Source organism: Marmota monax, unplaced genomic scaffold (assembly GCF_021218885.2).
Source record: "Marmota monax isolate L192 unplaced genomic scaffold, Marmota_monax_Labrador192_F-V1.1 WCK01_AAM20220418_F8-fsc00027, whole genome shotgun sequence".
NCBI lineage: Eukaryota > Metazoa > Chordata > Mammalia > Rodentia > Sciuridae > Marmota > Marmota monax.
In genome coordinates, this window is record NW_026694617.1 from 2,014,697 (window position 1) to 2,086,785 (window position 72,089).

General features: G+C 34.8%; 1 protein-coding gene and 1 long non-coding RNA gene across 2 annotated transcripts; one reads left to right on the plus strand and one right to left on the minus strand.

The window, feature by feature from the left end:
- Positions 1-17,270: 17,270 nt before the first annotated feature.
- LOC124077898 (uncharacterized) lies at positions 17,271-18,217 on the minus strand. The gene is made up of 2 exons (XR_006846759.2): positions 17,802-18,217; positions 17,271-17,502 (listed from the first exon to the last, which is right to left on the minus strand). It is a non-coding gene; the product is annotated as an uncharacterized LOC124077898 (long non-coding RNA).
- Positions 18,218-18,305: 88 nt separating this feature from the next.
- Positions 18,306-43,677, plus strand: Tmem106b (transmembrane protein 106B). The gene is made up of 8 exons (XM_046422426.2): positions 18,306-18,462; positions 20,746-20,967; positions 23,976-24,039; positions 30,348-30,507; positions 36,087-36,227; positions 36,489-36,538; positions 37,237-37,290; positions 38,204-43,677. Exons 2-8 carry the CDS (start codon positions 20,748-20,750, stop codon positions 38,340-38,342), a joined length of 828 nt encoding a protein of 275 aa, XP_046278382.1. The 5' UTR covers positions 18,306-18,462; positions 20,746-20,747; the 3' UTR covers positions 38,343-43,677.
- Positions 43,678-72,089: the final 28,412 nt, after the last annotated feature.

A 72,089-nucleotide genomic window follows, 5' to 3' on the forward strand; every position in this document is an offset into this window, starting at 1 on the left:
GGTGTTTTGTCAGTGTCAATTTGTAATTTGTTAATGTAAGTTAGCACATGAATCAAATTAAAATGTTTTATGAAAACATTCCAGTTCAAATTATATAAACATGTTGATTTATAGTCAGTGAGAAGAGACTGACAGGGTAAAAGTACATGGATGAGGAAAGTACAGAAAACAAATAAATTGAAATCAAAATCATTTGAACTTTTAATCTTTCAGTCAGTCTGTTTCTCCTGTAAGTAGCTTTTTCTACTAAGAAATAGAGGGAAATTGCTTACCAGCGTTAAGAGTTCCAAATGAAGGTAAGGTTTTTCTCTGCCCCTAGAGTGGAGGAGTTGTCCATCAATACAGCACTGTGGTCAAACAATGTGGTTCATTTTAATGAGTGCCCTCCTGAGTGACTATTAATTAGCATGTCATTACTTAAATAAGTCTTAATTCCTTCACATTTTAAGATTACCTTTACGAGTCTTGGGAAGCACAAGTGTTTACAAGAACTCAATGTAATAAATGTTTTTTTGTGGAGGGGGTAAAGAATTGGTGTTGGTGGGAAGGAAGTAGACAAAGCAAATGAGCCAAAACAAATGGAGCTAATTAGTAACAATGAAAGACTAAATAGTATCTACAGAATGAGTGAAGTTAGTTAATTAATTTTCCATATTTCAGGCTTTAGAACCATTTATCTGGAGAAAACATAGATAGTACAAGTCATTTGATATTAAGACATTTTATACTTCTTTGCAATTTATTCATTCATTCATTCAATAATTACTTGTTCACCTATGATATTTCGGGCAAAGACATCTGGAATAAACTGACTTTTCAAATTTCCTGATAAATATGAACTTTAGGTCCCTTGCTTTGTGCACTTATATCTGATAGGCATCTTCTCAGTTGAACTTCAAGAAACATATAAAGGTGAATGAGCACTGTAATAAAATATCCACATAATTAGAAAATGCATTAAGGAACTTTAAATTCACGTTTTACTTTGCAAACTAGGTAGAGAATCATTTCTGCAGGCTACATTTTCACGTTGAAAAAATGCCCAGTGTTCCCATTTGCCACACTGATAAATATCCAAATTATTTACATATTTCATTAATGATTCTATAGATTTACAACTGCTATAGTGATCAAAAATTCTTTCCTGAGTTCTTTTTTTTTTTCCAAAAGAAAATACACTTTTACTACTTTATGAATATGTGGTTTGGGGAAATAGTTGAAAGTACCTGGAATTTCTCATCTAGATTCTACATTAAGTCCTAATGTTGAAAATATTTAAACCAACTATTTTCAGATACTGTGTCCAAACTGTGACGTTTAATTCTCTGTATACTATATATAGGGTTATCTGTAGATCATCTACATGTCAGTATAAATCAGTCTATTATTATTATCCCAGGGCTATTTTTGAGGTATTACACAAAATGCAACATATTCCTGCTCTTTTTAACTTGGATTCTTTCCGGCAATATTAGAATTCTGTACTCCTCCTATTGCCTTGCTATGAATAGACCACTTAGGTAACCACGCAGAAAACATAAAAAAAAATCCATAATACAACATATTTTTGCTAAAAAGAAAAATAAGCTGTATCTAGAACTGTAAAACTGGCACTTAGCATTATACAAAGAATATAAAATAGACATCACTATTTCAGAAATATAATCAATAAGGATGATGCTTAAAACAAACTTTTCAGACCTAGAATTGGAATTATAAAAAGTGTACAAAACCAATATGGGACATAAGCTTTAGAAGACACATAGAACTAACAAGCTTGGAAGTCATGGTAATAAACATACCATTGACCAAAAAAGAAAACTACATCTTCACATGCACCAGGATACATTTTATTGTAACTCTTAGTGGAAAATGAATCTAGAAACCCACTGTTGCACATAACTATGTTCCCAGTTGTTTGCAGAGGAACATTTAAATATTTCTCATTATACAGTGACTTCGGTGGTTCCAAACATAAACTTTTCATAGAGTCCTGAAAAAATAACCTCTTCAGGCATATTTACAACAATGTCCCTTATGCAATTACTCTAGCCAAACTCCGGTGCCTGGAACAAGGAAATCAAAATAAGCAGAACCTTTTCACAGATGAGTGTTCTTCCCAAGGCTTGTTTTTGTTTGGGTGCTCTACTTGTTACATATGCATGCCTAATATCATGTGAAACTAAAGCCTTATAGGAATGTCAAGGTCAGAAGGGAGGCTCTGTAATTTTCCATTAGTCATCAGTTAGTAGATTCAAAAAGCAGATTGCATCTTTTTATTGGTTTATTTGGCTGGTGCCAAAGTCTGTTAAATGTTCCCTGTGTGTTGTTTACTTTTGTGTTTGTAACTCTTGCTGCTAAGTAGTACATGAGCTCTCCAAATATTTCAATGAAGACAGGCTGATTAACGTCAGAAGAATGACTGTAATAAAGGAAAAGTTTAAGTAAATCTGTAAGCAAGTGGAAGAAAGAAAAACAAAGCCCTTCATGTAGATCACGAATTCTTAATCATAAGGATAATAAAAGTGACTAGTGATACACTGTGTACTTATCATTAGCTGGCAAAAAAAAAAAATGAGGTAAGCAGTAAAAAATATGAAACGGTGAAATGAGGGTGATGAATGCTTTCCAGACAGAAAGCAGGATAGGAATAAAGCACAGTGGCCAATAGAACAACCCAGGAAAGGCGGAGTCCTGACACATTGGATTCTCTCTTCAAAGGCAATCATCCCAGCAAACACTGGCCCATGTGCCCAGAGTCAGGCACTGGGGCTGAAGAATGCAAATGTGATCAGCAGCACAGAAAAAGCACACATGTGTGGAATTAATCCAACAACATTGCAGGACACAATTCTTATCTCTTTTTTCTAGTATCTGATGCGTTCTCTAACTCCTTTAGGTGAAGGAGCAAATGGCATGTTGCTATTATCATTTCATATCAGCTCTTTAAAACTACTGTCAGATTTGCCCCTTGGTTCATAGGATTCAATCTTTATTTCCTGTTTCAAAATTCTAGATAGCATGCATGCCTATATTCTCTCTTCTTTGTCTCTCTGTCCCACTGGACCTTAAAGATAAATCAGAAAACGACAGTAACTGTGAAGGAAAATTGAAATGAAGATAGATAATAAATAATCATTTTCATGAGATTTAATGTATGTATTAGATTTTTAAGTTTCATCAAAATTATTGATGATCATATCAGGCCAGGTGTTCCAAAAAAATGAATTTGTTCAAATATAAAGGCATAGCTGGGCATGGTAGTGCATGGCTGCAATCACAGTGGCTTAGGAGTTTGAGGCAGGAGAAACACAAGTCTGAGGCCAGCTTCAGCAACTTAGCAAAGCCCTAAGGAACTTAGTGAGACCCTGTCTCAGAATAAAAAATACAGAGAGCTAGGGATGTGGCTCCGTATTAAAGCATCTTTGGGTTCAATTCCTAATACCAAACAAACAAAGCAAAACAAAAAAGAGAGTCAAAATGTCAAATCTCATTTATTATGCACCTCTTTGTTTTTAATTTGATTTTCACAAAACCAATTTAGTTTGAAGTCAGAGCAGGCAATATTAACATTTATTTCAACAGGAACATATCACTCCTCATTTCTAGGAGGAGCACTTTGTGATAAGAACATGATAAGTGCAATGATCGATAAAGATACATAGACATAAGAAGAGACTTTAACGTTTACCTGTGTATTGAAGTCAAAAGAGGTAATAGATATACAAAATCAAGGAAAACAGGTAAAGTAATTGAGATCAGAACACATGGCAGAAAAGGCTGGGCTACACTGTCAAAACAAAAGTAGACTTTGCATGTAATCAGAATTGAGAGGCCAACTCTGAATATTAATTGGAATTATAGGTCAATATCAAGTAGGCCCCTGAACTAATGAATTTGACTTGTAAACTTGCTGTTTGAGAGAAAAGGGTACCAAATATTGAGCCTCAGAAACGAAAGCCAAGTCAGGTGTGGTGGCACATGACTGTAATCCCAGACACTTAGGAGGCTGAGACAAGGGGACTGCAACCTGGAGGCCAGCTGGGGCAACTTGCCAAGACCCTTTTCAAAATAAAACAGAAATGGTTGGGAATGAAGCTCAGTGGAAGAGCACTTGCCTAACATGTATGAGGCCCTGGGCTCAACCCTCTATACTGCCAAAAGAAAAAAAGAAATGAAAAGCCAAGACAAAAAGAATCCAGAATGGAAGATGAGGTAGGTGAAAAGAAAAAGAAATTCAAATGCTTTTTATAAGGATGAATTTTTATTTTTTAATGAAGTATAATTTATGTAAAATAAGCATCAGATCTTAAATGTTCAATTTAATGGGTTTGGGCAACTGCATATGACCCCATAACTATCATCCAAATAGGATAAAGAACATTCACATAATTCCCAAAAGTCTCTTATGCCTCCTTTTCCTGTCAATTTCTTACTCTGAAGCAACCACTTTGATTTCTTTAACTATGTATTTGTTTTGTCTTTTCTTAGAATTCACATAAATGGAATCAGATTATATGCTTTCTCTTGCATTTAAATACTTTTGCAGAACAAAATGTTTTGGAGATCCATCCATGTTTCTTGTTTGTTCCTTTCTGTTGTTGAGTAATTTTCTATTACATGAATGTACAAATATATATCACTGTTTATTCTGTTGAGTCATGTTGCTTATTCTGTTGATGGATATTTGGTGTGGGTTTTTTCCCCATTAAAGTTATGGTCTAGTAAATATAAGGCTGCTATGAATATGTATGTATATATAAATCTTTTTATAGTCATGTTTTTTTCCTTGGTTTATTTTTATTTTAGAATGACTCATAATAATTGTACATATCTATGGGGAACAATGTAATGTTTCAATACAGGTATATTATGTCATGATCAAATCAAGGTAATTAGTATATCCATTTCCTTAAATGTTTATCATTTCTTTTTTATTGTCATTGTTATTGGTATTGGGGACTGAACTCAGGGATGCTCTACCACTGAGCTACATCCTCAGGCCTTTTCATTTATTTGAGACAGGATCTCGCTAAGTTACTGAGGCTGGACTCAAACTTGTGATCTTCCTGCCTCAGCCTCTGAATCACTAGGATTACAGGCGTGTGTCAGCACACCCAGCCATTTATCATTTCTTTGTCATAAGAACATTTGAAATTCTCTTCAAGCTCTTTTGAAATACACAATGCTTTATCATTAACTATAGTCAAGATTTAAATACCATAAAATAAAGTACCTATCTAACTATAACATGGTACCTGTTACCCACAACCTCTTTCCATCTTTCTCTTTTCCTTGACTTTTCCCAGTCTCTGGTAATGTTGTCTTCTCAACTCCTATGAGATGAAATTTCTTAGATTCATCTTCTAGATGAAGTCATGGGGTACTTGTCTTTTTGTTGCTTGCTCATGCCACTTCATGTCCTCCAGGCTCATCCATGTTGTGGCAAACAAAAGTATTTTCATTTGTCCCTTTGTTTGTTCATTATCTTCAATTTGTACAATACTTATTGACTTGTCTCTAGTTTACAGATTTCTTCCTCTGATGTTTTCAATTTCCTCATACTTCTATGAAGTGAATTTTTCATTCTTAGTAATTTCTAACATTTTCATTTGTTTCTCTTAACAGTTCCCATCTTTTGCTAAAATGCCCTGTCTGTTCATGCATGTTTTCCACTATAGATCTCATAAGATTTTTGTCCTAGTTTGTCAAATAATTCCATATCTCAGCCATTTTTATGACTGCCCCATTAACTGTTTTCTCTGTTGATTATGTTTCACGTTTTCCTTCTCCTTCATATGCTTATAGTCTTCACTGTATGTTAGAAGAACATCATATATATAAGAAGAAAGTAGTGAGTATCTTAAAACCTATCTTCCCACTTTTTCTGTAGGTCTTCTTATTTGGAACGGTAAGTCTTAGTTTTGTTGAAATTTAATTAGATTCAGTTCACAGTTTCTTTCAAATATACTTGGGTTCTTACCACTGGCAAGACTCTGGAGATCACTTTGTATCTTCTAGCTCATTCCATAAAACTGATATTTTCTTAAGTCCAAAGCCCTGTTTTCAGCATACCCATGGTTTATTGTCTTTAGGCTGCAGTCTTGCCTATCTTTTTATGCCTCAGGAGAATTTTCTCCATGTGCTGCCCTGCCTCCAGTCTTCAGAGACTTTCTGCAGTGTAGTAGATGAAGGCCTGGGATCTGCACAGGGACTGCTCTCAGCCATCCTGCCCTACCCTCAGCCTTTTAGGTACCAAGTGGAACACTTCCTGAAAGCCTTTGGGAAAGAGCTGGAGGGATTTCCTTGATTGTAATCTGTCATTCCAGTCCACACACAGCCAATAAATTTTTGGTGTCTCTCCCTTTTCCCTTATTTATGGTATTTTCTCTTTGTCCCACTGTTTTCTAAGAGTTAAAAGCACGAATAATTCTCTTCACTCCTTGAAAATTCTCATTATTTTTTGAATGTAAGTTTATTTCTTTGCATCCTCATCCACCTAATAAGAATTGTTAAAGCTGAGCTTTGTTTTGTTTTTTAATCTCTTTTTGTTTGTGTCAGTTGAGGTGGATCAACAGTTTCTTGTAACATAATCCTAACTGGACTCTGTTTTTCTTTTTTAAACTTTAGGATTTCTAGACCTAATTCTCCTCCTTTCTGTAAGTGAAGATCACTTAGGAAAAGAATGAAAATATGTGTCTAGAGCTGTCTGTGGACTATGTTGTACATAGTAGTCTCCTGAAGGGATAAGTCTGCTCTGGGAATTCCCTGGGACACTCTGCACAGGGATTGACCACCTTATGCAGATGAACTTTCCCCTTAAACTCTAAGATCCCACACAACACCAGAGATGGGTGTGACCTGCCAACATGTCAGTCAACCTGCTGACTGCAAGACCTCACAAAGCAAGACTGGCCCTTGAAACCTTATCCCTGCCTTTGAATAAACCACTGGAGCCATTTTCTCTTTGTGTAATTCCAGAACCCATGTAGACTAGATCTATCAGGAGCTTAGCTTTTGTAAATATATTTCTGAGTGTTTGTGTTTTATTATTTGTTAATTATTTGAGATATTAAGATTTAGCATGGCTGTTTAGGGTAGCTTGGATTCCTCTGCGCAGAAGAACCACACAATGAGACACTGGCCATCTTCCTCCTGAAAATATTTCCTTCTTTTCTCCCCTTAACCTCTTGATTTCATTCCCTCTCATCACTTGCATTCATGCAGAGGAAAGCTACTTGGTCTCCTTGTGGCTGTCAGGTCTGGCCTGTGCTCACTCCTCAACCCTCACTCCAGTCATCTTCTCTGTTTTCTCTATACAGTTGGCTTTCCTGTATTCCAGGAACACTTTTGATTTTGAAGAAATATATAAATATATAAGTATTAAAGACACTTGGTTCTTTGTTATACTCCATTCTTGGATTGGTTTCTATCTCAGATGTATTCTTTAGACGTTTTGCCTAAATCCTTAATTTTCATGATGTTGGCTCTTTATTCAGGGTTTCTTCCCTTCTTTTAAGAAGTACCTCTTTTTGACACCTTTTGTTCACTTAATACTAACCAACCTGTCTAAGTCTGAAACTTGAGAGTGCTACCTCCAAACTAAGCTGATGTTTTGGACTTGACCAGTTGCCCAGATGAATGCATGAAACTTGGCTATCATTCCCTAACTTCTCAGATGCCCATACAAATGGCTTCTGACCTTTGTGGGGTGGAGATCTGTCAGTTCCTCTTTCCCTTGCTTCAATTACTAGAATTCCAACTTGAGTAAAATCATGTACCATACAATAATGTTTTGGTCAATGGCAAACCATATATACAAGAATGGTACTGTAAAATTATAACACAGCTTAAATATTCCAATTCCCTAGTATTTTTACTGTACCTATCAGGAGTGAGCTATACCAGTAACATAAACCTAATTCACAAGCTACACTTCCTTCAGCAGTGGAAGTTTTCCAAATACTCATGGGTTGCCTTGTATAATAAACCAGGCAATCACAAATCCTTTTATTCCAATCTTAACTGCCAATATCTATAACACTCAAGTCACACATGACACTTTACACCCTGCCCCATACACATACATGTATTACAGGAAGGCTAAGAAAGGTGTAAGGCAGTCACAGGGGTTCACGAGACTGAACTGAGAACAAACACAGAGAGCAGATACAACTGGTAAGAGTTACTATGTGTAGTTAGACAAGACTATGAACCAGCTGAAGAACTCATTCTGGGCGCAGAGCTGTCAAAGCTCAGGAACTTATTTTAGGCCAGAGTCTGAGCAGTTTCAGAATCAGCATAGAGTAGGCACAGACCACATAGGCAGGAGAAACCCCACTCTGTTGTGCTGAAGCCCTGATGGGACAGGAAATCAGAGGTTCATCACTGTGGTGGTTTTCCTGGGCCACTGATGAGAGACTGGGTGAGAAGGTCAGTGTGCCACATGTCCATTCTTGGGGTGCTCCTCCTTTTATGAGCCTCAGGCAAGCGAGTTGCTTTATTTGGTAGTCTGGTATGTTTAATAGGCTGATAAGCCTGTTTTTTCCCATATAAGTTTGAGACACCCATACACCCATATGCTTCTGACTAATTCAGTAAGTTCACAGGTAGTCATTTTTATTAGCATACCTAATTAAATCAGGCACAGTCCAAAGACTATTCTATCCACTATAAAGTAACTCAGAGCAGGGCAAAGGCTGCTCTCCACAGTACTTTTTTTTTTTTTTTAAAAGAGAGAGAGAATTTTTTTCTTTAATATTTATTTTTCAGTTTTTGGCGGACACAACATCGTTGTTTGTATGTGGGTGCTGAGGATCGAACCCAGGCCGCATGCATGCCAGGCGAGCGCGCTACCGCTTGAGCCACATCCCCAGCCCTCCACAGTACCCTTTAATGTTTACATGTTTGCATACATAAACAACATTGTGTAACAACTGCCTACAGCACTCAGTACAGTAACAGTCTTTGGGGCAATATGATATGATCTATCATAGGTGTGCAAGAGGCTATGCCTTCTAGATTTGTGTAAGTACTTGCTATAATATCCATACAACGACAAAATCACTTAATGACCACTTTTTCTGAACATGCTCCATCATTAAGAGACATGATTATAGTCACAGTGTTTCTCAAGTAACTTACTAGATCGGCTGTCTAATTTGAGATTATTGTTCTGTTCATGTGATTTAATACACATCCATAAAATATTAACACAAAAGATGCTAATTAAGATGCTGAACTACAGTATTATTGTCCTACAAAGAACATTTCAACAAGATTTGAGTCCCCAATAATCCTCAATTTGAAAACCATATGGCAGTGTATTTTGAGTATAGTGGGCTTGCTCTAGTCCTTGACTATGGCTGGCTGTTAATTATTTTGTCTATCAGTCACCTCAATGATCTCACCTCACTGGTTTGTCTGGAAACAAAGTTCATAAAAACATGATAAAACTTCAAATTATGAACCCCTACTCTTAAGCTACACTACTGACTTTGCTCAAGCTACTAAACTCCTTTTGCCAAGTTACATTCTTAACTCCTTCCACAGCCTGTCTGAACATATTTGATAACCAAAGTTCACTGATTCTATTTCCAAATTATTCCTGTGTTTATCATCTCTGTCCTTGAGGCATTTCCTTTGCCCTGGATCTTTGTCACAATTCTTATCTAATCTCTTGGCCTATCAGTTCTCTCCTAACCCACCTCTTTTTGTTTGTTTGTTTAATTTTTTATTTATTTTTTATTTATATATGATAGCAGAATGTATTACAATTCTTATTACACATATAGAGCACAACTTTTCACATCTCTCACTGTATACACAGTATATTCACACCAATTTGTGTCTTCATACCTCTCTTATTTTCTTCAATGATTCCAGAATATTCATTTTGAAATGCATATGACCATAATGATTAGCATTACATCATACTTCCTAGTTTAATGCACAAGATCATTTATCACTAACTTGCTTTCAACCTAATTTAATCTTTTGCTTCATCCTCACACACAAACTAAGTTCTAGTCATGTGGATGTTCATACTTGAATATCCCATACTCTTCCATAGCACATGGCCTATGCACATATTCTTTTCTAATGTACAGTTACTTTTCTGACTTTACCTAGTCTGCTCTTCCTGAGGTAGCTCCTCCTCTAAAGTTTTTCTTAGTCCCCAAGTCAGAAATAAATTCCATGTTTCTATGCATACTATTGGTCTCTTTTGTACCTATCACATGGTTGTAATCATTAATGTACTTTTCTTCCTCTCTCAACTTTGTGTTGATGAATTTGACTGATTTCTTCTTTCTTTTCTCCCCTTTTTACTTTTATTTTTGAGATGCAGTTTCATTATGTTGCCCTTGCTGGCCTTGAACTGAAATGCTCAAATGATCCTCCCACCTCAGCTTCCTGATTAGCAGGGACTACAAGTATATGCCATCATGCCCCACTCAATGAATTGGATATTATCAAAATTTAGCTAGGTTCAATGGTGAATGTCTATAATCCCAGCAAGTGGGAAGGCTGAGGCAGGAAAATTATAAGTTCAAAGTCAGTCTCAGCAACTTAGTAAGACCTTCAGCAACTTGGAGAGATAGAGACCTTGTCCCAAAATAAAAAGAATCAAAAGGACTGGGGATGTAGCTCAGTGGTAAAGTGACCCTGGGTTCAACCCCCAGTACTGCCTCCAACCCACCCACCTACCCCCCCCAAAAAAAAAAAATTGTTTTTTTAAGAATTTTGCTCTTTGAAAGACACAGTAAAGAAAATGAAAGGGCAGTCACAGATTGGGATGAAATATTTGCACACCATATTTACTGAGACATGCTTGAATCCAGAATTTATAAAGGATGCTTATGAGTCAGTAAAAATAAAGCAAAATAAAAATAATTAAAAATAAGCAAAATATTGGATACTCCACCAAAGATGATGTGAGTTTGGTAAACAAGCACTTAAAAAGATGTTCAACATCATTAACCATTAGGGAAATACACACTAAAACTGCAATAAACAACTACTACCCACCTATTAAATGGCTAAAATTAAAAAGAAAGACCCTATCAACTTCCAGTAAAGATGTAGATCCCAACTCTTCTGGTAGGAATGCAAATGATAGAGCCACTTTGGAAAATAGTTTCAAAAACTATTTTTAACTAAGTTTCTTAAAACATTAAATATACACCTACCACACTCAGCCATTTTACTCTTTGATGTATTCCCCAAATAAATGAAAAAGTGTGTGCCTGGAAATACTTGTACATTAATGTTCAAAGCAGCATTACCAGAAAATAGAAACAACCCAAATGTCCATTGTGATGGTTTGGAAGTGAGCTATCAATCAAAAACTCCTACATTAACTCAGGAATATCTAGAGCTGAAATGATTGAATTATGAGAGCTATAACCTAATCAGTACATCCTACTTTAAATAGACAAGCTGTGTAGTAACTGTGGGCACATGGGTGCAGCTGAAGGGATGGTTCACTGGAAGTCTGCCTAGTCCCTTACCCTTTTCCTTTCACTATCTCTGCTTCCCAGCCATCATGTGGTGATCAACACTCTTCTGCCATGCCCTTGTGCCATGATGTTCTGCCTCACCTTGGACCCAGAGCAATGGACTTGGCCAACTATGGATTGAGCCTCTGAACCCATGGCTAAAATATATTTTTTCTACTCTAGTTTGTTGTTGTTGGAAATTTTGGTCACAGTAATTCAAAGCTGACTAACACAACCATATATTTTGTGGTATATTCTTATAAGAGAATACTACTCAGAAATAAAATAAAAAAGAGATGAATTATCAGTGTTTATACAAAGTGGAAGTACTTCCAGACTTACACCTTGTATAAGCAGACTGAATGAAGAAGCCAGAGAAAGGTACACAGTGCTTGATTCCATCAATGTAAAGTTCTACAAGATATAAGCTAACATGTAATGACAAAAAATAAAACAGAGAAGGGGTGGCAAAGGAGTAGGATTTCTAAAGGGCACAAGGAAGCTTTTTCAGGCATGAATACGTTCATTATTTTGATGAAGGCTATTGTTTCAAAAATATACCATATATCCAATCTTGTAAAACTGTACAGTTTATGGATGTCAATTATACCTCAATAAGTTATTTAAAAATAATGAAAATTTTCTACTCATTCTTCACCCTTTTCAGGGAATCTTTATCAATCTTTTTGTCCTATTAGATAGAATTCTTCTGTGCACACTTCTGTAATTCACATTATCTAACCAAACTATATTGTTTCTTTGACTTACCTGACTGATAACCTCACTAAATAAAGGGAAATAAAATTTTATAATTTTATAGTTATACATTTAATAATTTTTAATATATTTTTTATATTGACATGTAGTTGGAATTATAACACTTGGACATACTGAGTTATTAATTTCATCCAGTTCTTTTTATTTTTGCAAACATGGCTACTAGAAAAATTTTAAATTACCTACATTACTTGACTTTTATTTTGGTGTTTGATTTTTAGTTTATTTTATAGTACTGGAGATTGAACCCAGGGCCTTGAACACGCGAGCCAAGCACTTTACCATTGAGCTATATCCTCATCCTGGCTTGCATCTGTTGATAAATTATATTTTTGTTGGACAGCACTGGCATAAAGAATGACACTTTTGTCTACTGTCTGATCTGTTAACTGTCATTTCAGAGGAAGATTTTCTTTATTCATAGGTTAGAATTTTATGTTTTTGTTATTCTATTTTGAACAGAGGAGTAAAATAAGAAACTATGCCCAATTTTTAATAATAGATGTCACTGAATTTTAAAGTGTTAGAAGGATAATGCTGTGTTTGGGAACCAATACAAAGGGGCTTATCCATGCTGATATTATAAGAGAGAAGAAGACATGAACGTAGAGCCAAACTGTTTTTGTTGTTGTTGTTTGTTTTTCCCCTGAGAAGCTTGAGAAAAGGAAAATCTGAGCTCCAGGACTCATAAAAATGTAAGGGAAAGAATCAGAATGAGCCCTCGTAAGTTAGTGGCACACTAGGCTCAGGACAGAGAAGACTGCTACAATATAACTCAGCAGAAAACATTGAACTTTAATAAGAAGTAATGTCTGATATTCAGATTCAAGTTGTTTCCCTGTTTGTACTTAAATTACTTAATTATTATCTACAAGCCTTTGATACTAATCTGTTAGGCATACACACTGAGAAACTACAGATGGAGAATCCCCACTCAGACATTTTTAAGTTTCTCTCCTACCTCTAATTCCAATTTCAGATCTAATATTTAATGAGAAAAAAACAAATTTATTTAGCTATAGGATCTAAATAGATGTTTACAAAACATTATTTTGAGCTTGGGAGATTTAGGGGCAGAAATGATGAAATCTACAGAAGATTACTTGAGACTTAAAATTTAAAACATTACTTCACTTAAATGAGTTTTTATACATTTAGGAAATAAGTAATTAGGGTACGGAAATTTTTTAAATGATAATATGTTTAAGTTTGAAACCATTTAGATCCCCACTTCTTCCTCCTACTAGTGCCTATTAAGGCAACTTTGATGAAACCCTAAGTCAGAACCAAGGGTGTCCAGCTATGTCCTATTTATTCTTTTGACATTAAACTGCAATTTAAAGAGAAGAAATGAAAAAACTGCAGAAAGAGAAAGATGAATTCACTCAGGAGTTTCTGAAAAAAATATGGAATTACCTGATAGTGCTATGCCACAGTTGATTCTTTTTTTTTTAAATTGGTTGTTCAAAACATTACAAAACTCTTGACATATCATATTTCATACATTAGATTCAAGTGGGTTATGAACTCCCATTTTTACCCCAAATACAGATTGCAGAATCACATCGGTTACACATCCACATTTTTACATAATGCCATATTAGTAACTGTTGTATTCTGCTACCTTTCCTATCCTCTACTATCCCCCCCTCCCCTCCCTTCCCATCTACTCAGTACTGTGAGTAGATGGGGTAGAGAGAGAAGATTCTGCAATCTGTATTTTAATTCCTCTCTAGCTCTGTTTTTGTTGTTGTTGTTTGTTTGTTGATGGTACTAGAGATCAAACCAGGTCCTCATGCATGCTAGACAAGCACTCTGTCACTGAACTATATCCCCATCCTTAGCTCTACTTTATAATTATTGCTTCTAAAGCCATGTTTGAAAATGAGGAGAAACAATGGCTAGCAAAAACAATATTATTGTCATAATAATCAAAGTCGAAATATAGTTTCTTTATCAACTTGGGTTTTGTAATCTATTTCCTTGCCACATTGATCCTTACCTAATTTACAGCCAGGGTTTTTAATGTTGTGTTCATAGATGACTTCAAGGGAATCTGTGAATACTCTGAAACATATATGATGTATACTATTTTTTTTTTTAAGGAGGGCAGTCAGGGCTCTTTTTGTTTTCTTATAAGGAGGAAGCCCATATTTTCTTTTAGATTATTAAAAGAGATTTGTGACCTAAAACTAATTTAACAACCATTGCTCTGAAATATATTTTGAATAAACTGTAATTTTAAAGGTCCTATTCTCTCTTAAGACAATAACCCAAGGTTGTATTATATGTGAACTATTAGGCTAAGAATTTTAAAATATAAAGAATAATAAGGTCACTAGTATTGGGAAAGAACATCTGTGAGCATGTTTGCTTAAGATCCTCTCTAAGAAGCTTTTAAAACATTATTCTTGCCGTCTATGATATTCTCTTCCATAAAAGTCCGTAGCAATTTTTATTCCCTTGAAAAATTTTATTATAAAGTTTAAGATTTAATTTTATATTGTCATACATATTTCAGTGGTCAGTTAGTTTTTTTTTGTTGTTGTTGTTGTTGTTGTTTTTGTTTTGTTTTGGTAAAATCCACCCTCCTCAAATAAATACAGATATTTATGCCACAGTGGCTAATAGCTCAGGCTTTACAATCAGAATACTTCTACTCTTCTGGCTATGTGACCACAGCAAACAGTACCTTGAATCCTGTATTTTCTCTGCTTAAAAAGAGATGTGAGATGATAATCAAATCTAATCCATAATATTTCTATAAAAATTAAGAGGACGTAAAACACTTCATGCAATGCCTACACAATAAATTCATTCATTCAGTAAACATGAAACTTTTAAAATTATTCTCATTAGAGATTATGGTTATAACAGAGACTCTATAAAAGGTGAAAATGAATTTAAAGTTACTAGTTTTAAATTCATATTAAGGAAAGAAATTTTAATACATGAAGAGGGCCAAGCCTTAAGTAAGTCTGAAGCAACATGGATGACATGGAAGTACAGAAGATCCTGCCTCAAAAAAAGAAGTCAGAGACAGAAGTTGAGAGGTTCTGAGAGATGAGTTACCTACAGAATTTCAAACCAGCCACAGGCTTTTAAAAGAGAGGGAATGACCAGGTTGTATCAATAAAACCAGGATTTCACCACAAGTGAATGTAGACCAAATGGCTAAAGGAAATAACAGTTTTGCTATGTGTCTACAGAGCACTCCCCAAACGTCGAGCTAGAAAATTTCCAACCCTTTAAAAGAGATTTGTGACCAAAACTAATTTAACAACTGTAATGTAGCCTAGCCAGCCTGAAAGTGAAAGGCGTAGGGCTGTCATCAACACCTGACAAACTGTATACTTCAGAATAATTAAGAGTGAAATGATCATGAATTGCATGTCTGCTTATAACTCTAATAGCAATTTTCTAAGAAAGTCATTTTTGCAACATGGCTGACTACTATTGGGATTTGGGTAATTCACCATTAAAAGAGATTACAGAAAGGATTGGGAAAAGACAAGGCTAAGTTCCAAGGCTTAATTTATCAAGAAGAAATCCCTTAGCTTCAGCATCATGCTGAATATAAGCAGACGTTGAGGAAGAATAGTCTTCTATTCAAGTTATCCTGGACTGTTAAAATCACTGCCCTTAATATCTGATAGCACATAGACTGGTAGATATCTCAGAATTCAGGAAATCATTAAGCAAATAACTGGAAGCTTTTCAGAAAAATTTCCTTTCAAAATGTATCTTCATAACAAAAAATTAAAGTAGGGGACAAATGAACCAAGTACTCAATCTGTCATAATATCTTATATTTACTGAGTGTCCTTCAGCTATCAGTCTCTAGATAAAACCCTTTGAGATAGGCATCATTGCTATCATCATTTTATAGTTTATAATTTAAAAAAAAACAGATATAAAGAGTTAGGTAAGTATTTTGCCCACCCCTACACAGACTTTGTGTATTCCTATGGGGCTTGGCTTATCCTCAGGCAATCTGGCTCCTAAGGCAAGTTTCTAACCATGCCACTAAACTGGTTCTGGTTTTTTTTTTTGTTGTTGTTGTTGTTGTTGTTGTTGTTTTTTGAGAGAGAGAATTTTTTAATATTTATTTTTTAGTTTTCGGCAGACACACAGCTTTGTTTGTACGTGGTGCTGGGGATCGAACCCTGGCCGCATGCATGCGCGCTACTGCTTGAGCCACATCCCCAGCCCCTAAACTGGTTCTTAACAGAGATTTTTTTCTTAGAAACATTCACTACTATGTGAATTCCAATAAAAAGGAATGATCCTGTAGTGTGGTGAATGTGGTTTAATTTAAATGATAAAGGCAATTGAGAGAATACTGGCTACTTCTTTAGGATTTTTTTAAACAGAGATTTGTTTTTTAATTGAAAAGTAATTTATGCTAAATTACAGAAACATTTTATAATTCAACAATGTATTAAGAAAAAACATACTTAGTTTGACACTACAGATGACTTAAAGATTTTGTACATTTTATTCTATTTCAAGGAAGACACATACATGTATAGCAACATATTTTATATGCTGATATGCTCTACATCCTATATTACTTCATATTCTATGTGTTGGCTACTGATTTTATTAAATTTAATTACTAAACTTCATATGTAAGAAAATATCTATACATGAAATATCATATGATTTTTACTGACTTTATAAGATCTCATTGCATGCTTATTCCTTAATTTAAGTTACCCAGTTATTCTAAGGAGAGGGTCATATCTGCACAGGCAGATAGAAGAAATCTGGGGTTTATTTTTCACCCTCATCATTCTGATTTGTTTTAACCAACCTATTTATTTTGAAATTTTAAACGATTTAACGGAGGACACCCCTGCCCCCCACCCCCACTTTGGAAACTATGGGCTAAATGAGAGGTTGGAAAGTGATGACTTAATCAATATACTTACTGTTAGACATTTGGTATATTTAAATGGACACACACTATACACAAATACACACAACAAAAAACCTTTTCAGGGTTTTCATTAGATTTAGGATAAATTCCAAGAAGAGTAATTGCTGGGCTAAAGGATGTGAAAATTTGTAGTAGTCTTGATACAAATTGCTGGACTGGCAGAAAACTTGCAAGAGTTTATCTTTTCACATTATCTCATACGTGGGTATCATAATTTTGAACATTAAATTGTATATCATTTTGGCTTCTTACTTATCTTCATATACCATTGGTCAAACACTGATCCTGTCAGAACAGAGAAAAAAAAAATTCCACTTCATTGCTTGGTTAGGATTCATTTGTGACCATAACAATAGGTACCATTCTCTAATGTCAAACTCTCCACATGTGGTCTAGCCTGCTTTGAAATTCACTAACCTTCAAAACCTTCAATTCACTTAACCTTCAAAACATCTTTGTATGGTTATTCTTCTTTTTTAAATCAGATAAACTAGGCTTGGAGACGCTGGCGAGACTAGACCCAGCTCTCAAGGATGAGTTCATAAGTGACTGGATTGGAGCTGGGATCTCACGGGGTAACTCACCATCTAGTTAAGGCGGTGGAAGGGAAGGCAGCTTAAGCAAAACCAAGACCAAGCAAAAACCAAGGAACTGTTTTTTGCTTGAAGTTTCAATACATGGAACTTCTTAGCTGCCAGAGGTGTATGTTAAAACTTCTAACCAGTTTTTCCTAGTCTTAGAGACCACTGCCAGAGCCTGGGAAAGGAGGCTGCTCAGCTGAAAACTGAGTCAAACGGTGGATATTTTTTCCCCCTTGCAAAAGGAAATGGTCTGAGAGCGGGTAAACGAAGAGCGACTTATTCTTAAGTCACACAAAAACAGAGCGGACAAACTTCAGTAAGTCTAGGTTCCCAGCGGCACCAAAGTCTGCAAGCCCACACTCACGGCAGCGCGCTTCCGGGCTCCAGGTCGCCTGGGAAAGGACGCCACTGTCAAGCGCGTTCCCGGAGCACCACCCCCCTCCCTCCGGGCGCGCTCTGCGCAGGCGCAGGAGCAGGTTGCCGCAGCTCCTGGCTCAGCTGAGGCCTTCGCTGTCCCGCCCCTCCCCCGCCCATCTCGGCTGCTGCCGGACGCTCTAGGCCGTTCGCTCCAACCCCCAGCAACTGGGACTGCGGACTCCGTGACCCTGTCCTCGGGCCTATCCGGCCCGGAGCAGCCCGGAACTGCGCAGCGCCCCGCGTGCCGGTGAGAGACCCCGGACGCGCAGCGCCCAGACCCCCTTCCTTTGCGGGGCCCAGCTGCGCGCCTCGCGAAGAGCCGGGCCTGTCAAGGAGGTGGAGGAGGGGAGGCTGCGGGGAATCAGGGCCCGCCGGATGTCGCGGCGCCGCGCTGGGCTAGTGATGAAGGTGTTGTCACCTCCTCTTACCCGCACTCAGCCTCCTGCCTGGGAGCTACCGGCTTTGTCCCCTCCTGGCGCTTGAGATTTGAGTCCAGGCCCCCACACCTCGAACGGCCAGGTGGCCCTTGGTTTTTCTGTTCTTGAAACGGTTTTCTTTTCTTGCACACTTGCCTGGATCTTACGTTTAACCTTTACAGAGTAGCCTATGTCCTGGGTTTTGTATATGGAGCTTTTTGAAAGGTGCTGATTTTCTTCGTTTTCGTGCCCTTTCGGAACTATAACCAGTTTATGCACAGAAAGATCACGATCTATTTAAATTAGAGTGTTGTATTCATCTTTCCCCCCTCTCTCGAAACAGAACCTGAGAACCATGTTGGTTTTTTTCAGCAAGAGACTGCGATAGAAATATTGAGCAGGAGGAAGGGAGAAAGGGGTCTAGTATTCCTTATGAATACCAATAGGTCTCCAAGAATGAAGTGGTTAAATTTGTCAATGTTGTGAAGAAAATGTAGTAGGCAAGGCAGGGATTCTTAATACCTGGCAAAGTCTGGGCGATTGTCCAAACACCTGCCTAAAGCAGAATCAATCAAGGTGGTTGGTTACATTAGAATAGAAAACAGGCCAGGACCAAAAGCCACTTGGCTTGTCCTCTGAGTCATTTCCCCTAAGGCTTTCCAATAGGGTGCACCTTCCACCCGTGGTGTGTTGACAGCCCAGAAAGGGTGCACCTGAAAGCTTGTTTCTGAGACTGATCCTAGTTCTGGTAGTTCCAAGACTCCAAGGTCACAGTGGGTGTGGACAGTGATGATTAGCATTCACCCCTGAACCACCTGTGGCTGGCAAATGCGGTTTGGCCCTCACTTAATGTCAGTGAGCCAGATTAATACTTTTTTTTTGTTTGTTTTTAAGGAAGCATGAGTCATTTATGTTTTGGAACTTATGTGGACAGTGTGTACATATTTTTTAATAATGAAAAAATATTTTTATTCCATTTTCTACAATTTTAAGCTTGTATTCAACTTGTATGATTTCTTCATCCTGCTCCTTGCATTATGAGTAACTTCAATAAATATGTGGTATACCAATTTTAGAAAGCAAATTTTTTTCATACTGTGGGGTAATTTGAAATAGTGTCAGTTTTCCTTATTCAAATAAATGAGAATTTTGAAAAGAAATATATGTATGAATGTCTATAATAATCTGTACTTGATCAAATTTAGTCAGAGTGGAATTGTGTTATTTTTCAAGTTTGCTTTCCCCTTTAATTTTTTTTTTCTCAAAATATCATCAGGTTGTATTAGGTGACTTTCAAAATTCTTTTTAGCCTTAAAATTGTATAAGCTTAACTGCAATGTTACTGCAGGCGTTTTTTGGAGAGGTCCTAATAATTATTTATTTTTATTTGGCTTTTGAATTCATATTTTATTTTTTCCATGTTATTTTGATACTGTTATCCTAAAATTTTGAAGTTAATGTTCTCAATTTTGCTTTTTGTATTGGTAAATTATATTTAGTATTTTAGAATTTTAAATTTATAATGTTAACTGCCAAGTGTTGAACAAAAGAAGAATATCTATGATTTGGAATTTTTTAGTTTTTTGGAGTATTCTCAATAAGAAATCTAACAATGGAAGCGAAGATTTCTCAGTAGTGTGAATTTTAAATGAGTAAAAAGTACTACTTTGAAATTACCTAGTGATACCTATAATAATTAGTTTCATTTCTCTAAAGCACTTTTGCGTTTAGTGCCAACTGGTTTGAAGGTAGAATGTGTCTTTGCTTTATTCTAAGAAAAGGTAGGATGTGTCTTTGCTTTATTTAAGAAGGTGTAGACTTTTTTTCTACATTTCTGAGGGCTGGGGAATATGGCTAAGTAGTAGAGTGCTTACCTAGCTTTCCCAAGGTCCTGCGTTCTTTCCCCAGTAGCATGAAGACTCTTTTGGACTCTAGTAAATGTTTTCCTTGTTTCAGACATGATTTTGATTGGGTTTAATTCTAATATGAAAAGTAGTTTGAACTTTCTCTTCAAGTTTCTTCTGAAGTAATTAGATTAGCATAAATGTCTCATAGAGTTTAAGTGTACTTTTTTTCCCCCTGAGGTTTACTGTAAGATTTTTCTTTTTCATTAGACATGGGAAAGTCTCTTTCTCATTTGCCTTTGCATACAAGTAAAGAAGATTCTTATGATGGAATCACATCGACTGAAAACATGAGAAATGGACTGGTTAATAATGAAGTCCATAATGAAGATGGAAGAAATGGAGATGTCTCTCAGTTTCCATATGTGGAATTTACAGGAAGAGATAGTGTCACTTGTCCCACTTGTCAAGGAACAGGAAGAATTCCTAGGGGTATGTGTTGTTATATTATTTTTCCTTTAAAGAATGATTTTAGGCATTTGCCTGAATATTATAGAACCTCTGGGTCTAAGCAACTCAATTTTAAAAGCTTCAAAATTAAAGTTAAAACTGCTTATCAGTTATCCAGTCAAAGGGACACAGCGAAAAAAAAAATATATATGAAGGTTCCTAAAACAGTCATGAAAATGGTTTCACTTGTCCAGTAGTTTTTCTTTCCTGCTTTCTATTATAGCAATATGCATTGTCATTTCACTGAAAAGTTTATAGTGCTGTTTGCCATCTTTAGAGGTCATATTGTAATTGCCTTGCAACATTGGCTTATTGGAAACAATTTAAGTAATTTGGTGATCCAACATTTGTAATTTCATTACTTACTGCTAAAGAATAGTAGTACGTTGCCCATGTCCTAGTTAGCTATTTCCTAAAGGGAATTTCAAGGTATATGAAGTTGAGCGAAGTAGGGGAAAAAACTCAGTTTGTGGTGTACCATAGGCAAAGTCAGAGGGAAATGTGCTCATTGTAGACTATTTTAGTTGCTGTGAAATAAGTAAAAATAATAAAGGCACCTTGGGCTGTTTTTGTTCTCTGTGGTAAGTAGACTTGTGACCCTGGAGAGACACTGAAAGAAAGATAGATTAACAGTAGAAGTTATACCAAAGTGTCTGAGAAATGTCTTGAGTTAGAGGTGAAATAGTTTACATTTGCATTGGCCAGTGAATGCAATGGTTTTATCTTTGTGGGAATAATAGCTAGTTGAGAATAAAAAAATTTGTATGTGAAGAAATTAATGCACAAGAGATGGGGGGATGCTGTTTGAGCAATCTAGTTATGTTTCTGAGATGTGACCAATTTTGGCAGCTCGGCTATAGTTTGGAAAGTCATCAAGCTTGGCTCTAAATTTTTTCATCTGAGCAACAGAGAGAATGGAGTAGCAGTTTATTATAGCAGAGAAAAGAAGAGTTGTGTATAATTGTCAGAACACGGATTAGGAGATCAGTTTTGGACATATGTGCTTGCAGATGCCTATTTGACATCAAAGTAAGTACTTTTAATAAGCAGTTTTTACAAGGATCTAGAATTCAAGTGCAAGAACGAGCCTTCATCAGTGTGGAGTCAAGAGCTTTGTAATGTTTTGAACAACCAATAAAAAAATAATGAACAACCAATAAAAAAATAAATAAAAAAAATAAAGTATACTGGACCTTAGGGCCAAGGTATTTTATAATAAAATTTTGGGAGAAGAGACATAAAATTATTTATGTTGAATCTATATTAGCTGTAGATTTGAGGATAGGACAACATAAAGCAGGCAAAATCCTGGGATAGGATGATAATCTAAAAAGAGAAATTTTTACTACTTTATGGTTGGATAGTTCCTAAAGCAGAATGAAATGTAGCCTTGATAGATAATCTTCACCATAAGGAAAGGAATGTAGAAAGGTTTTTGTTGTTGATTTAGCTTGATTCTGTGAATTATTTCTTTTCTCTTCATTCTCTGGCCTGTGACTTAATTTAGGGCATCTCAGAATTCTTATCAATATGGTAATAGAGGCTTGTTCTTTTCTAACAGAAAGTTCTGTTCTATTACATATCATGAATCAAGAATAACAATGAGAGAGAAAATATTAAAAATTTGACTAAAGTTGAAATTATGAAATTGTGCTTTTAAAAAGTTGTATTGAGGGTGTGAATTAGGGAAATACAGTATTAATTAATAAAAGTATACACACACACACACACACACATACACACACATACCACACACAAAGACTCTGATTTGGTTATCTGAATGACAGCAGAAAAACATGTTGCTATCTCTCTTTCCTGAAACCTCTTTTGCTTTAGAGGTTCTTGTACTATTCCACTTGAAAATAAAAATGGATATATTCTAAGTCTCAAGCTTTAAGAGGTCACTGGTCTCATTACTAATCTCAAGTGGTCCTTAATGATACTAAGAATCATACTATATTTCTCTCATTTCTTTTCTTTTTATTCTCAAGCCTGTGACTGTATTTCCCTAATATATGATTTTTCAATCGTTGGGTTCATTTTGACATAAATATACATGTATGAAATTTAATTTGTTCCATTTTAGTCCCTGTTGCCTCCTCTTCCCTTTACTCTTCCTGTACTCTACTGGTCTTGCTTCTATTTAGTTATGTATTTATGTTTAATTGTTGCTTTATTAATACACATAAAGGTGGCATTTGTTGTGGCATATTTATACATGCACATAGTATAATTTTGTCAAATTCATTCTACTTCTCCTTTTTCTCAACCCTCCTCCTTTCCCCGCAGTTTCTGTCTTCCACTGGTCTTCCTTCTATACATATGGTATCTGATCTCTCCTCTTTTTCCCCCTTACTTTGTTCTAGTTTCTGCATGTGAGAGAGACAACATTCAACCCTTGACTTCTGAATCTGGCTTATTTCACTTAGTTTGATGTTCTCCATTTCCATCCATTGATAAATGCCATAATTTCATTCTTCTTTATGGCTAAGAAAATCTCTACTATATATGTATGTACATATATATGTATGTATATATATAAAATCACATTTTCTTAATCCATTCATCTATTGGAGGGCACCTAGGCTGGTTTCATAACTTGGCTATTGTGAATTACACTACCATAAACACTGATGTGGCTTTATCACTATACTATGTCACCAAATCAGAGTCTTAATGGGAAACAGTGGAGTTGAGGGAAGGCCTGGTAAATTCTGATCATTTGAAAGCTAGGACTTTTTAGATTTTTTTCAGTGGATAAAACAGTAACAGAGCCTTCATTATTATATATTTTTATTAGCTAAACATCTAACGTGAAAAAGCATGGTACACTTTCGCTGTATACTTTTTTGAAAATTTGGAGAGCTGTTGACTAAGAAATGAGATGAGAGCCAAATGGTATTCTGGTCTTTCCAAATCAGATTATAATGGAGTATCACTATTTTTATTTAATCATGTTAATAAATCTCTAAATCTGCTTTTACTTTAAGGGCAAGAAAACCAGTTGGTGGCATTGATTCCATATAGTGATCAGAGATTAAGACCAAGAAGAACGTAAGTGCTTATGAGAAAAATGTCAGTGCTTTCTATTTTTGTTTTTGTTTTTTTTATCTTTTTATTTTCAAATTATGTATAAGTAATTACTCTAAGACTACTAAGAGGAAAGATGTTATCACTTGTAAAGTTATTCCATCATATGCTTCATGTCATTGAATACAAAAGGATTCCTGTCTGGGCAAGGTCTGAAAAGCAGCATGGTATCTTCATATTCTCAAGTCACTTATTAAATCAGATTTAGAATAATAGTAGGAAACACATACACATCCTTTTTATCCAAAAATGGGTAATAAGGTGTTCCTATCAACTACAAATAAAAATGGGTATTCAGACTATGGTGATGACAAGGAACCAAACATGCTTAGTAGCTATGTGGCAGTTGTAAAAGGAAATGAAAGGGAGTTCCTAAGAATCCTGATGTACAGAGTAAATACTTGATACTTGTCCCAAAGAAAAGAACCTGACTCAGAATACTTTCAAAAATAACTTGTTAAAATGGGAACACTGTACATGCTCTAATTTGGAGAGAGTTCAAAAATGCCATAGAGGGCTTGAGAAAATCATAAGGTACTAGACCATCCTCAGTCCTCCAAAACCTTAGACGACCTCAACAGAAACATTTATGAAAGGAAAGACATACATTCTAAGGAGAAGGGAGGAAAAAAACATATATACATATACACACACACACACACACACACACATGTTGGGGTTGGGATCCACTTCATGCTGGGCAGGAACTAAAAATAAGAGAAAGGTTTCAAATACTAGGGAGTGAATCTCAGATCTATGAGGTGAATATGCATGGAAGCCATCTGTTTAATGGAGATGAGCCCTTGAGCAGTGAACCTAGAACCCTGTCCCATCTCCATCTCCCTACATGAAACATTCTTTTACAACTGCAAAAAAAAAAAAAAAAATTCTTATTTAAATTTGAACAACAGGGATGGAACCCCCAAAATTTCTAACAGGTAATAAAAGCTTGTGAAAAAGATGAGAACTTAATATAAAATGTACTATAAAAATTAAGGAAAATATAGAAGCTAAATGACAGAACTGTTTAAGTCAGAAATTAAAAAGCTCACAAATGTGATAACTAAACAGTAGGAGAATGTGAACCATATAGACCCTTTAAAATAATTAGAAAAATATGTTTTTCCCCCAAAAAACTAGAAGAACACAAGTGCAAAAAGATATTCTAAATAGTGAAGTAAGGGAAATTGAGAGTAAACAGGGGTAAATGAAAGCATATAGACAAATTAATGAGAAAGATTTGAGAAAAAAATTACATAGAATATAAAGAATATTGAACATGCATGTCATTAGAGCTCCTACAAAGAAGAAAATCAAAGAAATACAACTGAACAAATAACTAAAGGTTTAATTCAGGAAAACATTCCAAAGCAAAAGAAGACATGACCCTACATATTAAAAAGACATGCCACCATCCTAAAAATAACTCAGACTAATAAAGTTTTTAGACTTTAAAGACTAAAAAAAGGGCAAAAATCTCTTTTAACATTCAGGCAAAATGATCAATTAATTCATTAAGGGTACAACCAAATTGACACATTACTTCTTGATGACAGTGTTTTGAATAAATAAGCTGAAGCATAGCACATTTAGTAATTATGGAAATAAAATGAACCAAGAATTTTACCAACAGTCAATCTGACCCTTTATTATAAAATGTATGTGACATATGAGGATGTAAACAATTTGGGTTAAATCATTTATAACCTGAGAGTGGGAATATTTTTCCAACTATGATTTAGAATCCAGAAGTGATGAAAGGAAGATAAATAAATTTTAAACAGTGTAGATAAACTTTTACAGGTTGAAAACAAAATGTTAATTAAAGTTAAAACACAAATGGCAAACTAGGAAGTAATGTCTGCAAATCATATTAGACACAGGGCCAATACCCTTCCTCCACAGAGTTTTAAAATTTGAGAAGAAAAGGGCCAATTACCAAAAGAAAAAAGAACAGAAGCTATGAACAGCTATTTCACAAAAAAAGAAATGCAGATGACCTTTAAATTAAAAAAAAAATGTTCAATCTTATTCATAAAAGAAATGCAAATTAAAACTACACTGAGAAACTATTTCTATCAGATTGGCAAAAGTACAAAATTTTGTCAACATATTTTGTTGGCAACACTAAGGGAAAACACATATACTCATCCCTTCTAGTGAATGGGAATTTGGCATTATCTAGCAAAATTACTTATGCATTTACTCTTGGGTCCTGGAAAAATTTATTCTAAGGATAGTTGTCAAATATAGTATATGGCATTTGCACAAATTATTCAATATGCCAATGTGTAATAGAAACAACAAAAGTAGCCAATAATAGAGAACTAGTAAATTATTACATTTACACAGTATTAGAATGGAAAAAAGGGAGAACTGTGTAAAATCCAGAACAAATTTTTATTTGAAAACACATATACATTTGCTGTCTGAGGAGGCCTCAGGGAGCCAGTGTGCCTTTTGAATTGCACAGCCACACTTCTGGATGTCTGCGACTTCTGCACCAATGTCCAGCCCTCAATAAGACTTCATGCCCCCAGAGTAAGCTAATTCTTCCTTCTTTGGTTCCTGCAATTGAACCCAGTGGTCTTAATCACTGAGCCACATCCCAGCCCTTGGAGACAGTCTGGCTAAATTGTCCAGGCTCGCCTACTATTGCTGCAGTCCTCTGGGGATTACAGGCTTGAGCACTGCCCACCCTGGCCTCAGCTAATTGTTCACATGAAGATAAGACTAGCATATTGAGTTGCCAGTGGGGGTAGAGAACCCTGGTCTTATGGACCCTATTAAGCTACTAGGAAGCCCACTAAAGAGGACATGCAGGGGTGAGATGGGAATGTGGTTTCCCCTAGAGGCATTATTACTGGGTACCCCTAACTCTAGCCTATTTTCAATATGCCTAATTTCTAGTGGCCAGTCACGTTCCAATTGGGGAAATGTCCAAACCTAACCCTCAGCTACAGAGGGAATTCAGAGATTTACAGACTTTTCAGTGTTGTCTGGGTTCCCTGTGCCTTTGATTCCCCCTTTCCAAAGGGTCCCCAGGGGAGACTGGGTGTGTGGGGAACTGCCAGAGGCTTAGCCATTGCTGAGATCTGCTTGGGAAGGTGGCTCCCTGCACTGGACATCCTCTGACCTGGGCCAAGTAGTTGGCATTGCAGGCAGGAGCTACAACCCAGCTGAACATTGTCTTTAATAAACTGTTTTCTTGGGGAAAAAAAAAAAAAAAAAACATATACATTGATAAATGAAAAATGATAAAATTGGTTTACCTGTTCACTTTGAAGAATGAGCAGGTAAGCAAGTAAAATCTGTGTGTGTGTGTGTGTGTGTGTGTGTTTGTGTGTGTGTGTTGTTTGACCTTTGGAATTATGTACATATGTATATTACATGTATGCATACATATTTATAGTTATCTATTATTTGCATATATATAGTATATGTGTGTATCTTTATATTGTACATTAAAGTTAAAACACATAACTTGAAATCATTGTATTTCTTGGGTGGAGGGAGTACCCAGGATTGAATTCAGGGGCACTGAACCACTGGGCAAGCCCTATTTTGTATTTTATTTAGAGACAGGGTCCCACTGAGTTGCTTAGCGCCTCACCATTGCTGAGGCTGTCTTTGAACTGGTGATCCTCCTGCCTCAGCCTTCTGAGCCACTGGGTTTATAGGTGGCTGGGCAGGGCACAGTGAAATTATTGTATTTTGAATGTTACTTTTTAATGATACATTATAAATATCTAAGGGAACCACAACAAATGTTAAAATGTATTCAATAGTTGCATTGTTAGGAGTACTATTGATATAATTTTGAAATTATTATACATAAAGCAAATAAGTATGTAAATGCCATTAAGGAACAAGATTTTCAGCATAAAAGCAAAAAGATACAATCAAATAAATTGGCTTTCCACTTCTGAAGAAGATGGAATAACAGACTAGATTTATCCTCCTAACTAAGAATTTATCCTCCTATAACTAAGAAACTGGATAAATACATGAAATAATACTTTCACAGTTGACATCAGACAGCACAGGACAGTCATTCCTTGAAAAAAGAAAACAAATGTGATAAGCCCTATAATTGTACTAATTGTCTGGAAAGAGGTTCCAGACTACAGCACAAGAAAAGGAACCCAGGCAGAGTGTAGCAGTCTTCCTGGTGCAAGAAGCTGGTGCTATGTGAGTCCTGGAAACAAGATCATTGGAGCAAGCAGGGCAGAGCAGCAGAGGGTAGAGAGCTGCAGAGACTGCTCTTAACTTGCTGCTCAGTTTTCATCAGTGTAGTATGTCACAAAGTCCCTGAACCTGGGGAAGACCACTCTGTAGAAGCAGAGAAAATAATCTGCAGAGCTCACACCAGAAAGGCCAGAAAGTTGTTTCTCAACTTGTATTAAAATAATATTATTTTAGAAACAACTTTGGGTCTTTATTTGCATATGAGTTGAAGTTATATTTGAAGTAGTTATGAAATTATTTATTTATTATTCTGGCTATATACTTTAGCTATATTATTTAATCCTCAAAACCTATAGATTTTAAAGTAAAAGAGTAAATTACTTTAAATAGTGCAGGTAGGGAATGGAGGTAATTAAATTCTAACTTGATGCCACATATACCACACAACTTCATTAACACTATGTAAGTACCAGGATTTTCTTGCTTTCTCTAGGATCATAAGGAAAAACAGGACTAATTAATTTTATAATAAAGATCTATATACATTGTCATGAAATAGCCACATTTTCAATTTGGAATGAAATATTGCATGGAATGTTATTTTATTGTCCCATCAGGTTCAATATTTGCTATGGTTTAAACTGAATATGCAAAGTAATTTAGAACACTGGTTCATATATTCACAACTAAGGCTTACTTATAGGCCCTAAGCGCTAAATTGATTCTAGTGGACTCATCTGCCCACAAGTAATTAAAAATAAAACAGTATTGTATAGAAAATCCATTGAAGTTCAGATTTTTTTATCATGTTGATTTTAAACTCTTTTTATATTTCTTTTAGGTATTTGGGTATATTGTAGGTACTATAAACATGTATTCAAAGTACTTATTAGTAATCCAATAGTGATCACTGCCCTACTCAGACTGAGAAAGTCCAAAACAAATGAGTGATAATTGGTTTGTTTGCTCAGTATATTAGCATGGATTTAACAGTAAGTGGCAAATTTTTATTTACTTGTTTTATTTTTTTTAATAAACCATTTTGCACTTTTTTGTTTTTACTGTAAGCAACTTAAAATACTGAAAAAAAAGAATACATCCTCAGGAGGCTCTTTTGAGGTACACAAATATTAACTTCATCAAGGCATAGAACGTTTTGGGGGAGGAGAAAGTGGAAGAAAAGATAAAATGATTTTTTTTTGTTATGACTAGAATATAAAGAAGATGAAATAAGTGACATGTAAGACTTAAGATGAATAACAAGGGACTTTCAGCAGAGGACTCTATATTGAAGAAATCAGGAAATTTGGATCTCTAGTTAAGAGGATAACCTTGAAGAAAAAAAGGAAATTTTCTTGTGTGGAGATTGGAAAGAAAATAAGAAGAGACATTTCTAGGGCATTAGGAGGATAGTAAAGGCAGGTATTTCAGCCTTTTTTTTTTTTTTTTTGCTGGGGGTGGGGGCTATTTTTTCCCTTGCCCTTGTCTTATACTGCTTAATATTATCTTTTTAATTCATTTCAAAAAACAGTGTAACAACATCTTCAAAGCCAATTAGACTAGTGTAAGCAATATTTTTTAAACTGAGTTTATAAATATTTTGGCATGAGGAAACTCAGAAGACTGATCATATTCAGTGAGATTAATGGGACAAATCGTTATATATTTATTTTTAAGAACTTCATAGGCCGATCTGATGAGCTATGACTTTAGGGGATCTTAAGATTGTGAAACTCCTATGTGAAAACTCTGCTTCAGTAAGGAAATCTTGAAATCTCTATTTCTATAAAGCTCCTAAGCTTGATTCTAATATGAAGCATGTTCGGGAATCACTTTAGTAAATGGACTATTGTAAGCCTGAAATACCGTTCTCCAAAAGGGTGAATTCATCTTCTAAGGAGAACATTTTAGACTCAGAGCAACTCACCCCAATAGTTTTAGGGTGTGAGAATATGGTAAAAGTATACATGTTTTCTTTCCCAGTGTGATATATGGAAGAAAAATTCAAGTTGAAAATCTCTCTCCAAACATTGTTATATAATTTTTGATTCTCATACATTTAAATATTCCCCTTTGCTTTTCAGAAAGCTGTATGTGATGGCATCTGTGTTTGTCTGTCTGCTCCTTTCTGGATTGGCTGTGTTTTTCCTTTTCCCTCGCTCTATCGACGTGAAATACATTGGCGTAAAATCAGCATATGTCAGTTATGATGTTCAAAAGCGAACAATATATTTAAATATCACAGTAAGTACAAATTTGTATTAAAAATATTTTACTTCATTTTTTATCTTGTTAAGCAGCACCTTTAGTATTGAGATAATATTTGTTAAATGTGACACAGGCTGATTTACTTTTTGTTTGTCTGTGCTATATTGACCCTTCTCTATCATGTCTGATTCTGCTGAAAATGCCCAATACTGGCAATTCTGTGTATACAGAATTATTTGACATTTGGAGATTTCTTTCGGAGGGTACAATAAACTGAACAATTTATGACAAAGAAAAAAAAAGTCTTACAAATAATTTACTTTTCAACATTTGATTCCAAATAGATCCAAGCAAGGTATTAACATAGTTGATTCAGTAGATGTAATAAATGTACCATTTCCACTCCCTTGCATTTTGGGAAATATGATTCTCATTATTTTAGTAGATCATATCTTTATTGTGTTTAAAGTACAGATACATATAGCTCTTTGATTTCTCTGTCATATGTTGGTATATGTGAAAATGTCCTCTGTGTTTCCCAGTACAGTACTTTCAAAAGAAACTTTTAGCCTCCCATTCCCAAAATAAAGAAATCAGATTGGGTTATCTGTTTTTTACACATTAATATTTGTTTAAAAGGAGCCAGGATTCCTTATGCCATATTTGTACATGCATATAACTTGATCTCATTATTATGTATAACTATAATGCTTCAGTGTAAAATAATTATCTTAAAATAAATAACTAAAATAAAAAGAGCATAGATTGCTATCCCTGTCATTAGAAGGGAATGTATATATTAGTCATGTCTTTCATAGTCATTTATAGCTTCAGGCCCAAGGTGTGGCAGTGTGGCAGTAATCTGCTTGGTTGTAACAGTGGAATTGGTTGATTTTCCTTGTAGAAACAAGTAGTTAATGTTGTGGCAGATGACTGTTGTGGTACTTGGGAGGAGAAAGTTTTGGAGGGATAGAGAGTAAAGGGGAATAGCGTGTTAAAATGGTATTGCTCCCTAATTACAGGAAAAAACAAAACAAAACAAAAAAAAACTTCCATGGATCCATTTATCCTCATTGCTTAATATCAAAAGTTGATAATCTGAGGGCTTAAAAACAAACTATATCTTTGGGAAAAATATGTATGTGAATAAAACATAGCAAGGCTAATTAAATTATAAAGCATTATATATGGGTGGGAAATTATTGTTTATAATTTTCTCACTTTTGTACACTGTTTAAAAAAGTACCCAGATTTTTTTGGCCTGTTTGAAAAGTCTGCTCTGGTATTAAATACTGCAAATAAATAATAATAAATAATTAAAAAGTGACTTTAAAAAATTTCAATGTATTTGAACATGATATTTTAGTTTAAATAATCATGTAGGAATTCACACATTTAGGGATACTGCCTCATAATTCAATTAAGAAAAATTGAACATTTAATAAGAAGAGCACTATTTAGATGAAATTAGGCTTCACTAGCAGGCACTAAGATAAGAGGCCAATAGGTTCCATACAATATTTTGAAAAGCAGAATTATATTGCCTTTTAAAAAAATAAATAGAAATGTAAGTAATGATATATATACTACTTTTTTCTTCCTTTAGTTAATGAGGATATAGAAAAAAAGCAGTTTCTCTTACTATACATAAACAATATAGATTACTTCTATGATCCCATGATATTTGGGGCTTCTCCCCATCACCAAGTAGGCAGTCAGTGCTTGTTTTAATCAACTTTTTTACTGCTGTGACTGAAAAACCTGGGCAGAACAAATGTAGATGAGGAAAGGTTTATTTAGGGGCTTATGGTTTCAGAGGTATCAGTCCATGAGAGGCTGGCTCCATTCCTTGGTGTGTAAGGTGAGGCAGGACATCATGGATGAAGAGTGTGGCAGAGAGAAGTAGCTTACATGATGAATAGGAAGCAGAGAAAAAGACTCCACTCACCAGACAGAAATATATACCCAAAGTCACCCCCGGTGCCCACCTCCTCCATCCACACCCCACATGCCTCCAGTTACCACTTGGTCAGTACTGTCAGGGATTAATTTGCTGATTAGATTGAGGCTCTCAAAACCTAATCATTTCCCCTCTGAACCCTCTCACGCTATCTCACATATGAGTTTTATGAGGATACCTCACATACAAACTATAACAGTGCTGCAGAGGATACCGGAGGATACAGACTCCACCTGGAGGTAGCATCAGATCTCACTAGTTGAAGGTTTAGTCCCACCAGGCTGCTCCCCACTTCATATGTCAATTGCTGTTAATTTGGGGTTCCCACAACCCTCTGCTTGGGTCAGATTTAATAGCTAGAGCAGCTCATAGAACTTGGGGAAACAATATACGTATAATCACTGGTTGACAATAGAGGATATTTTAAAGCATGTAACTAACCAGCCAGATAGAGATATGTAGGAGTCTTGGAGGTTCCAGTGAGCAGGACTCTGACTCTGGGGAGTAGGAGTGCACCATACTTTGTACAGGATGAGTTCATTTCACCTTCCTGTAAGCTTCCATGTGTTCTTATATCAGTAATGCCTTGAGCCCTATTCTTTTGGTCTCCTATGGAGGGTTCATTACATACGCATGATTGAAGATGGACAGTTTTGATTGGACAAAATGGATATGAACTGAATGAGGAAACCCAACAAGATCTGTGTGTACAAATTCTGCTTGGCCTCTCTGAGCAGCACCCCTTTATTCCAGGGATGGTGCAGACCCCTTCTGAAGTTAGGGTCTTCTGATCTCTCAGACAAGGTGAATCAGAGAATTTCCTAATGGCCATCTCCAAGACATAGAGGCAGGGGAAGATTAGAGAATGATTTTAGTTTCTGTGACTAACATTAGGAAAGAAAATTCCACTTTCTACATTCTGCTATGGGGAAAAGAAGGAGCCCGTGAAAGGTGGGCAAAGGAAGGTCAAGAAAGAGATTGTGCCTTCTGAGGCCTGATGCGTCCTGGCATTGTAACAAAAGACTCTTTCACCTTTATTGCTGTGAAGCTTTTTCACAGCTGCTTCAGGAACAAGGATAAAAGGACAGATACTTTAACCATGTTGTTCTAGCATTTAGGAAATAACAAGGGCTATGCCAGGAAGAGTGGGTAAAAACCAAAAAATATATGTCACAATATCATAGTCACACTTTCTGTCTTTATGCTTATGAAACTATGTAATTGTTATTATTAGACATTGAAAATTCCTATGACATATAAAGATTTTTACTCCTACTGTAACATAGTTAACTATAACATATCTGTATATTTTCTGACAGTGCATATATACATTCACATATTACATATTCATTATATTAACAGTTGTTGTCGTTCTCTTATATATTTATATATAAAGGACACATACACACATGCATACACATGCACATTTTAACTGAGAACACACCACATTTTTCCATATTAAATTGTCACATGTAGTCCTTTATGTGAATTTTATTATTACAAATATTTATTCAGAAAACATCTTTGTGCTTAAACTTTGTTTCTATTTCAGGTTGTTTCTTTAGAATAAACTACTGAAAGTAAATTTGTCAATTCAAGATCATAGATAGTTTAAGACCTCTGATTAAGTTATTTTTATTTTAAATCTGATGATTGTTCACCCATTTGACTTAGAAATTAAATCAATCCTTACTGCTTTCAGCACAAAAAAACTGCTCTGTAGCCAAGCACTGTTGCATAGGTCTGCAATTCCAACAACTTGGGAGGCTGAGGCAGAAGGATCTCAAGTTCATAGACAGCCTCAGCAACATATCAAGACTCTGTCTGAAAATAAAGAGTTGGGGGTGTAGCTCAGAAGCAGAGTACCCCAGAGTTCTATCACCAGAGACTGCAAAAAAAAAAAAAAAAAGAAAGAAGAAAAGATTGAAAAAAATCTTCCCTGTAGTGCCAAATTTTCGTTCGTCCTATTGTTTTGTTGTTGTTTTTTTTTTTTTCACCGTTATCCGTGTGTTTTCTAACACTCCATATATCTTTTTCTAAGTCTCCTAGTATTTTTGTTTTCAACTTGTTTTGCATCATTTTTCCCTTTGGTATTCTAATGACAATTATGGACACTTATAACAAAAAAAACACATAAACCAACATTATTTTGCATATAGAGAGGGTTCTAATGTTCTCTTCAATCCCATTTCTTAGTCTGCTTCAGGAGATCCATTGACCTCAAATTAACCACCCCTTTCCTATTGTCTAGAAGTGAAACTGACATGACATTGGTTGCTAATCTCTAGTACATTCTTTTTTTTAACTCTTTTTTTACTAAGACTGATTTCTGTCCACTTATCCCATATTATAGCATTCATTTCTTTCTCCATATTGATATTAATATACATACAGATTTACATGTTTAGATTAAAATTGTTTTAAAACATAATATTTTCCCACATTTTTATACACCTTGGTTTTCTCACTTGTTAATACATTGTGGAAATAACTTCTGATCTGATTTAGATTTAATCCATTCATTGTGATGGCTACATAAGATTTACATAAATTTTGTTTATTGCTGGATTATTTATCAAAAAGGCTGTAACACTTCACATTTAATATTTACCAGTAATGTAAAAAGAAATCTTTGACCATATCCCTAATAGGAATAGACTTCATCACTTTCTACAAATTTTACTAGCCTGATGAATATAAAGTAATATTCTGTTTTTACTTAAATCAACTTTTTCCTAACTATAAATGAATTTGAAAATTTTAGATTTGTCCTTTTTGATATGTTTATGCATCTCCTTGTATGTCATTTTTGTTTTTTATTTTCAATTTGACCTTTGTCTTTTTTTTTTCCATCCAAATTTTAAGGGCTTCTTGTATATAATAGATGATAACTGTTGCTATTTGCCTTATAAATATTTCTTCTATATTTATTATTTCATGTCTGTTGATTTTGTTTATGGGATCTTTTCCTATTCCTGGTTTGAATGTCTTACTTATTATCTGTTATTTCTTAGCTTAATATTTTTCTTATTTTCATTGGCTAATTTCTAAAGTAATTTGAGATTATCTTTGTGAATTAGAAATGAGGAAACTAACCTCATCTGTCATATAAGTACAGGAATAATGCAACCACATTTGTGTACAACCGTGCTTGAATCTAACCTACGTCTTCATGGTGAGCTGGTATAAATGCCCATTAGCATGTGAAGTTAACATACCAATTTCCTTTAAACAAAAAAGTTTATTTCAATACTGTTAACATTCTAAGTGCCCATCTTATATTTAATAGAATCAGAAATACTAATATAGTTGGTGGAAACATGTATGAAAGTTAGTAAAAATGTGGATGAAATTTTTAAATTATTTTTGTTGATTTTTGCTAAGACCACAAATACATTTTCTTGCAATTCATTGTTCCACATTCCACTACATATTTTCTGAGGCTGTTTTTTAAAATTTTTATTATAGGCATAAATACTCATGCAGAAAGCCAAATAATCAGTTCATTTAATGTTCTTTGATATTTTTTGGTGATACTATTCTCCCTTTCGATAAATGAAGCATAGCCACAGCTGAAGTTATTTACCTTGTTAATTTTGAATGCATATTTGTTTTTTCAAGTAAATGTACAATTTCTGCCTCCTTTCTTTTGCAGAACACATTAAATATAACGAATAATAACTATTATTCTGTTGAAGTTGAAAACATCACTGCTCAAGTACAGTTTTCAAAAACAGTTATCGGAAAGGCACGCTTAAACAACATAACCAATATTGGTCCACTTGATATGAAACAAGTAAGCCTCACTTTTGAAATACTTGGAATGAGTTACACCAGTCTCAGCCTTGTCTATCATATTATGTGGGAAGGGGGGCTACAGATTTCTTCAAAAACTTGATTTCGTAATGTGTTACATGTATAAGATAAAAATCTTAGAATCAAGTTCTTCAGAAGGAAGATTTCTAATTCATTGAACTTTTGACATATATTTGAAGTTTTTATGTTTGCATCCAATTCTCTGTTGATTCTTTACCCTTTTATTTATTTTGCCTTTCAGATTGATTATACAGTACCTACTATTATAGCAGAAGAAATGAGTTATATGTAGTAAGTTTTGATTTTTATAATTTATTATTAAATCTGTATATACTTTTTCTTTTAAAATTTCTATACCCCTTATCTGTTAATATGACATTTTGCAATATTTCTTCTGGCCTCTCATATCATTTTTTTCATCTTCCTGTCTGAACATAAATAACATTTATGTATATATACCTATATACATGAAATTTATTTTTTTTTATTTTTTAGCATCATATTAGGGGATCATATATGTCACTTTATACTTTTAGCCATTATGTTATATAAAACATAGTGTCATATTAATGTGTTAGTATAGTAAGATTAAAAATATTGATTTGAAGTTCTAAAACTTTTAAATTGGGTATAAATGATTAATAAGTTTTCTTAAATAAAAATAATTAATTATAAATTTCATCATCTTTTGATATATAATTTCTGGGTAACTAGCAAACTGGTTACTAAAATGTTAAAAGGTAAGCAAAATGTAAAAGTAATTGTAGCACACATTAAAACAACTGTATAAATTCAGGGATGAATGCATAAATATATTTAGAATAAAAAGTCATGAATATACCAGTCATTATTTAGAACATAGAAAATATTCAATCAAAATATACTTCTTAAATAGTATTCTTAATAATATCTCTGTTAGCTTTAACACAGAAAAATTTTAAATTTGTAATGTACTAATATATGTATTCGCTTTTTAATTTCTTTAACAGTGATTTCTGCACACTTATATCCATCAAAGTGCATAACATTGTACTCATGATGCAGTAAGTATAAGTATTTTCTTGAAAAAGATTTTTTATAAAAATTTTAGATTTATACCATTAGCTTATATTATAAACAACATCTTTACAAATGCCATCTCAATAGAGTTTTAAGTCTTTATAAAAATGATATATAATTAAATATTAGCACACTTAACAAATTAGGATATGGTTGTTCTGAGAAATAATGAAGGATCACATGGCTACCGAATAGTGAATCTGTATTATAAGAGCTCAGCTGGGTGCGGTGGCACATGCCTGTAATCCCAGTGGCTTAGGAGGCTGAGGCAGGAGGATTGCAAGTTCAAAGCCAGCTTCAGCAAAAGCGAGGCACTAAGCACTCAGTGAGACCCTGTCTCTAAATAAAATGCAAAATAGGGCTGGGGTGGTCAAGTGCCCCTGAGTTCAATCTCTAGTTCTCCTTCCCCCCCCCCAAAAAAAAAAAGGAGCTCAGAAAAATGGCAGGGTTTGGAACAGGGAGAATGAAGCTCAACATCCAATTCCTTGGTACCTTGATAAATGATCTCAAACAGCAACAAGGAGAAGTAATGTTATTACTTTAGAAAATGGATGTTGTGTAAGCCAATAAATATTGTTGGCTATAAGTTTGCTATTTTGGCTATTAATTGATATTTGATTAACATGTTTCTTATGATGAGGGAACTATATATTATTAAACTTAAAGATAACTATTTTTAAAATATTCATTATATGTAATTATTTGCATACAGCTTGCTCAGATAGCTCTTTTTGTGTGTCCATGGGGGACATATTCTCTAAGACAACCATGTTTACAACATTATCATTAATCAAATAATAAATCCCTGGAAAAGATATTTATGTGTAAAATGGTCTTATTGTAGAAAACCTTTTCATATAACTATTGAACATTTCTCCCTGTTTATTTTATTTTTAGAGTTACCGTGACAACAACATACTTTGGCCACTCTGAACAGATATCCCAGGAGAGGTACCAATATGTCGACTGTGGAAGGAACACCACTTACCAGCTCGGGCAATCTGAATATCTAAATGTTCTTCAGCCACAACAGTAAAAACTGAAGGAAGTGAAACTAGAGAAGACAGTATACTCAAATATTTGCCAAACTCTCAAGAAGGAGGTATTTCCTAATAGGAGATCTTAAGTTGAACAAACCTAAAGTTTACACTTCTGTTTTAAGAGTTTGGTTAAAAGTATGTGGACTTGAAATTATTGCATCTCTCCATTCTGTGTTAATGATATATTTGTACCAGGATCTGTTACTTGAATATGAATTTACTGATTCGGTTTCTTTTCCCCTGACACAAAGGGAAAAACTGAGACTTCTATACTATACTTAATAATTGTTTAAAAGTCATAGCTCCAATTCATACCTTTACTGACAACATGACTTTGGTAATAAACATAATTTAAGAAACTTATGTTCTGAATGTTTTTATAGAAAATTACTGAAAGCCTATTATTCATGGAAAACTTTTAAAAATAATCATTTTTTCCTATTTTATAAATTCCCATTACTACATGGTAGTATTTCAACTACACAGTATTTTGGCTTTTAGCTAAATATTTTTAGCTTTTAATTTGTTGAAATTCTACTCATTTGCATGATTTTGTCTTATTTCAAACTAGTGATTGTCTAATACTTACCAACCAAAATAATCTTTGCAAAATTCTGCACCTAAAATTATTAAAAACTTCTGAAGTGTTTCATGTGTCTTCCCTTAGTAGTTATAGGTTTGTGAAATTTTCCTGTGATCTTTAAACATAGTCCTTTAATGTACAATATTGTAAATAAACTATGCATGGCTTTTTATCAGGTTTAATAAACATCAAATGAAGTGGTACAGGTTCAAAATTTAAGCAAGTTGATCATAAAAATAAAGAAAATAGGAAATGAAATTCAGAAACCTATACAGTGTGAATAGATACCAATTATATGTTAGATCTGGCATAAAACAGATTTGAAATAAACTATTTTGATGCTTCACTTTTTTTATGTTGCTTTCCATACTAAAAAAAATGTTGCAGACACTTTTCACAACTAATAGGTACCCAGTTGCCAATTTTATGAATGTTGTAGATATGGAAATTATTTCTTTGATAGAAATTATTCAAGAAATTCTGCCATTAAATAGCCATGGCTATATAAAAATAAAACCTATATTATGGTTTTAAAAATCTAATCATTTTGCACATCACATGGATATGATGATGCCTTCTCGCGATTCCATTTCTAAAGTTATATGCTTTTGGTTTTAGTTTTATTTAAAATTGTGTTCACGTATAAATTATTGGTATGTTCATTTTGCTGTTTTATATTTCCAGTACCATTTTCCATTTGGTCTTTTTGCCTTTTAACTTTCCAGGTTCTAAGGAATTTTAAAATACATACCACTAAGCATAGAGCTGAGTATGATGCCAAAAAATGTAAATGGGTAGAGGTTGATTTTTTTCTGTTCCCTAGTGACAGAAATCAGGTTTCCCTTCCCCCATCCCCAAGTGCCTAGCAGGTTTGAAACAGCCTGTTCTTTCAAGTATAAAATATAAACTTTAATTATTTAATTCTGACCTTTAAATACACTCAGGTCGCCCCTTAGCTATCAGATCATTTACTCCAAGTTTTCTTGAGTAGACATTTTAAGTGGGTAGAATATTTCTTTTCTTTTCTCTTTTCTTTCATTCTTTCTTTCTTTCTTTTCTTTCTTTCTTTCTTTCTACCACTTATTCTTTTTCTAATCCATTGTTAACTGGGCCATTCTTACTTTAAACCCACATCACCCATTTAAATTTATTCAGACTTTCTAGTCAAACCCAGTCTTTACTTTCATTTTTCTTCTGCTGTGTTTTCTCCCATTTTCCTAGAAACCACATACTTCTCTGATATTGATTGTGTTTGTATGTTTTTAAATTATTCTCCTTTTACTTTTCCACATTCTCTCATTTTGACATAATTTATTTCTATGAATGACCTAGGCCCCCTTTTGCATCAAACATTCTAATCCTGTGACTTCAAAAATTGCCAGTATTTGTAGGAGGGTTTCTAATTCTGTTTCTCCATCCCTGACCAGCTTCACATTTAGCTAGTAAACTAGAGATATAGTATTCCTTGGCCCTCCATGTGGAAAAAAAAAAAAAATCTTGCAGAACTTTTATTACTTCTGTTTGTTCCACCCTGCTTTTGTGTTCCCTTTACATCAGTGTCACCATTCATTTCTTCAGAGTCATTCTTTAGATATGCCTCATATGATAATCAGTTCTGATTTTTCTGCTCTACATGTTTTAACTTTGGAAGATTACAGAGTATAAATTAAACAGATTTTTCTGATGGTTTATGACTCTTATCCTTCTTAGAGTACATGCATAGTATCCCCTGAAGAAGCAAGAAAGTGGAAGAATATTTTGTATGATTTAATTTTTAATGTCTTTTCTTTACTATTTAAAATGAAAACTCTTTGTTGTATCTAGTTTCAATGGAGATTGAATCAGGAAAAAAAAAAAAACCCTAGAATTTAAAAAAAGCAAAAAGACCAGTAGAAGACAAAAAAAAAAAAAAAAATCACTATGACTATGTTCAGAGAGAGTTGAGTAACTATAAGAATAAGCCTAGAACAAAACAGGCTGTAAATTAATAAAATTACAGGAGAGGCAAAAATATAGCCATAAAAACATCAATCTGGAAATAATGCATGAAACTTTTAGTTTTTCTTAGGTCAATGTCCAGTGTGGTTTCTTACACACTAGAATAGGATAGGTATTAATATATTTTTATAATTGCTCTTAAACCTTACCCAGGGACATGATAATGATATTACAACATTTTTCTAATGTTTTCAGGAATAACTTAAGTTACAATTTAATAGTTAGGTTATTCTCACAAAATCCAACACTGAAAAAAGCCTTTATGTGTCAATATTATGTATATTACACATTTGCTACTTTTAGCCCTCTTTTGCAGTTTTTCTTAGATCATATTCCAAAGGAAGATGATAGGATCCTCATCTAGAAGCAAGAGCAGCATGGACATATTGAGGGACTTACTATGAGATCACATATTTAGTACATAATTTAATTGGGGCTATACCTGGTTATTCTGTGTCTCACCTCTATGCCCTATAATTTAAAATGTTCATTGGAAAGCTCTACTTACTCAGGTTAGTGGGATGAAAAATTAAGAGAAAAGTTCACTTGGTTAATAGTGACAATCAAAATAGAATTGATGAAATAAGATTATGGTGGCTTTAAGTTGTTCCCTGAAATATTTAAATGAGGATATTTAGAGAATATTCTACAGCTTAATTTTTCATTAAGATTTAATGCTCCTTGATCATTCCAATAAAGATAAAACTGACATGGTATCAGTAAATTATTTATAAATAATGGTGATTACTGCATTTGACATTTGAAATAAGAACAGTATGAAAATATTAGATACCAGATAAATTTCTTAAAATTGTTAAATGACCATCTTTACTGTGGTATATAACATTTAAATGACTGTAGTTTTATTTGTGTGTAAGTTTTTGTTTGCTTAAGCTAATGAGGTCATTATTTTCTCTAAAAAATTTCACAAAAACAAAATATAACTCACCTCAGATCCTCTGGTGTATAGTTTGGAAATGACAGTACAATATAAAAATAGGTAGGAAGTAACTGTCAAACATAATATAAGTAACATATTAGGAGACTTGAAACTTTGGCCTAATGAATCTTTTGTGGTTCTTAGCCTTATTATTGCAATATAATTATGGATATTTCATTAAAGGCCATGTATCTAACTCTCCCCCATTTTCTTTGTTTTTCAAAGTAGTTAGAAAAAACAGTTCTTTATATAATAATTTTTCTTATTTAAGAAAATCGCTTCAGTTAGGTACTTTATAAATGATGTAAGTTTCTGAATTTTCCAATATATACCAGTCTTCTTTGATAAGCAATATGCAGTGAACATCAAGTTACTAGATTATAACCAAAAGGTCACTTACCATAATGTCACCAGGTAATGCTTTCTAGCTCACAGTAACTAGAAGCAGCAACTACTTGGCTCAAGTGCATCTAAAAGTAATTAGTTTTATTTCTCTCACTTTTTTGTAAAATCAGATTTTAAATGAGATGTTTATTGTAAACCATTTTATTTTTAAGAAAAAAAAATATGTGCTCAAAATGGTGGGATAAAAAGACTGTTAAATATTTCTTTAAAATTTTTATTGTCACATTAAAACAACATATGTTTGTGATGTGCTTGGATCAAAATTTAACTCCTGTATTCCAGATGTACTTACATCAAAGTAAAAACTTTCAGTTGTCATCTGAAACCTCTGATTAGAATGAACATTTGTGTATTTTTGTGTTTGTTAAGAAAACAAATTTCACAGTGGCTTCTTGAAATTTATCCTTAATTTGGCTAAAATCAACTGAAATAAAGTCACTATAGGGATAAAAATGGTAGTTTCCATTTTTTGAACTGCTGGTACAATTATGTCTATAGTTCTTTTTACACACATTTAGCATAGATTCTAAATTGAAGAACATAGTAAGGTCTGTATTTAACCCTAAAAAATATTTCATGAGTTAATTTACCTAATATATGGCAAGTTTTTCATAGCTAAATCTAACTGTTCTAGAAGGAAGTTGTTGCCTTCTATTTAATTACATTAATTGAAATGTGTTTAATTAAGAGAGATGTTTTCAGCATATTTTGTATACTAAAAAAAAGAATTAGTATTGGGCCAATGGCGCAAAGGTAATATTACTACCATGTAGACTATTACAGTTCAAAGTGTCCCACTTCCCCCAGAATTTTAGAAACTAGAAGTCTGGGAGATACTGTATCAGCTATGGTTGGGTGATTCTAAGTACTACAAGTGCTATTTATCTTCTAATTGTTGTGTGAGGTGGAACAAATACCAAGTTGCAAAAGATCCAAAATTTCATTATGTAATGGCTGATTTTAGATGTAAGATAACAGCAAGCCATGTCTTTGTATTTTATGTTACATTTTCTTCTAGAACTGAACTAAAAAAGATTTTGGACAGTGATTTGGAATGCTTGCTCATTCACATGACCCACTTGGTCAGGTATTGCAATGATGGTATTATTAGACTTTAACCCTCAGTTCTCATTGTGAAATATATTTGGCATTTTACTTTGTTTATATTATGTAGTGACTTCTATAATAGCACATTTATTAAATTTACTTATCGAGTAATTCTGTAATTATAACTATTACTGCTATTCATGTAATAAAACATGCTTATTGATAATAGCAAATGAATAGAAATGCCCCAAATCCTATTTTTTTAATTCAGTTGTAACTGTCACTCTTGTAATTGTGTATGACAAAATTAAATTTATAAAAAATTTTAGCATGAAAAATAAAATTTGTATCAGTCAAATATCTTGGTTATGCTTTTGAAATCCCCTTTTCATAAACAAATGAGTGGAGATACTGAAAGTCCATTTTTAAGTTCTTCAATCTTTATAGTCCTCACTGACCTCCATTTCAGCCTCATCTTTCACTTCTATTTCTTTCTTTCACTTAGCTTTCAATCAGTTATCAAATTTTATCTGTTCTACTTCTGTAATATCTCTGGAATCTCCTACTTGAAATCTCTGTTGCTGTGGATCCCTTATTTACGGAAAATAAAGCCCAAGTCCTTACTCCAGTATTAAGAATTTTGCATTATCTAAGTTCACATCTTCTTATTGCCCCTAACTTGTGACCCAAGACAAACTGAGATGTTCAACATTCTTTGGAAACAGTAGTTTTCTTATCCCTTTGCCCATTCTGTGTCTTATTTCATACAAAATTATTTGAGCATTTCTTTTTGTCCCAATGCCCACAATTCACATCTCACATCCCACACCTTCCTACCTCTCTACTCAAGCGTTTGCTTAAAAAAAAAAAAATGTACTTTTAAAGAAATTACCTAATCACAAATAAGATTTTGTCTTTGAACCCAAAACTTTTTATTTTAAACTGACATGAAACTTGTTTTAAAGTTTTGTTTTAATCACCATTTACTAAAACACCTTTTGTCAACTTGGGAGTTCGTGGCTCTTTTTCCTTTCTTTTTGTATTTTTTTTGGTGGTACTGGGATTTGAACCCAAGAACCCAGGACCTTGCACAGGCCAGGCAACCACTGAATTACATCCTAGTCCTTTTTATTTGTTTTTTATTTTGTTTGAGACAGTCTCACTAAATTGCCCAGGTTGGCCTTTAACTTGCCATCTTCCTACCTCAGCCAGGATTAGATTATGCCCACCAAACCCAGTTTAGAGTTTGTGTTATAATAATTATTTTAAAATTCTTGCATCAAGTAACATAATCTGAAGTTAGTTGAAATGTGCCACAAAATACCTTGGTAGAATAAGGAGGGAGAAAGAAAGGGAGAGAGAAATTAATTATTAGCAAATTGACAAGTCTCTTTTTTTCTGATAAATTTCTGTTTCCTTGATCAGTGGTTTTTAGAATATTTAGGTGTGGAATTTAGTTTTTGAGCAACGTCTTAGGGAGGACCCCAGTAAATGACAAAATGTGGCTTCACTGATTTAGTTTGAAGCAAAAGACCATTGCTCTTAATTCCAATGGCCTCTGAGCACCAGCCTGGAGCATACTATGCAGCTGTGTCTTTGATGATAACTTACTGTGACCTAACAGAACTTCTTTGGTTTATAACTGAAACACATCTCACCACTGGGCAAATACAAGCTTAAGTTTATATTACATAAATATAGCCTTCAAAATGACAAGAGAAAAAAGTAATTATTTTTTAAAAAGTGATTTTCCATTTTTTACATTTCAAATGTAGTCTTAAGGGAAATTTTTTAAATGATAGAGATTTTTCTACAGTGCATTATCATTTTAAAGTGATTTCATAATGAAAAGGAAAACATTTTTATTTCATAAATTTCAGATTCATAGATGGAATGTATTATTGATAGCATTCTTAAGAAGTTACTCGGAACAACTGGACATGGTAGCACACACCTATAATTCCTGCTGCTCAAGAGGATGAGGCAGGCCCATTCCAAGATCAGGCCCTGTCTTAGCAACTTAGAAAACCCTGTCTCAAAATAAACATTAAAAAAGGCTGAGGATGTAGCTCGTGGCAGAGTATTCTGGATTCAGTCCTCAGTAACTTCCCACCACACACCAAAAGTAGAACAGATAAGTCAATATAAATCCAAATCTTCATATATTTCATCCTTAAACATAAAAGGATGTCCCCCCTGAATAAAAGCCAATTTTCTGCTTTCTTACAAATTTGCCAATAATTATTTCTACTGTTTAGAATAAATCTAAATGGAGACATCACTGAGATCTTTAAAAACCCATTTAAATTAAGAAAAAGGTTTGAGTTGGATTTTTCAGCGAGTATTTAAGGAAAATTTTTACAAACTTGAAACTGTCTAATTCTTTCCTCATGGGTAATTGTTATATTTTTAAGTTATGAAATAAGGAATTTCCTAAAATCACACTATTTGAATATGTCATTTGTCACACATTTAAAAGCATAACCTTCTCCAATCAGTTATCTTATTTTCCTTTCTAAAAATAACTAGATGACTATTTGGTAATCTGGTTAAAAAAAGAAAAGATACCAATTTTTAAACACTCCCTCATGTACGTACTTCATTTTTTTTCTGTATTTTTATTGGTTCATTATAATTATACATAACAGTGGGATTCATTGTTACTATATTCATACATGTATATGAATGATATCACAATATGTTACCAATATTCTTAGTTTTTAATTTAAAAAAATTAATTTTAGTCAAATTCTAGCACAGCTCTCATTTCATATATTTTTGGAATGCTGAAAATTGAACCCAGGGCCTTGAGCTTGTGGGTAAAGACTACCATTGAGTTATAACACCCACCTACCTCACCCTACCTTCTGCCCAGAAATAATTAATAGTTTCAACACCCCTGTTTTGTCTTTTTTATTTTTTGAGTTATGGAGAATGAACCCAAGAATGTTCCATCACTAGGCTGCATCCCCAGTCTTTTTTGTCATGTATTTGTTTTACCATGAGATAGTTTCTTACTAAGTTACTCAGGTTGGCCTCCAGCTTGTGATCTTCCTGCATAAGCCTCCAAAGTAGACAGCTTTACAGGTATGTGCCACCTCATCTGAGTGCATTTTATGTTTTCACAGGATTTATCACTATGTAAAATATTGTACATATTTAATGATTTACTTGTTTATTGCCTGCATTTATTTACTTATCATCCAAAAAAAATTTCCCCCTTTCTTCCTTCCTCTCTTTTCCCCCACAACCACTCCTGTACTGGGGATCAAACCCAGAGTTGCTCTACCACTGAGCTACATCCCAGCCCTTTTTACTTTTCAGTTTAAGGCAGTTGCCTAGGCTAGCCTCAAACTTGGCTCCTGCCCTGCCTCAGCCTTCTGAGTTCCTGGAGTTACAGGTGAGCACCACCACAGCTAGCTCAAAAAAAAAAAAAAAAAAAAAAAAAAGGCTCAAAGAATATTGTTAGATTTTTACAGAATCTAAAATAGTTTTTAAATATTTTTGAGGTCTTTGCTTTATAACAAGTAATGTGAAAACATTGTTCAGATGTATACTATATGCTTTTCATTGTTATTTTACCAATAATAATTTCAAAAGCAGCATCTGTGACATGGCCAAAAGAGAGAAGACCAAAATTTTGCTGTCATATTTAAAAGTCAGTTAGCTCAGGCTTTACATATATAAGTACTATAAGTCACACTCTGAAAAGATTAATAATTGAAAAAGTATTTTGTTTTTTATACCAGAAAAAAAATTTGTCCAGCTGTCCTCTAAAGCCACATATGTACATACTTTTTCAAAAGATTAGTGGTAATCTATAACCTTTGTGTTCATTCAATTCCTGCCAAGAAAAAGAAAATATCTTTGAAAAATTATTTCAGGAGCCAATGTGCTTAATGGAGTAAAGTTGATGATCAAGGTAATATCTTTTCTATGTTAGCCACTATGGTAACAATTCTTTATGCATTATTTTGTATAGTTTTTACAGACTTATGAGATATATTATTATTGCTGGTATTTTTCCTATTTCAGTTTAAAAAACAGAAGCTTAGTTCAATTTGGGGTTTTAATTTTGACTTGAATTTTCAACTAAAAATAGCAATGTCAGAAAAATGACCCATCACTTCTCATGCATGCTACTCTGGGTATTAATTTAAGTCTCCTCTTATCAAGATTTAGTGAAGGCAAGTTTTTTTTTTTTTAAAGTAGTACCACAATCTTTTTTAATGAAAACTGTTTTTATCTTGTTTTTCAAGGTATACCTAAAGATTTATGATACCAAGAATTGGCAAGAACTCAAAATGGTGTGCTTATAGGTACCCAAAGTTACAGTTCAGTAAACTTAAAGCAACAGCCACATACAAGGCACTCTTTTGTAACAGGGATAAGAAAAAATAAAAATAAAAAAGTTGAAAATGTAGTGTGCTAAAGCAAAATTAAAATGGAGATGGACCATGAAGTCTTTTTCTGAGCACACAAAGTAAAACTTGAAAAATAGCCTCAATGTAGCTTAAATTACAAATAGAAATGAAATCTTCCCTTGGGTCATAACTGCAAATAAGAAAAAAAATTACCTTGGGTCATTTCTGATAAATACTTATATTAAAAAGAAATAAAAGAACCCCCACCATTCATAACTAGCCAACCAACATGATGATGTGACTAGGGATTTTCCAACAAAGAATCCAAATAATTTATTTTTCTTCTGCATTTTCCTAGTGAATACTTGCCTCTGACCTTTGGTCATTGGAAGGCTACTCTTTTGTCAGGTTTCCCAGTTCATGAACTGTTTCTCAATAACCTCTCTAAAACTCTAATGTTCCTCAGATATTTGTTTAAGTTCCAATCTCTAAAAAGAGAGTTTAATGGCTAAAAATAAAGCAGCCCACCACTTTTACCCCTTGTACACTTTACCCTCCTGTTATGGTTTAGATATGAAATGTCCCCCCATCCCATGTGTTAAAAACTTTGCCCCCAAGGCAGCAAAATTCAGAAGTAAGATCTTTGGGGGTTATTCGATCATGAGGGCTGTAACTTCATCAAGGGACTATTGGAAGATGGTGGAAACTGAGGAGGCTGAATTAGAGGACGTGGATCCTTGGGATGATGACCTTGGAGAGGAGTCAGTCAATCTCAGTTTATCTCCCTCTCTCACTCCCTCTCCCTCTCCCTCTCTATTTCTCTCTCTGTCTCCTTCCCAGACCTATGTTGTAAGTAGCTTTGCTCTGCTGCATTCTTGCCACCAAGATGTTCTGCCTTATCATAAGCCTAAAAACAACAGAGCCAGGTGATCATGGACTAAAGCCATGAGACAAAATAAATATCTCCTCCTTTTAAGTTGGTTTTCTCAGGTATTTTGTCACAGTAACAGAAAGCTAATTAAAATACCCCGTCCACTTTTAATTATTCAATTCATTACCACTATGGAGACCAGAGCTGGAGTATAATTCTATGTTAAGGGGCTGTGAGAATGCCATTCGAGGTAAAATCAGGGGAGAAACTAAGCAGAGCTTTCCAAACAGTATACTGCAAATGGTACACCAGCCCACTATTGGCCAGCATCCTTGCTTGTCCCAATGAGCTGTGAAAAGTATTTCATGTGAATGCTATGGAGGAAAAATGTTGGGAATTTTTGTACTTTAAGGCAGTGATAAACAAAATAATTTTCCTTGTTAATCATATCCTATAGAAAGTATGTGGTATATTTACCTATTTTCATTAAAATAGATTATAAAATTATGTTTTTCCTTGAAACATCTCTGAGTTTTAATTTAGATCTACCTTTATCACTTCATGAGTTAGTAAAGGTAAATAATTTTAAACAGAAATATTTATGATTTTTTTCTTAATTCAAAGCAATAGTATGATAAAGTTGACTTTCGAGAATAACCATCTTATATACTATTTCTTGTCATATAGGCAAACCAATTTACAGGGAAGTCAGAATGATTTTGCATAGCATGAGTCACTTGAAATAGTCTTTAAAATGCAACATGATTTTTAAGTGCTAGAAACATAGTTCGGATACTTTTTATTTTTCATCTGTGGAAATAAATATTCAAGGGCACTTGCTCTCAGTAAGAATTTTTATTTAGTTTATAGAGGACCATAGGCAAAACTGGCAGCAAGTTTCCACTTTGAATTGTTTCACAAACTATTTAACGTTTCAGACAGTTCTAATAGGATTCCAGTTCAGCTGCAGAGATGTTTAGCCAAGCCAGTTGGCTGTATCTAGAGTTAATTAGAACTCAGACTTGTGCAAATAACAGATGTATTCATCTGTATTTATTTTGTAAGGCTAAGTTACTTTGTGACTGAAAAGTTGGAACATGAAGAAAGCAATGTCTGTTTACTCATTTTATGAGCAGTCTTTTCTATTCTATGGCATAGGTAACATAATCAGCTGATTATATGGGCTTGATTTTTAGTCAATTTATAGGTTTGTGGTCTCATGGTAAATAAAGAAGGTGAGACTTAACACAAGTCCACCATTCATAATTTAAATCCATTTATTGTAGATATCAACTTTAATCGAAATGTCTGAGTGGGAATTTACACTTGAATTCACAAAGAAGCAGAAATTTATGATTTTTTTCTTTCAGACTGAAGATATTTAAAAGATTTATATTAAGGCCAGGCATGATGGCTCATGCCTGTAATCTCAGAGACTCAGGAGGCTGAGACAGGAGGATCAAAATTTTGAGGTCAGTTTCAGCTAAACTTAATGAGATCCTGTCTCAAAAATCAAACAGCTGGGAAGTAACTCATTGGTACCCCAGTAGTGGGGAGATATATACACACATACACACACGTGCACAGTTACAACCATTTTCACAGCTGTTACAAATTTTATATATATATATATATGTATATATAATATGTATATATATATATATACACACACACACACATATACACACACACATATATATATATATATATAGTGGTTTATATGTATATTATATATATATAATATATGCACTCTTTTGGCAGGAAACTAACTATAGCCTCATTGGAGACCAATTTGTCACCATCACTTAATTTAAACATACATTGCCTAGACCTAGCAACTCCTTTGGGAATTTTTCTTTTTGGAATATTAATATGAATAAATTAATGAAGTAAGGATTTTGAATGTTAACATATTAGATTGAATACTCACTACCATATATATTCTTCCAAACCCAAATAAATTTAGAAATAGAAGGAATAGCTCTTATCCAAAGGGAATTCTTGATTAACTAAAAACCAAAGAAATGTCTGAAATAGAAGAAAAGAAAAAGAGGGATTGTATTAAAGGAGAACATAGCATCTCTGTACAGAATAATATTGTTCTAAAGACGGAAGCAAAGAGGCAGGTTGGGGAGCAGCAGAGAGCACAAGGGAAACTCAAGGGGATCATCTCTTGGGGTAAAACGATGGGAGCAGTACAAAACAAAACAATTCCAAAATATAGAAAGCACACTGAGAAATCAACAAATAGGCAATATATCCAGGAGACTGACTTCTTCCTCTGAAAAGTTCAGAATATTGAAGATCTGAGTAAAAACTAAAAATCATCTTTGATCCAATAGTCATGTATGAAGATATATAACCCAAACCAGAGAGTACACATTCTTTTAAAACACCTAAAATTTTGTCAGACCATTACTTTATACTAGTTCATCACTATAATGTATATTACTAATATATACTAAGATATATAAGATTATATTACTATATATTATTACATAGGTAACTTGCATTCATCTGAATGAAATACAAGTAGGTATCAACAAAATAAGTATATAAATAAACTTTTGTAGAGCTGGAAATTTAATGTATAACTCAAAGCAAAGAGGAGAATGAAATGAAGATCATTGAGTCTTGAAGGCTTCTGAGGGCATTCCATTTCAAAACCTTCAGATACAGCCACATTTAGTAGGGCTGGGGTTGTGGCTCAGTGGGAGAATGCTTGCCTAGTGTGTGTGAGGCCCTGAGTTTGATCCTCAGCACCACATAATAAATAAATAAATAAAACAATGGTATTGTGTCCAACTACAACAATATAAATATCTAAAAAACTTTTTAGTAAAAAAAAAAAAAAGGATTGAGAAGAAGTAACTTTTATTTCCTGCTCACAAAACTAGAAAAAGAGATGCCTGCTTAGGGCATTCGAGAATAACCACACCGCATTTTTTAAAGGTGAATAAAAATTAGGAATATTTTTATGATTTTTGTATCTAACAGTTACATTAGTTATATAGCAGGTTAGCTACTGTACCAAACTATCCCAGTATATCCGTGGTTTGTCATCAAAAAAGGTTAGTTCTCACTTGTGTCCCAATTCTAAACTGATTATTTTGTTTGCTGAATGTGGTCTCCTAGCAAGTGCATGATCTTTTCACCCCTTAACTAGTGCCCTAGTTACCTCTGGTGAAGTTTAAAAAGCAAAGCATGTGAAAGATCTTGGGAGATGGGGGGCATTTAAGGTTTCTTTCTCAGACTAGCATGAAACACGAATCTAGCCAGTTGCATCCAGAATACTGCCCAGAAAGCTGGGTCCCCAGAACTCTACTGCCTGTGCTGTTTAATCTCAGGACCAATGGCTGGGCTTGCCAGACTCTGACATAGCTCAACTGAGCATGGGCTAAAGAAATGACAGGCTCCGCAGATCCATGCCTAAACAAAGTATAAGATGTGTGGGATGTGGTCCAAATAGTAAGTTAGGACACAAGGAAAAGAGATCTAGAGTAAATCTTGTGATAGAAAAGGAATAGATAAGAGAAAAATATCTAAAATGATAGACTCCAGTTTTCCTGGAGGAGAAATTTCTCATATTGAAAAGACCCCATCTATCTAAAAGTATTAAAAACAAACAATAAAATCCACTTCTTTGAAGTGTCTACTAGGAGTTTTATAATGGCAGGTTATGGATCTTGATGTGTTTTAATGCAGATAGAAATCTCTGCTACCCCTTCTCCATTGTTCCCAATTCTTTCTTCTTTCTCCAACTTTCTTCCCTGTCACTTGACAGGCACAACAGTTTTTGTTTTGAAACTCAGGAAAGAAGAATGAGATCTGGTAAGACTGGTCATGTGTGTCTTACATATGTATGTATGTATGCATGTATGCATTTCAAGGACTTGGCATTCATGATTGTGGGGGTTGGCCCTACAGGTCCATAGGAGATATCAGGAAGGAAGGTCATCAAGGAATGAAGGAATCAAATTCCCTCAGGAGGAATCAAAGTCCATAATTGAAACTACTGTTCATAGGTGTTATTTCTTCTTGAAAAATCTCAGTCCAGTTTTTAAAACCCTCCCAAAGATTAAGTCAGTCCTACTCAGATTATCCAGTAATATGTTTCTTACTTAAGATTTAGAGCTTTGTTACAATTTCCAAATGCCATTCAACAACCCCTATTAGTGTTTAATTGAATAAGTGGGGACTGTTGCCTAGTCAAGTTGATTGAGCAATGAAGCTATTACCCTTGGCACATGTTTACAACTCCTTAAACCACATTCAGTTTCTAAGTACAGATGATGAAAAAAAAAATTATGCCTTCCCCTAACATGACAGAAAACTTTATCCATTAGTACTGAAAGCATACTAATCCTTTACCCAGAAAAGGACGCAAAATCCTTGGGTGGTGTTTTCTTCCCTTTTGGTATCCTACAATATAAATGCTAAGATAAAATATCAACAATAATTGAGAAAAAATACAGGTAACTCACATGACAAAATTATATCCTCAAAAGCTCTGGAAAAGCCTGACACGGTGGTGCATAGCTCAGGAAGCTGAGACAGGAGTTCAAAGCCAGCCTCAGAAAAGCTAGGTGTTAAGCAACTCAGTGAGACCATGTCTCTAAGAAAAATGTAAAATAGGGCTGGGGATGTGGCTCAGTGGTTGAGTGCCCCTGAGTTCATCCCCAGTACCAAATAAATAAATAAATAAATAAACCCTCTGGAAAAGCGATAGTACTTTAATGTTTAAAAGCAGCAGCCTTTCTTTTTCAGGGATAAAAATTCTTAAAGAGTTTAAATCAAAACTTCAGTCTCATTCTGACTTTAAAGTTTCTCCACAACTCCAGATCAGGCGTTATCTCTTGGGTCACAAATAAGCAGAAGATAGATGGTCTCTCCATGTAATTCTTGATCTACTTCTTCCCTTTCTGTTTTCTGGATGTGGGGTGTAAATATGTAAGGAAAAGTAATTAGAGGGGGAAAGGCTCAGGTGTTTTTATTTAGGGGGTAGTATTTTAATTCCTATTGAGTTATAAAGAGTGACCCTCAAGCTTTCCCTTGTAGCAAGGAACCACATTGGCTCCTTTGTGGAGGGCATCTGCAAGGTCTTCAAGGACTCTGCCATAAGGACCTACATATTGCACTGTTCTCTGTAGTTTCAGCACAGAGCCTTTCTCCTAAAGTTCCTTTGTCCCTGTAAGCAGCTTCTTATATAGATCATGTTGCAGTAGTGACCTTATATAACTATGTGACCTGGGGGAATTTACTGTGAGCTAAGTGGTCAAACCAAATTCAGAAAGGATGCATACCCATTTTAAAATTATAAATAATAATAATAAAGTAAAATTAAAACCATTATTATATGGTTTTAATAATGATAATTATTATTATTTATAATTTCTACTTTTCTATAATAACTAAATATAATTTAAATAAATAGTATACTGAACCAGGTACATATCATAATTGTTCCAGAGAAAGACTTTTGAGGGTGTTTAGGAAAAAAAATTTAAGGGATAGTAGTATAGTTCATTGGTACAGCACTTGCATAACATGCACAGGCCCTGGATTTGATCTCTAACTCTACAAAAAGAAAACTATACCTTATGTTTATTTAACCATACATATCATTCAATTGCAGTGTGAGCAAGACAGTCACTAAAACAACTTTATAATTGCTAATAATTGCATTGATAAGTGATCCAAATGTGCTGTATAGGCAGGTTATTTTTATTTTGCAGAGAAATACCTAATAATTCACTTAAACTTAGGTTTTACAATTAGTCATATATATAAATATATATATGTATACATATATATATGTATACATATATATATATACATATATTTATATTACATAAAACATTGCTATTATAAAATCTACTTTCTAGGTTGAAGACAGTTTAGTCTTTTTTCTTCCCTATTAGTGATTTTCAGGGAGCAAGAATGCTATATATATTGGCTAGACAACTGAAGATTATGGAAAAGCAATATGACATTGCTTTTCAATATTTACATGAAGTATGCTTGTTGAAATGAATGTGCCATTTATGAAGTACATATAAATAATGTAGGTGGATTGTGCTGACACTGTAAAGGTGATTATGGTGTTTGGATTTATGTGAGTTCCAAGAACAAAGCAGCTATGGGGCTAATAAATCAGTTGCCTTTTGTGTGAATGGCTTCTTTATGTATCAGTCTTCTATCTGTTGGGACTCTTAGATTCTAGTGTCACAATTCCTCACAAAGATAATATCATGCCTTCCTATAGTGGAGACTTCTGGCCATGGGCTGAGAGTATAGATGGGGGAGGAAATTGGAGGCTTAACAAAAGAGTTTAAGGGGATTGGTACTGTCAAACTTAAATATGCATAAGAATCTCCCAAGATGTTGATAAAACTCAGATTCTCAATATGTCTAAGATAGGATTTGAGATGTCTCTCCTTCCTTATAAAGGAAAGGTCATGTGAAGACATATCAATAAGTCATCAGTCTGCAAACTAGAAAGCAATCTTGCCACAACTCAAATCAGTTGGCACCTTAATCTGGAACTTCCCAGCCACCAGAACCCTGAAAATAAATTTCTATCGTTTAAGCCCCCCAAATAGAGTATTTTTTGATAGCCTGAGCAGACTAACAGAACAAAAGAGAACAAGAAGCTGAGGGTGGATGAAAGAACTCTGTGGATTTTGTTGAAACTTTGGCATTAAGAGACTACATATTGAGACTGCATTGACAAGAGGATGCCAGATATTGATGTCAAGATATATTATGTCACCTTGGGAATGAGTGGCTAAATGAAGGTGGAGAACAAGGTTTTGGGAAGAGATGAGCTTAAAAAACTTAGAGGCCCACATTTTACAGGGACTATTCATGTTCTCATCAAAGATCAAAATAGAGTTGCAGAAACTGACAATGAGTCTGAAACTAAAAAAAAAAAAAATATAATGATTTTTATAAATGATGATACATTCAAAGCTGCAAGATTTAGAACCAGAAGATAATAACAATTATGATAAAAACATGACAGATACCTTTGGTTGAATACTGTATACTATAAGTTTTCTATAAACATTCTTTATCCCCAGCACTGAATGGAAGGAGTTATCATCACTATTTACAAATTAATAATTAATACAGTGCTTGCCTATGCACGAGGCCCAGGATTTGATTCCCAGCCTCACCAAAAGAAAAGAAAGGAAAGAAGCTAGCTGGGAAAGGTCATCCATACCTGTAGTCATAGCTACTCAGGTGGTGAAGCTAGATATTTGTGCAAGCCTTTGCAACAAAGTGAAAACTCATCTCAAAAAATAGATAGATAGATAGATAAGAACACTATCCAGCACTCAGAAATGTTAATTAACTTTCTAAAGTCACACAATTAGTAAGTAGGTATACTTGGATTTTTAACACTAATTCTTGTGAATCTAAACCCTCATAGGATGGGCTACTTATTTAAAAAATTTTTTTCTTCAACGTTTTTAATACCTAGAAGTAGAAGCAAGAAACCATTTTCAACAGCTTTGTCTTCTCAAAAATAAACAGAAGCTAAAGGTAGAACTGCCAACCTCTTCTATTTACTTAATATACACCCTCTTCATATGACCACACACCTCAAAGTATGTGAAATGATACACAGTAGGTTTCCCAGACTTAAGGCATAAATATTCCACCTTCATGCCTGTCATTTCCCTTATTCCCAGTCATAGATTCTACTTACTTCAGTTTTCTTATAAGCACTGATTCCTATAATACCACAGTTTGGTTAGGGAAATTTTGTAATAGCCAGTGGAACACATAATTATTAAATTAAAATATATTTATGAACCAAAAACAAGTAGTGTGGTACTAATAAAAAGAGTATCATATTTAGACAAATTCACATATTAAGATTAGAGCATTGGTCTAGGAGTCAGAAGACCAGAGTTCTGGGATTAGTTCTGCCAACTGGGGAGCAGTACTTTTGCAAAATATCTAACTTTTCAAAGCCTCAATTTCCTTGTCTTTGGAATGGGTTTATCAGAAGGCACATAGTTGTTTCTTTCTTTTTATTATTTCCTTGTGATCAACCCAGGGCCTTGGGCATGCTAAGCGAGTGCTCTACTACAGAGTACTCCCACGGTATATTTTTCAATAAATGATAGCACATATATCAATAATTTCCATTTTACTCACTGATTAGTTTTCATCCCTCAAGTATTTTTTCTCTTTGTTTATATCTCTGGAATGAGATAAAGTGGTCTTTCAACTGGGGTTTTCCAAGAGCCAGGTAAGCACAATTTCTGCAATGTTCCCTAAAGTGGATGAATCCTGGTAACTCACAAGAGGCAATTTCTAGGAAAAAATGAGCTAATTTTATGAACCTGAATTGTGATTCTCAGATGCAGAATATTAAAAAGCCAACACTTTCTGCAAAAGCCATTCAGGACTCCAGGGGAAACTTGATCTGTCTGAATAATAATAAACTATAATGATAATAGCCAAGTGCACCTCACAGGACTACTAAGCTTTAATGATTCAATGTTTGTGGAACTCTTTGAACACCTCCAAAGTTATGTAAGCATAAATGAATAAGTAGGGACATAATATACCATTGTTATTTCTGCATTAAATCTCTCCTGATAATTTCTTTTGATATCTTAAGGTAGGTACTGTATGGGACTAATATATGAACAAAGTTAAGGAAGAAATAAAATATGAAATGATACATAGTCATGCTCTCAAATGAAATAATTATACTCTCATATTAATGAATGAGAATAAAGTCATTAATTGCCCCTCTAAAAAATCATTCCTAGGCTGTAAAGAAGGAAAATGTGAATCTGGAATGGGCACTTAAGATACAAATGTCTAATAAATGGTTTGAAAAGACATTTTCCATTTTTGTCTTATGGAGGAGACAGATAGGTTTTCAGTTGTTCTTTTTCACAACCAAGACATTTTAAAGATGTTTTCACTGTTTAACACTTGATACAAATTTTATACATTTTTTTCCATGTGTCTTTCATTCTGCCTTCCCATCCATCCTGCATCACCTGCATTTTCTATGTGATATGAGAGTATTATTTATGTTCTAGGTTAAAAAGATCTTCATAGCCCTATATATTTTTATTATAGTTTTCCAAAATGCACAATCAGGATATTGATATTGTCTTGACTTTCAACTAAGCTAAAAATAGAAATGCAATGGCCCAATAATCTCTTCAGTAAGCTTGACTGTAATACTTGGATCTTCACCAATGAAATTTTCATTTCTGTCAGGAAGCCTTGTCCTTTAAAATGAAAAATGACCTAAAAAGATTTTGTTAAGGAAACTGCTCTTCTCACCTTTGCTTTCTCTCTCCTATCTAGCCAACATTATTGCCCTCAAGACAAAGGGAATTTCTAAGGGTGAAAAGGAAAAGGAGAATAATCAAGTCACTGCTTTGTAAGGGGAATGATTCTGGGTGGGACAGTTTTATACCAAGTTTTTTTTTTTTTAATATGACAGCAGAATGCATTACAATTCTTATTATACATATAGGGCAAAATTTTTCATATCTCTGGTTGTATACACTTTCTGCAAAACTATTCAGTTTATAAAATTAGCTCATCACACCAATTCATGTCTTCAGACCTGTACTTTGGATAATAATGATCATCACATTCCACCATCATTAATAACCCCATGCCCCCTCCCTTCCCCTCCAACCCCTGCCCTATTGAGAGTTCATCTACTCCTCCCATGCTCCTGCTCCCTATCCCACTATGAATCAGCCTCCTTATATCAAAGAAAACATTTGGCATTTGGTATTTTGGGATTGGCTAACTTCACTTAGCATTATCGTCTCTAATTCCATATATTTACCTGCAAATGCCATAATTTTATTCTCTTTCATTGCTGAGTAATATTCTTTTGTGTATATATATATGCCACATTTTTTTAATATGTTCATCTTTTGAAGGGCATCTAGGTTGGTTCCATATTTTAGCTATTGTGAATTGTGCTGCTATAAACATTGATGTGGCTGTGTCCCAGTAGTATGCTGTTTTTAAGTCCTTTGGGTATAGACAAAGGAGAGGAATAGCTGGGTCAAATGGTGGTTCTATTTCCAATTTTCCAAGAAATCTCCATACTGCTTTCCATATTGATTGCACCAATCTGCAGTCCCACCAGCAATGTATAAGTATACCTTTTTCTCCACATCATTGCCAACACTTATTGTTGTTTCTGTTCATAATAGCTGCCATTCTGACTGGAGTGAGATGAAATCTTACAGTAGTTTTGATTTGTTTTTCTCTAATTGCTAGTAATGATGAATACTTTTTTGTGTATTTGTTGATTGATTGTACATCAGAGAGTAACCCACAAAACTATAGTTATCTTATATTAGACAGAGGTGCCAAGAACATGCATTGGAGAAAAAAATAGCCTCTTCAACAAATGATGCTAAGAAAACTGAAAATCCATATGCAACAAAATGAAATTAAACCCCTATCTCTCACCATTCACAAAACTCAACTCAAAATGGATCAAGGACTTAGGAATACAACCAGAGACCCTGCATGTACTTGAAGAAAAAGTAGGCCCTAATCTCCATCAAGTGGGATTAGGCCCCAACTTCCTTAATAAGACTCCTGTGGCATAAAAATAAATGGGATAGACTCAAACTAAAAAGTTTCTTATCAGCATAAGAAACAATCTGTGAGGTAAATAAAGGGCTTCCATCTTGGGAGCAAATGTTTACCCCTCACACATCAGATAGAGCACTAATCTCTAGGGTATATAAAGAACTCAAAAAGCTAAACACCAAAAAAAATATAAATAAATAAAAATAACCCAATCATACCAAGTTTTAAACAGGATTCTACTTCCCAAGAGAGAATGGGAAGAGGGCGTGCATGAAACAAAGTCCTTGTGCTTCCCATTCTTCCTAAGAGGAGATGTGATGGTGATAGACAGAGGAGCTTTCAGAACAAGATTGTGTTTCCATTCACTGTATATTCTTCTCAGATTTCTGATTTAAGCTACAACACACATTTTATTGTATTTTATGTGCTGAACACAAAAATTTCCTTACTTCCCAGTAGCATTGTGTTCAAAACAACTGACACCCTGAATCAGCCCGATGGCATGTTCCTCTAATTCCAACTACTTGGGAGGCTGAGGTAGGAGGATGGCAAGTTTAAGGCCAGTCTAGGCAACTGAGTGAGACACTATTTCAAAATAGTTAAAAGAACTGGGGATTTAGCTCAGTAGTAGACCACTGATTTTAATCTCCCAATACAGCTTAAAAGAAAGGAGGAGGAGGAGAAAAAGAAGAAGGAAATGTTGACAATGTGAACAATAGGGATCTCTACCCCAGCAGGTGCTAGCGCCCTTTTGGTAACAGTGGTCCACTTTGTGCTTTGCATATAGCCCTAACTGCTCTGCCATTGCAACTTATTTTTAAAAGGACATGTTTCTTTCTCTTCCTCTCTCTTCCTCCTACCCAATCTCTCCCTGTCCTTAATCTCAGCGAAAATAGGATTACCTTTCTTCCCAATCCTAGGCAGAGCTTTCTGTCCTTGAACACACAGCCACCACAGAAAGGAAGTAATTCAGACTTTTGGGATGGCACCAGAAGATCTCAGATATGACTATCTCCCAAATTAACAAGTGCATTACGACTCTGACAGAACTTGTAGAATGTAGCCTTTGAATCACCTCTTTAAATGCACCCCCCTTCCCCTAGATGGGCAGAATCACAGCCCCTGGACAGAGGCAAAGCAATAAAATGTTTTTGTTTTTTTCTTTTTCTCAAAACCATGTTCTCATTATTGGGTTGGCATTGAGGACAAGGACTAGCTTGTGGTAACATTTCTACACTTTCTCCCCACTATCAAGAGTATGTGTCCACCAGAACCTGAGTTCCACCTTCTAGACCACGTCTGTGTGTCAGAGATTCTGGAGTGCCTGTTCCACAAGCCTTGAGCCTATCTCACGTCCAATGGGGCTCTTTCCTGGAGTCTCTCTACAGGTTAGCTTGCAGGGCATGATTACACCCCTAAACCTAAAGGTGGTCAAGAAATAGCTGCTATCAGAGATGTCCATGGATCTGGGTTGTGATGTGTCCTGCAGGCACTGGGGAGAGCTCAAGTGCAGGATGGTGTTGAGGTGGGAAGGGAGGCAGAAGAGGAGGGAATAGGAGAAGGGAGAAGGAGGGAACTGAGGGAGAGGGTGGAGTGGGAGACCTAGAGGCAAGTTTCCCGTTTACATCATCACCATATATAGTTGCAGAACAAAGAGTCTTAAAATCCCAATTAGAACATGCTCTCCAGCCTCAGGCTTCTTCCAAAAATGCTTTAACAAAAACCCAGGACGTGGGGCCTGGGGTTACCAGGTGGCAGAGGATTCCAGGCATGGGCTGGATCAGGAAAAGAGGAACCACAAACCCACCAAAAAATGTTTTCCGTGCCCTGTGCATGCTGCATTTCTCTCCAATGATTTGGCAGAGAATGAAATAACTGAAATTATACTCTCTGTGTTATTGTTCCTTTATAAATATTTTAAATTTTTTATTCTATAATTCTATACTTGATCTTATAAAGGTGGAGACTCTTATTTAACACTCTGTTGGCTTATTTTTTACATTCTTTTTTATTTAGACAGGCTAAAGTAGATTATGTAACAGGCACTAATGGTTTTCCTAGGCACAAGATTTGGTAGAGGAGTGAGCTGAAATTCAAGTGTATATTTATAATATTTTCACACTACCAGGCAGTCAAGAAGGAGGATGAAGGAATATTATACACACTATGAAGTTTTATTAAAGATATACTTTAGGAAGTATATATTAAAGTGGCTCTCTTTCTCCTGAAGTAAGCAAAGAACGAATCTATATATAAAATGGAAAAATGATTAAATTCCTAATAAGAAGTCTGCACAGATAAGTGCCTATTATGTAGAAACTCATAATATAGTATATTAAAATTATTATGGAACTTTATCTTAGGCAATAGAACAGCAGAACATTAGAATTAGCCCTTTGCTTTGTAAAATATATTTATATGTGTAGGATGAAACTCCAAGCTTCAACCAAGTCCTCATAATTAAATCACATCACATTCCTAATTTAAGGAACTTTTGGCTATAATCTCTCACAAAAGGTAATCAGTCATTAAGAAAAAAGTTCCTCCCAAACTCCCTTATATTACCTGTGGCTCTCCAACAAAACACTATATTTCCATTAAGCTAGTGTAAACATTTTCCTGCCTAGATTCCTGGCTTACTATCTATTAATTTCTAATTGTTATTTCTTCTCAGATTATTGATTGACCTAGAAGTGATTGACTGTTACTAAGCAAACCTTACAACTGGTGACTCTGTAAACCCAGGGAAAACTATGAATAAAGTGCCGCAGTCCGGCTGCAGCAAAATAACAGGGGGGTGACGAGCAACTTGTGTACATTGATACAGCAGGAGTGGGAGCCGTTTATTGTAGGACAGGAGGGGTATATATACATTCCACACAGCTTATCTTAATTAACATAAACTAGATACAGCAGTCAACCAATAAGAAATCTCCACACTTAATGGCTCGCTGGCGTTACTTCACACACCACTCCCTCTGGCAAAATGCCAGGCGCCATCCAGACTTGTTTACAGACCTTAACAATAAAGGGTCACTGGATGGTTATGAGACCAGGGCAAAGAACAGGTAGCTGATAATCAAAGAAAAACAAATGGGTACACAGCACTCACCTGGATGTTAGCCTCCAGGGGAGGGGAAGGATCCCATTTTCTAACAGAAGCCATCACCTCCTGGAAAACTCTCTTCCAGCCCTTTGAACACATAGGCAGGATGGGAGGAGGGGGCCTGAGAAGAAAAGAAACCTGAAATCTTTAAAGGGGTAAGACACTTTCACTCCCTTGGACACCAGCTCTGGACACTACCCCCCACCCCCAGGAGTCTCTCTTTGTCTTTGTTCTATCCTTAAATAAAACTTGCTTTCTTGCCTTGGCATTTCCTGGGTGTATATGATCTTCAACACTGGAGCAACAAGGACTAGATCCTGATTTTCAAGACCAGTTTCAGTTATAGCTCTTAACTTAAGAACTCCTCAGCAAACCAACGAGGGTCCAATGAATAAGACAGTTTACTCTGGGGGCACTATTCAGCAGAAGTGCTCATTAGACCCTAAAACATATTTGCTTTAGATCTTTGATCTCTAGCACTCTCCCACTTCTCAATTTTTTTAAAAAAAAGGAAGAAAAGGAAAGGAGGGAAGAACAGAGGGAAGAAGGAAATTAACATGTAGCTTCCCATTATTTTGAAAATTAAGTTTTAAAGGAAAATACGTATTATGTTTTAAAGACAATGTTCCTATTTTGTCTGTGCAACACTAAATTATGTGGGGAGAAAAGATTTCAACCCTACATTCATTTCATTTGTATCGGAAAGAGATTTTTTTAAACTAAATTAAAATATAACTTACATAAATAAATTATCCAAGTCTTAAATATGCAGCTTGATCATTTTTAAATGTTAATTCACTCATGTAACCACTACCCTAGTCAAGCTCTAGATCATTCCAATTGCCCTTGCTGAAGAGTCTTCTGTGCCTTCCCCAGACCATCCTTCTCCATACTCAGCACTATTCGAACTTTGATGTTGTCAAAAGCTTGGTCTTTGTCTCTGATGCCCACCCAATAATGAGGAGACGGTTTTGAGAAAAAGGAAAAGAAGGTTTATTGCTTTGCTAGCAAAGGAGAAGCACAGGGGACTCCTGTCCCAAAGACTGTGATTCTGCCCATCAGCAGAAAGAGGGGCTTTTATAGAGGTGATTCAGAGAAACACTGAACCGCAAATAAACTTAGGGAGGAGAGATCAGGAAGGAGAAGATCAGGGATAAGGAGGAGAGGAACAGAGAAGATCAGGGAAAAGAAGATCAGGGAGATCAGGAAGGAGAAGGTTAGGGAGAAGAACAGGGAGAAGAAAGTTGGGAAAAAGAAAAAAAAAACGTAAAGTTTCTAAGCTACAAGGATATATTCTAAGTATGAAGTGAACTCACCCTGTTATATGATCACTGTATTTCTTCATTTTTGAACCATATGTTAATAGCCATTCACTATGGTCTCAATTGTGTCTGGCATATTTCGTTCAACAGCAAGACTGTCAGATTTATGCCTGCTACATAATCAGTAATCAGTTCTTTCTCATTGCTGTGCAAGAACTGGTAAGTAAAAATATATAAATGTGTTAGCATTAGTAGGGAATACCACATATTTTTCCTAATCAATGATAAAAGTAAAAAACAGTTATTTCCCTTCCTTGTCCATCCTTGATACTTTGAGATTTTTCATTTTAGTCATTCTACAACATGGACATGAGTGGCAACTTTCATTTCTCTGATAAATAATATTTTAAAGAACTTTTAAAATACTTATTGGGTATTTTTCTATTTTCTTGGGTAATGTTTAAATCTTTTATTCACTTATAATTCAATTTTCTTTTTATTATTTAAAAGGACTACTTTATATGTACTGAATATGAACCTTTTGTTGAGTACATATGTACTGTAAATATTTTCTCTCCACTTTGGCTTACCTTTCATTTCCTTAATAATCTATTTTAATAAGTAAATTATTATTTTAACATTTAATATTTAAAATTTATTTTAGTATTTAATATTTTATGGTTACTATATGGATATGTTTTACTGTTTTGAGGCAAGCACTCTACCAACTGAGCTATATCCCCAGTCCCCTGTTTTACTGTTTTGAGAAGTTTGTTTTCATTTTCACATATTTGACTATGACTCGTCTTCAAATAATTTTGGATATAATATAAAGAAAGAGTTTATGTTCTTACTTTTTAAAAATATGCATAATCCAAATTACCTAGCACCATTGTTGAGAAAATTGTCATGGTTCTCCTGAATTGCAGTTGAACTTTTATTTTAACTCAGATGCCCATATTATGTAGGTCTATTTAGAACACATTTAATTTTTTTTTGTAATAGATCTTTATAAGTTAGTGTAAGTTTTGAGCTTTTTTTTTTTTTCTTTTTCAAACTTCTACTTTGACATATATTTAGAAACCATCACTTTGGGGGGGAAAAAAGAGAGATTATCACTTTGATCCTCATACCAAGAAAAATGCTGAAAAAAAAATATTTTCTGGGATCCATCAAAGAATGTATCAGAGCAAATCACCACCTAAAACCTAAGAGATAAGCAAATACGGAGAACAACAGAGGAGATCAGCTTTCCTGGAGCTGCACTGTTTGTTTCAGTAAGGTTTTTGCATAGCTATGTCCATATAACAAACAAAAACAACTTAGAGTAGGAAAAGTTTATTTGAGATTCAGTATTTCAAAGGTCTCATTTCATAGGCAGCTGACTCCATTGCTCTGGGCCTAAGATGAAGCAGAACATCATGATGGAAGTGCCCCCCACAGAGGAAGGTGGGGGAGGAAAGAGCCACAGGAAGAACAACCCTTCCAGGACAACCCCCAGTGACCCATCTCCTTCTGTCCCATCTTACCTGCCTATACCACCAGTCTTTCAGTTGGTAATCTAATCATTTTACCTCTGAATATTCGGGCACTAACAGGAGCTTTTGATTGTTCAAATCGTAGCACTGCTAGAGACAGTTCAACCTGGCATTGATGAATTGCTGGGGACAGACTGAACTGGTACCAGAGTAAGAAACTCTAGGGTTACAATCAGAGTGGATCTCCAAGATTTTCTTGGGGTTTTACCTCCATATTCATTAGTGTAGTGTTCTCTGTTTAGAAGTCTGTTAAAAATATTTAATAAGTTATTAATTTCAGTTATTATATTTTATTGTTCTGTTTTTATAAAGTGCTGTTTTTCAATACTGTAAATTGAAACTAGTGGCACTTTACCACTGAGCTACATCTCCAGCCCTTTCTACTTTTTGTTATGAGACAGGGGTCTCACTGTTGTGCCCAGGTTGACCTTGAACTTGTGATCCTCCTGCCTCATACTTCTGAGGATTACAGGCATGTGCCACCATGTCCAGTTTATTTTTGCAATTTTGTATTTTTATTCCACAACACCATTCCAACATAAATAGTGAAAAATATAAGGACTCAGGTTTTTTCTTTTCCTTCCTTCCTTCCTTCCTTCCTCCCTTCCTTCCTTCCTTCCTTCTTTCTCTCTCTCTTTCTCTCTCTTTCTCTCTCTCTCTCTCTCTCTCTCTCTCTCTCTCTCTCTCTCTCTCTCTCTTTCTTTCTTTCTTTGTTTTTGTACTGGGGATTGAACCCAGGGGTGCTTAACCACTGAGCCACATCCCCAGTTCTTATTATTTTTTATTATGAGGCAGGGTCTTGCTAAGTTGTTTAGGACCTTGCTTCATTGCTGAGGCTGGTCTTGAACTGGGGATCTTCCTGTCTCAACCTCCCAAGCTGCTGGGATCAAAGTTTCCAATGACAGTATCTGTTTTTTCTGATATGTAAAACAATTACAGCAAAATTTCATCTTAAAACCCAATTTTTCTTATGAAAAATCAATTCTCTGAGGTGAATACTTGATCCCAAACCACTGAGGTTCTTGAGAAGATCTAGTCAGAGATCTAGCAGGGAAATGTAATATATTCTGTTAGAGTCTGTAAACAAGTCAAAAATAACACCTGGCATTTTGCCAGGGGAATGTTAGAGTTTGTAAACAAGTCTGGATGGTGCCTGGCAAAATGCCAGAGGGAGTGGTTTGAGAAGTAACAAAAGCGAGCCATTAAGTGTGGAGATTCCTTATTGGTTGACTGATGTATCTAGTTTATGCTAATAAGATAAGCTGTGTGGAATGTATAAATACTGCTCCTGTCCTGCAATAAACGGCTCCTACTCCTGCTGTATCAACGTTCACAAGTTGTTCGTCACCCCCCGGTTATTTTGCTGCAGCCGGACTGCGGCAATATTCAATTTGGGTAATTCATTGATTGTTTAATAAAAGGATTATTTGCAAATAACTGGACCTGGTATTGAATAGCCACAGGAGCTAGTGCTGTCTCTTGGGACTAGTCCCACATTTAGAAAACAAGGGGCAAAAGGGATAAAGAGGGACATTTTTAGAGAAATTCCTGACAGGAGCTAAGATATTTACTCAAGGGATTCACACAAATCATGACATCCAGGGAGAAAAAACACATTCCTGTGTATACATATCTATCTATCTACCTACCTACCTACCTATCTACCTACCCATTCATCCCATACTTTGTTTCATCTCAGCTAAGTAATTTCCTAAAATGAAGTTTAATTGGGGAAATATTCATTTTATTTTGAACTAGACAATTTTATAACTTTGAAAATGTAAATTGTTATTTACCTTGACATTTATAGTTGGTTCAAAGGCAAAGTTGTACAGTGAAGTCCTTCTACCCTTATTTTTGAACTCTTTCCACTTTTTATTTTTTATTAAGTAACCAAAAGTTGAAGACCCCAGCACAGTGGAACTCTCCACCTTATTCTACCCAGACTCCTAATAACTCAGGGGAAGATTTCCTATCCTACAATGAGATAACTCTAATTATAAGGGTTCACAAGATACAATTTTCTTAAAATACTTTATTTAGCAAGAGGATTATAAGACAATAACTACTTAAACTCAATGTGATGATAATTTCAATGTAGAGATGCTGTATTAAAAAAACTAATTTAGGAAGAGAAAGGTCCCAGTTTACAATAGACATTAATATCTAATACATTCTCATTCTCCCTTTTAAATGATCATTGTACAAGCTCAGAATCATTAAAGTCTATTCCATGACTATTGGAATCTATTAACTAAAAAATTTTAAAGTTCCTATTTTGTTTTCCTTGTATTAATTAATGTTTCTAGTTACTACCTATTAAGGATAAGTTACCACATTTTAACATGCATTGAGTTAATATGCTATATAAGTTTAAATAAAATGAATCACTTTAAAGAAATTATTAAGTAAATAGTAATGCAGGCAGTGCACACATGTCAAACTTTATCCAGGTGATACAACTGATTAAGGTTACAGGAAAATTGACAAGGACTCTGTTTTCTATTGGATCCTCAAGTCTTTAAACAATAATAATTGTCATGTGTAGATGCTCAACATATGTTTGTTGTGTGACTGAATCTTTCATTGGAAGTTAAAGTAGAGTAGTAAATAGGAGTGTCTTTGAAGAGACACCCTCAAGTTTATGATATAGATCAATCCTTTTTTTTTCCCTATCCAAGAGGCTAATCATTACCTGTTATAGAATATATTACTTATCTTTCAAATTATGTATCTTCCATGAATTTCATATTTTTGCACTTCTAAAATTCACAATGGAACTTAATTCACAATAGAACTTAATCCTCAATGCAACAGTATTAAGAGCCAAGGCCTCTGGGGAAGTGATTAGTCATGAGGAATTTGCCCTTATGTATGCATTAGAAATGGAGAGAACTAGCTAAAGGCTTTTTTGTCCCTCAGTTTCTCAAACCAAGGGTAAAGAATTCAAGGGGCCACCATGGAAGCTGAGAGAGCAGCCCTCAATAGAGAGAGAAAATACTAGAACCTTAATCTTGGACTTCCCACCTTCCAGAACTGTGAGGATCTAAATGTCTGTTCTTTATAAATTTCCCAGTCTTAGGTGTTTTAACAGCACCAACTAAGACAATCTCATTATGCAACTAAAATTTTGTTGAAATATAGCAATTTTGATGTTTGAGCTCCTGCCAAGGGTTTCTTTCTGTGCATTAAAACAACAACAAAAAGAAAAAAAAACACACTAACACAAAAAAACCTTTCTGCAGTTTATCCAGTGATGTCTTGTTTATTCGGCATAACAAAACATGAATTAATTTATATTAAAAAGATCTTAAATTATTTTAATACTTTTATTCCTTTCCAAAGTAAATCACTACATATATTCATTACACTTAAGCTTTTATTACTAAACCACAAAAATTAACAGGCTGCTGACTACAAAGTTCAATTTAATTTTAATTTTATTTCTTATACTCATAAAATGTTATAAAAATTCATCAAATAAGAGATTTTTATTTTCTTTTTAATTAGGCATCAAAACATGCTTAAAATAGAGAAAAAATCCTTTATAAGTCATTAAGTAGCAATGAAATTTTAGGAATTTATATGAATTCGATAAGCTGGTTATTAGGCTTTGGATCTTAAGTGTCGCCCAAGGGCTCATATGTAGAGGCTTGGTTTCCAGTGTTATCGAGAGCTGGTGGAACCCTTACAGAGGGGCCTAGTAGAAATAAGAGGTCACTGCTGGTATGCCCTTGCAGGGATATTGGTACCTGGAGTTCTTCCTCTCTTTTTTTGCTATGTGACCATTATAGGGAGAGCAACTTTGTTCCACCACATGCTCCCTGCTGTGGTGTTTGATCATACCATGGCCCAAAGTTGGAACTAAGAAACCAGGGACCTAAACCTCTGAAACTATGACAATATAAATCTTTCCTCTTTTTAAGTTATTTATCTTAGGTATTTTGTTATAGTTATGGAAATCTGACTAACAGAAAATTGGCATTAAGAAGTGTAGTTATTGCTGTGACTATACCTGATGATGTGGATCAGTTTTTGGATTTGGTTTGCAGAAGTTTTGAAAAGTTTGTAGAAGCAGATTAGAGAAAGATTAGAACATTGTAAGCAGAACTTAATTTTGGTGAGAGTTCCGAAGAACAGAATGTTGTCAAGAATTCAAAGAGTAAAGACTAAGCTCATTAGGTTTCAGGTGGGAATGAGGGCTCCTTTAAGGGTTGGGCTAGAGGCCATTTATATTACATTCTGGCAAATAATTTGTCTGCATTTTGTCCATGCCCTGTAACCTTGTGAGGCACTGAGTTTAAAAGTGATGGACTAATTAATTAACTAATTTTTCTTGTAAAGAAAATTTCATGGAGTCACAGTATTCAAGCATCATCATGAGTAAAAGTTGGGGTGGAGGGAGGAAAACAGATTTGGAAAACTTGAAGTTTTTTTCCCAGAAAAGAGGTGTATTTAAAGGTGTATCCAAGTAGGAAATGGTTGCTAAAGGGATTAGTGCCATTAAAAAGAAGTCAAGTACTTTGTACAGTACACTAGGAAAGATACCTTGGGAGAACCTCAGAAACTGGCAAAAATCCACAGGCTCAAGGTGTAAAAGTGTAAACCTGTTTGAGTTTGTATTGAAAATAGAGCCCAGGGTGTACTATTTACAGAAGGGTATGTAGAAAATTGTCCCCCAGTTGTCTCATATTCATTGACCCATATTCATTGGGTCAGACACTCAGAAACTACTGAAATTAAGGTTCAAGTAGACTCAATCGTATGGCTTATGCATGGCAGGTCTTGGCATCATCCACTTGATGCTGGGTTTGGAAGTGTACAGCAAGAGTTGAGGGGACACAGAGGCTTCCATTGAGAAAAGTCTAAAGGGCCAGACAGTGTGTTGCAAGCCCCTAATGGATGGCGTGTGAAGCTGTGAGAGTGAAGCCAGAACTTCAGTGGAGACTCCCAGAAGTTAGAAGTGCCAGGAATACAGACTGCTTGTTGAGAAAAGCCACAGGAAGCAAGCAGAACCATCCCAAGATAGAGGCCTTGCAGGCTTCTGCCAACAAGGCTGTAGGGGCAAAGCTGCCTAAGACCTTTGGGGCTTACATAATGCTACTAGGTGCCTTGGATGCTGTACATGGAACTACAGGATTTAATGTTTTCCCTGCTGGGTTTTAGTCTTGCTTTGATCCAATCATTCCTTTCTATGCCCCTATTCCTCTCTTTTGGAGTGGGAAAATTTACCATGTGCCATTGTGTCCTGGAGTTATGTAACTTGCTTTTTTATTTTTATAGGGACTAAGAGTTTGCCTTGAGTTTCAGAGGAGACTTTGGACTTAGACTTTTCAACAATGCTAGACAATTAAGACTTGGGGGACTCTTGGAGATGGACTGAATGCATTTTGCATTGTGAGATGGATATGAGATTTTGAAGGGGAAAGGAAGAATATTATGGTTTGGGTCTTAAGTACCTTCCAAAGGTTCATATGCAAAAGACTTGGTACTTAGTTGATGGCACTGTAGGGAACTGTGAAAACTTTGAGAAGAAGGTCCTGACTAGGAATGATGGTATGCATGACTATAATCTTAGTGATAAAGAAGGCTGAGGCAGGAGTATTACAAATTTGAGGCCAGGCTGGGACACTTAGTGAGATTCTGTCTCAAATGTAAAAATATATATATATATATATAAAGAACTGAGGATATAGTTCAGTGGTAAAGCACTCCTGGGTTTAATCCCTAGAACCCCCAATTAAAAAAACAAAACAAGTAGGGCCTGTTGTGGTAGAAAGTGAGGTCTTTTTCCCCTCTGTTTTTCTTCCAAACTGCCATGAGGTGAGCAGATTAACTCCACCACATGGTCCTGTCCATAATGTTTGGCCTTACCACCAGTCCAAAGTGATGGAGCCAAACAATCAAAGGACTGACACCTCTGATACAGAGAGCCAAAATAAACCTTCCCTCCTTTTAAGTTGCTTACCTCAAGTATTTCTCATAGTGATGGAAACCTAGCTAATATACTAGTTAAAAACTTTTAAAGAAAAGTTAAGTCACTTATATTGTGAAATAAATTCTCTGATACTAAGGATGCTGTCCATGGAAGGTTGGTTAAAGCCTATCTCAAAGGTGATTTCGGAAAATAGAATGAAACATGTTCTGTCTATAAAGGAAGAACTTCAACTGTCAGTTTTCAGTTTTTAGATAAGGAGTATAAATGTAGTAGACATATAGTTGTAAATTCTAAAATAATTTATTGGCTTTTAAATTTTCCTTCTTTTAGTAAGTAGATAAATATGCTCATGGCAATTGTATCAGTAAGTGGTCTTGTTAGAAGTCCGTGTGTACCCAAGCTTGGTCATGAAGCAGAACTTAGAAAAATGATCTTTTACAAAAATGAGAGCATAGTTTAGAGAAAGGCATAAAGGGGGAATGCACCACTGCTTTACAAATAATGACACGATATCATTACTGGTCCTGGTTTTAGGAGGCCAATGGAAAGTGATAATTATCAGATCCAGAAGAATGCTGCCTCACAGCAAACCACAGAGAACAAGATAATTAAGCATGGAAGAACACAAATTAATGAATATCTGGACATTACTCTCTTACTTCTCTTCAGTCTCATGGTTTTATCCAACTGGCTGAAACCAGGGCCAGTGGGCAAGGAAATCATTGAGATCTCCTGGGTTCTGGCTCCTGGACACAGAACAGAGTGGAGACAGATAGGGAGGGTTTTATCTATAGGGATATGCTATGCATTCAGCATAGCAACAGGAACAAAACATAAATATCTCAAAAATTACCCTCTACTAAAAGCAAAATCATTAAATGTGTTAAAATAAAATATAAAATAGTGGTTGAAATAAAGTTTCAACTTGGGCTTAATTTATTTCATCATGCATCTCTAGTATGTCCCACAACTTTTCAAGTAAGTTTGTGAAAATATTTAATCACAAATATGAAAATTACTTTAGAAAAAATCAGTCTTCTTAATGACTATGTAATAAGCCAACAGACTAAAATGTCATTGCATGGT

Bases quoted from the DNA above. Each gene is read 5' to 3' on its own strand.
- Tmem106b (XM_046422426.2), top strand. From the start codon at position 20,748: ATGGGAAAGTCTCTTTCTCATTTGCCTTTGCATACAAGTAAAGAAGAT. The intron at 30,508-36,086 runs GTAAGTACAAAT...TTTCTTTTGCAG, and splicing joins CAATATATTTAAATATCACA to AACACATTAAATATAACGAA. The intron at 36,539-37,236 runs GTAAGTTTTGAT...TTTCTTTAACAG, and splicing joins GAAGAAATGAGTTATATGTA to TGATTTCTGCACACTTATAT.